Below are 70,586 nucleotides of genomic sequence, written 5' to 3' on the forward strand. Positions count from 1 at the left end.
TACCTGAAAGGATGTTGTGGAGAGGCTGCTGCTGGTCTCTTCTCACAGGTAACTAATGATAGAACATTAGAATCATAGAATCAACCAGGTTGGAAGAGACCTCCAAGCTCATCCAGTCCAACCTAGCACCCAGCCCTAGCCAATCAACCAGACCATGGCACTAAGTGCCTCAGCCAGGCTTTGCTTCAACACCTCCAGGGATGGTGACTCCACCACCTCCCTGGGCAGCCCATTCCAATGCCAATCACTCTCTCTGACAGCAACTTCCTCCTAACATCCAGCCTAGACCTGCCCTGGCACAACTTGAGACTGTGTCCCCTTGCTCTGTTGCTGGTTGCCTGGCAGCAGAGCCCAACCCCACCTGGCTACAGCCTCCCTGCAGGTAGTTGCAGACAGCAATGAGCTCTGCCCTGAGCCTCCTCTGCTGCAGGCTGCACACCCCCAGCTCCCTCAGCCTCTCCTCATAGAGTTTGTGCTCCAGACCCCTCCCCAGCCTTGCTGCCCTTCTCTGGGCACCTTCCAGCACCTCAACATCTCTCTTGAATTGAGGAGCCCAGAACTGGACACAGCACTCAAGCTGTGGCCTGAGCAGTGCTGAGCACAGGGGCAGAATCACCTCCCTTGTCCTGCTGGCCACACTGCTCCTGAGCCAGCCCAGGATGCCATTGGCTCTCTTGGCCACCTGGGCACACTGCTGCCTCATCTTCAGCTACTCTCTACCAGTACCTCCAGGTCCCTTTCTTGCTGGCTGCTCTCAGCCACTCTGTCCCCAGCCTGTAGTGCTGCTTGGGGTTGTTGTGGCCAAAGTGCAGAACCCTGCACTTGGCCTTGTTCAATCTCATCCCATTGGCCTCTGCCCACCCATCCAGCCTGGCCAGGTCCCTCTGCAGGGCTCTCCTACCCTCCAACAGCTCCACAGCTGCTCCTAGCTTGGTGTCATCTGCAAACTTACTGATGCTGGACTCAATGCCCTCGTCCAGGTCATCAATAAAGATATTGAACAGGACTGGGCCCAGCACTGATCCTTGGGTCACACCACTGGTGCCAGCTGCCAACTGGATGTGGCACCATTCAGCACCACTCTCTGAGCTCTGCCATCCAGCCAGTTCTTGATCCAGCACAGAGTGAATCTGTCCAAACCATGAGCTGCCAGCTTGGCTAGGAGCTTCTTGTGGCAGACAGTGTCAAAGGCTTTGCTGAAGTCCAAGTAGACTCCATCCACAGCCTGCCCCACATTCACCAGGCAGGAACCTGATCATAAAAGGAGATAGAATCACAGAATCATAGAATCAACCAGGTTGGAAGAGACCTCCAAGATCATCGAGTCCAACCTAGCACCCAGCCCTGTCCAATCAACCAGACCATGGCACTAAGTGCCTCATCCAGTCTTTTCTTGAAGACCCCCAAGGATGGTGCCTCCACCACCTCCCTGGGCAGCCCATTCCAATGCCAATCACTCTCTCTGTGAAGAACTTCTTCCTAATATCCAGCCTATACCTACCCTGGCACAACTTGAGACTGTGTCCCCTTGTTCTATTGCTGGTTGCCTGGCAGAAGAGGCCAACCCCCACCTGGCTACAATGCCCCTTCAGGTAGTTGTAGACAGTAATAAGATCACCCCTGAGCCTCCTCTTCTCCAGGCTAAACAGGCCCAGCTCCCTCAACCTCTCCTCATAGGATTTGTGCTCCAGGCCCCTCACCAGCTTTGTTGCCCTTCTCTGGACATGTTCCAGCACCTCAACATCTTTTTTGAATTGAGGGGCCCAGAACTGGACACAGCACTCAAGGTGTGGCCTGACCAGTGCTGAGTACAGGGGAAGAATAACCTCCCTTGTCCTACTGGCCACACTGCTCCTGAGCCAGCCCAGGATGCCATTGGCTCTCTTGGCCACTTGGGCACACTGCTGGCTCATCTTCAGCTTACTATCTATCAGTACCCCCAGGTCCCTTTCCTCCTGGCTGCTCTCCAGCCACTCAGTCCCCAGCCTGTAGTGCTGCTTGGGGTTATTGTGGCCGAAGTGCAGAACCCTGCACTTGGCCTTGTTCAATCTCATCCCATTGGCCTCTGCCCACCCATCCTGCCTGGCCAGGTCCCTCTGCAGGGCTCTCCTACCTTCCAACAGATCAACAGCTGCTCCTAGCTTGGTGTCGTCTGCAAACTTACTGATGCTGGACTCAATCCCCTGGTCCAGGTCATCAATAAAGATATTGAACAGGACTGTGCCCAGCACTGATCCTTGGGGAACACCACTGGTGCCAGCTGCCAACTGGATGTGGCTCCATTCACCACCACTCTCTGAGCTCTGCCATCCAGCCAGTTCTTGATCCAGCACAGAGTGAATCTGTCCAAGCCATGAGCTGCCAGCTTGGCCAGGAGCTTCTTGTGGCAGACAGTGTCAAAGGCTTTGCTGAAGTCCAAGTAGACTCCATCCACAGCCTTCCCCACATTCACCAGGCAGGAACCTGATCATAAAAGGAGATCAGGTTGGTGAGGCAGGACCTGCCCTTCCTAAACCCATGCTGGCTGGGCCTGATCCCTTGGCTATCCTGTAGGTGCTTTGTGATGGCACTCAAGGTGACCTGTTCCATGACCTTGCCTGGCACTGAGGTCAGGCTCACAGGTCTGTAGTTTTCTGGCTCCTCCTTACGACCCTTCTTGTGTATGGGAATCACATTGGCACCTTCCAGTCTTCAGGGACCTCTCCAGTGAGCCAGGACTGCTGATAAATGATGGAGAGTGGCTTGGCCAGCTCAGCTGCCAGCTCTCTCAGCACCCTAGGGTGGATCCCATCCGGTCCCATGGACTTGTGAGGACCCAAATGACACAGCAGGTCCCTTACTGCTTCCTCATGGATTAGAGGGGGACTGTACTGGTCCCTGACTCCATCTGCCACTTCAGGAGTCCAGCTGTGCTGGAGACAACCTGTCCCACTAGTGAAGATTGAGGCAAAGAAGGTGTTAAGCACCTCTGCCTTTTCCTCATCCTTTGTCACTATGTTCCCCTCTCTATCTAACAAGGACTGGAGGTTGTCCTTGGCCCTTCTCTGCCATTCATATATTTAAAGAAACACTTTTTATTTTCCTTGACAGCCGTGGCCAGCCTGAGCTCCAAGTGGGCTTTTGCCTCTCTAATTTTTCCTCTACAAGACCTAGCAACCTCCTTGAACTTCTCCTGGGACACCTCCCCTCTTTTCCAAAGGTGATACACTCTCTTTTTAATCTTTAATTCCTTCAGCAGCTCCCTGCCCATCCAGCCTGGCTGCCTCCCTCCTCGGCTCATCTTCCGGCTCAGTGGCACTGCCTGCTCCTGTGCCTTCAGGAGTTCTTTCTTGAAGCAGGTCCTGCCTGCCTGGACCCCTTTGTTTCTAAGGGCTGTTTCCCAAGGAACTTTCTGAGCGAGTTCCTTAAATAGGCTGAAGTCTGCCCTTGGGCAGTCCAGTGTGGAGGTTCTGTTGATGCCTCTCCTGGTTTCTCCATGTACTGAACACTCTATAATTTCATGGTCACTGGACCCCAGGCAGCCTCCAACCACCACATCCCCTACCAGCCCCTCTCTATTTGTGAGCAGCAGGTCAAGCAGGGCTGCCCCCCTGGTAGGTTCACGTAACAGCTGGGATAGGAAGTTGTCTTCCACACATTGCAGAAACCTTCTAGACTGCCTCTTCTCTGCAGTGTTTAAGTCCCAGCAGATGTCTGGTAGGTTAAAGTCGCCCACCAGAACAAGGGCAGGTGATCTTGAGGCAGCCTCCAGTTGCTTAAAGAGTAATAAATCAACCTCTTCTTCCTGGTTGGGTGGTCTGTAACAGACTCCAACCAGGATATCAGCCTTGTTGGCCTTCGCCTTCATTCTCACCCATAAAGGCTCAACTTGATCATCTTAGATTTCTACCTCCACGACATCCAGAGCATCCCTAATGTACAGAGCCACTCCCCCGCCCTTTCTCCCTTGCCTGTCTCTCCTGAAGAGTCTGTAGCCATTGATTACAGCACTCCAATCATGTGAGCTATCCCACCACGTTTCAGTGATGGCGACATCATCATAGCTTTCCTCCAGCACCAGAGCTTCCAGCTCCTCTTGTTTGTGACCCATACTGTGTGCATTAGTGTACATGCACTTCAGCTGGGCTGCTGCTTTTACCCCTGTCTCTAGCCTACCATCCTCAAGTTCCTTTGCTTTATCTCTGGTGCTGTCATGTTTAACCCCCTCCCCCTTCCACTCTAGTTTAAAGCCCTCTCAACAAGCCCAGCCAGCTTATGTGCCAGGGTCCTTCTCCCCTTCTGTGTCAGTTGTATCCCATCTGTTGCTTGCAGACCTGTGGCAAGGTTTAGTTCCCCAAGATCAAAGAATCCAAAGTTATGTTGGAGGCAGCAGCCTCTGAGCCACTTGTTCATCAAATACACATTTCTATTCCTCTCTGCATTCCAACCTGTGACTAAGGGTACAGATGAGAAGAATACCTGTGCCCCTGCTCCCTCAACTGCTTCCCCCAGTGTGTTAAAGTCCTTTTGGGTAGCTTTTAGCCCTCTGTTATTAATCTCATCATTCCCTGCCTGTATAACTAATAAGGGATAGTAATCAGAGGGCTGCACTACAGTAGGCAGCCTCCTGGTAACATCCCTGACCCGGGCCTCAGGGAGGCAGCAGAGCTCCCTGTGGAAGGGGTCTGGCCGGCATATGGGGCCCTCTGTTCCCTGCAGAAGGGAGTCACCAATAACAATTACCCTCCTCTTTTTCTTCTGGGTACTTGTTCTGATGTGAGGGGGCAACTGATTTGTCTCAGTTGCCCTCCCAGCCGGTGATGCTTCTGCCTGCTCCAAGACCACCTCATCCTCAACCTCTAGTGCCCTATATCTGTTGTGTAAGGGCAGCTGGGGATGTGAGGATGGCTGGAAGGGTTTGCCCTTGCCCCTTCTGGCAGGCACCTGCATCCATTCTCCTTGGTTGCTCTGTTTGTCTCCCTGTGGCAAGGGGGACTGCAGAGCATGGTGCTCTCTTCTATATTCCCTTTCAGCCTTCAGGCGTTCCACCTCTCCCTTGAGTTCAGCCACCAGGTTAAGCAGACAATCAATCTGCTCACACCGAATGCAGCCAATGCCTGTGTCTCCCTCGACTTCGAGTGCCAGGCTCCAGCACTCCTCACATCCAGACGTCTGCACACCTGCATTCCTACAGGTGGGCTGTTTGGGTGCCCACAGTTTTACAAGTATTGTACAGCTTGGACCTAGTTGGAACCATGTCTGCTATCCTGGAAGGCCGGGGGCAGTTGTTTGGTTGTTTCCCCTTCCCCCCGGGCGCGCTGCGCTGCGCTCAGCAGATGCTGCTCCTCGGTTAAATCTGCCTCCCCTGCCTCACCTTCCGACCACTTAGCGCCTGCCGCCCCCTGCCCCCTTCTGGGCTCCTCGGGTCGAGAGAGCTGCAAAATGGAGGAGAAAAGGCTTCGAGAAAGCGCGTTTCAGCTGAGCTAGCCTCGGTCCTGCTCTCTTGCCGAACCAGGCTGTGGCTTCGCTGCTGCTGCTCCTCGTTTAAATCTGCCGCTCGCCAGGCACTGAGGCCTTCAGCATCTGAAGGGGGCTACAAAAAAGCTGGGGAGGGACTTTTCAGGCTCTCAGGGAGTGCCAGGACTAGGGGGAATGGAGCAAAGCTGGAGATGGGTAGGTTCAGGCTGGAGGCGAGGAGGAAGTTGTTGAGCATGAGAGTGGTGAGAGGCTGGAATGGGTTGCCCAGGGAGGTGGTTGAGGCCCCATGGCTGGAGGTGTTTGAGGCCAGGCTGGCTGAGGCTGTGTGCAGCCTGCTCTAGGGTAGGGTGTCCCTGGGCATGGCAGGGAGGTTGGAACTGGCTGCTCCTTGTGGTCCCTTCCAACCCTGACTATGATTCTAAATGGTGACAGAACAAGAGGGAATGGCCTCAAGCCGTGACAGGGTAGGCTTAGGCTGGACATTAAAAAAAAAGAATTCACAGAAAGAGTGGTCAAGCACTGGAATGAGCTGCCCAGGGAGGGGAGTCACCAACCCTGGATGTGGTGAAGGGTCATTTGGATGTGGTGCCTGGGGATATGGCTTCGGGTGACTCTTGTACAGTAGGGTTAGCAGTCGAACTTAGTGATCCTGAGGGTCTTTTCCAACCTGGACAATTCTGTGAAGTGTGAAGCATCAGAAAGTCTAGAGTAGCGTTGAACACCACTGCAACTCCAAGCCTAAACTACCTTAAGCTTCTGGAGGTACAGATCAGATTCTTCACCCCTCCAGCACCCCATGCCACACATAGCCAGCACATCAAATAACATACAACTAAGAACTCTGGCATCAGCACCGAGCCAGGCTTTGCACTCAAGTCTCAGAGTCCCGTGAAATAAAACTTCTCACTTCAAGATGTCACTATTAGATTGTTCTTTAGTACACATGAGGTCACAGACTTAGTGTTTTCCTTACAAATATATGGCACTAAGTGTAAAACTGGAGGGCTTCTTTCCAAAGGGTGTATCATACTTCACAGCAAAGCTTTACAACAGAAATCCTTCCACTCCTACGTCTAAATATAGAGCTGGTGAGAGGCCAGGGTGTCCATGAACGGGCGCACGAGGTTGTCTGTCGAGAAGTAGAAGACCAAGCCAAAGGTGATGGAGATGGGAAGAGCAGGCAGTGCTTTCTTAAAAACAGCCAGTAATAGAAGAGTTAGGCATAAACCCTGCCAAAGAGAACAAACACAAGGAGATAGAGTGAGCAGCCTAGAAACGTCTCCATCAAAGACCTAAGAAAGAATAAGCTCTTTGGGCTCCGCAGGGACTGAAGCCTTCCTGAGCTACCAGTGGCATGAGGTGACGTTTGCCCACAGCTCTATCTTTCACTCAAGTTGGCTAAGGTTATTTTTCCTTCAGCTAGCCTGACCACAGCTCTCCAGTGAGGAAGTGGCAAACCCACCTACTGCTGACATACAGCTGGGCCCAGATTGTTCCACCTGTGCCTTCTTCCTGCAGAGGGAAGAAATGGGCTGCGATGACAGAAGGGGCCAGACGTTCTTCAGTGGTGTCTTGTGGTAGGACAAGGAGCAACGGATGCAAACTGGAACATGGGAGGTTCCACCTCAACACGAGGAAAACATTCTTCACTGTAGGGGTGCAGGAGCACTGGCACAGGCTGCCCAGAGGGGCTGTGGAGTCTCCTTCTCTGGAGGCTTTCACGCCCCCTCTGGATGCGTTCCTGCATGATGTGCCCTAGGTGATCCTGCTTTGGCAGGATGACCTCTGGAGGCCCCTTCCAAGCATTCCAGGATTCTACAGTTTGATACCTTTGTTTTAACAGTGTTGTCTATGAAGTACTGAGGTGAAAGCACTCAGTGCCTGGTGAACTGCACGGAGAAGGAATCTCAGTGCAGGACTCCAGTACGCAGCAGCATGTACTTCTAACAGCTCCATAGGTTCATAGAATGGTTTGCACTGGAAGGATCTTAAAGATCATCTAGTTCCAACCCCTGCTGTTTAGGTAGGGGGGCAGCAGGGGCTGTGGGAGGGGTTTTTGTTTTTTTCCCCCAAGACACCTTGAAAACTGGGAAGGTCTCCAAGGAGACCTTATAGCAGCCTTCCAGCACTTGACTGGGGCCCACAGGAAAGGTGGGGAGGGACCTTTTACAAGGGCTTATAGTGATAGGATGACAGGGAATGGATTAAAGCTGGAGGAGGGGAGATTTAGACTGAAGATTAGGAAGAAATTATTTCCAGTGAGGGTGGTGAGACACTGGAACAGGTTGCCCACAAAGGCTGTGGATGCCCTCTCCCTGGAGATGTTCAAGGCCAGGCTGGACAGATGTAAGGGAAGCTCTCTCTGCCCATGGCAGGACAGTTGGCACTAGATGATCTTCCAACCCAAACTACTCTATGATTCTATGTCACCTGCAGTGATCCAGCAGTGCTCTGCTGCTGGTCCTTCTGGCAATGCTGCTGTGCCAAAGAGGGTGTAGCTGAGTTGCTCACTTACTATGAGGATGGCTACAAAGCATGCCAGTGTAGTGTTCCAGTCCCCACTGGCTGTGGCAGCTGCTTTCCCAACAAGCACGCTGTAAAATATGAAGTCACCGAGACCCAGCTTCACACCCCCTGAAAAGAAGTGGAAAAACAAAACAAGTGTTAACTCTGCTCCTCCTGTTTTGCTTCCTCTTGAGCAAGTTCTTGGACCCTGGGAGCAGGTGAAGGTTCCTAGACCTGGCTATCGACCTGAACCCTTAAGCATCTCACACATTACTTCGTTCAGCCTCATTCCTTGAAGTGCTTCCCTGGGTTGCTCTACAGATGTACCAGCTAAGGAAGTATGGGGAACAATGGGAGGCAAGAGGAAGACAGAACTATCTGAATAGTCCACACAGACAAGAGACATCACTGGAACCCCAACCCCAGAAGAGCTTCTGCAGCAGCAACAATTGTTAGACAGCCAGACTCAAGGTCGCTTGCTGCTCGCCAAGTCACTGCTCTTCCAATTGACAGCAGTTAGACCAAACTGGCTCTGTGCAGGATAAGCAAAACCACCACCATGCTCTGACTTTTACACTGAAGACAAGGCACACGGCCATAAAGCCTCCCTTACTTTCCTCCTCCTCAAGCTCCTCTAAAGAAGTGATGGGGCGGGTCGGAGCAGGACTCGTCTCTGACATCTGGGAGGCTGCATGTGAAGGGCTCCTGTGGCTCTCTCTCCCATCCTCAGCTTGGTTCCAGAAAAAGACCAAGAAGAGCAGGTGGAAAAAAACACCACAAAAGAACAAAAGGCACAACGACAGAATAAACACAAGAGTTAGCTACATTGATAACTTGGTTTAATGCATGAAGTCTATGCTTCTCTGAAGCTTCTCTGGAACGGGTAAGCCTTGTGCTCCTTGGAGGCACGATCACCAGTACCAGTTCAAGCAGAGACATTCAGTGGCTTTGAGGAAAACACATCTGTTATGACCTGAAAGAGCTGGGAGGGTAACATTCACAACTTCTCTGGCAGCTACCCAGGACTTCAGTGGCTTTAACAAGTGAGAACACGTGCAGGACTAAGCATTGCTCTGCACAGCCTAGAATGACAAAGTGAACCCAAGAAGAATCACGGAGCCATAGAATGGTCTGGGTTGAAAAGAGGCTCTGAAGGTCATCTAGTCCAATCCTCTCTGCAGTCAGCAGGGACGTCCTCAACTGGACCAGGTTGCCAGAGTCCTGTTGAGCCTCACCTTGAATACCTCCATCTCACCCACCACGCCTCAAACACCCACCTGGGCAACCTGTTCCAGTGTTCCATCACCCTCATGGTAAAGAACCTGTTCCTACCATCCAATCTACTGCTCTTCTCTAGTCTGAAACCACTGTACCTTGCCCTGACCTGACAGGCCTTGGTAAACAATAAAATTAAAAGGTGCTACATCTTTGGGGTGGAGGTGCTGAGGTATTCCCTTACTGCTCACCTGACAGAAATGGACAGCTAAGTGGACATGCTACTTATGAGCAAAGGTCTGCCTTCGATCACACTGTCCTGTCACTGAGCACCACTGAAAAGGGACTACTATTTCTAAGCATTGATGAGATCCTCCCTCTGAGTCTTCTCTTTTCCAGACTAAAAAGACCCAACTCACTCTGTATGTCCTCCTAAGAGAGATGTTCCAGTCCCCTCAGCATCTTTGCAGCCCTTTTCTGTCCTTCTTGAACTGGGGAGTCCAGAACCGGATGCAGCATTCCACATGTGGCCGCCCCAGGGCAGAGTAGAGGGGGAGGAGAATCTTCCTGCACCTGCTTGCTGTTGTCCTTAGCCACAAGGGCACACTGCTGGCTCATCATCCTCCCGTTTTCTACCAGGACTCCCAGGCCCTTTTCTCCAGAGCTGCGCGCCAACAGATCAGTCCCCAGCCTGTACTGACCCATGGGGTCATCTGTGCTGCAGTCCTAACAGCAGGCTTTGGAATATCACAAAGTTCTGCCACTACTGACACAACACTGAAAGCAATGCAGCCCTCAGGATTCCAGGGGCTTAATTTTCCTTGCAGTCTCAAACATGCACATGATTGCCATGGGACAGTGCTCTGCGTAGAAGAATGACAAACAAACCTACCTGCATCCCATGTCTGCTGACTTGGTCCTCTTGATGCTGTGTCTGGCTTTGCCATTCCAACTGTCCACATCATAGCAGCTAGAAGAATCACAGAATTAACCAGGTTGGAGAAGACCTTTGACATCATCGAGTCCAATCTATCACCAAACACCTTCTAATTAACTAAACCAGGGCACCAAGGGCCTCATCAGTCTCCTAAACACCTCCAGGGACGGTGACTCCACCATCTCCCTGGGCAGCCCATTCCAATGCCAATCACTCTCTCTGGGAAGAACTTCCTCCTAACGTCCAGTCTAAATCTACCCTGGCACAGTTTGAGATTGTGTCTTCTTGTTCTGTCACTGGGTGCCTGGCAGAAGAGCCCAACCCCACCTGGCTACAATCTCCCTTCGGGTAGTCGTAGACAGCAATGAGCTCTGCCCTGAGCCTCCTCTTCTGCAGACTGCACACCCCCAGCTCCCTCAGCCTCTCCTCACAAGGCTGTGCTCCAGGCCCCTCACCAGCCTCACTGCCCTTCTCTGGACATGTTCAAGAGCAAGAGGAAGTAATCAGCTGCATGAAATACTGATCACTGTAGCTCAGAGGAGCTCAGCATTTAGCTGTCCCTAAAACTACAAACTCTTTGCCCAGACAGTGCTTTTAAAACACTCGCCCTCAAGTGATTTCCCCAGGCACTTGGAAAGCAAAGTGGAAGAAAATTACTGCAATGCATCCACGCAGAAGTAAAAACCCAGAAGTAGGCTTCTCATCACCTTTGTTTTCCTCCTGGATCCTGTCTCTTCAAAGAAAAACCATTGCCCAGACAACAATAGTGGTGCAAAAGGTAACCAGAGGTTAATTTGCACCCTCTACCAAAGGCACAGCACACAAGTGAGGGGTATGCTGGAGCTGCCAGAGTGCCAGTTAGCTTTCTGCCTATTTGCTTTGGCTCCTTCCTGTCACAATATTGGCTGTTTCTCCTTTGGTTCCAGGAACAACTGAAGAACATTTGGGGGCTATGCTGGAGAGGGACCCCTACATTAAAATGGAATACAAATGTGCTGGTTTGAAGCTAGCTAGAATGTTTTGGGGTGAGAAGAACTAGACCACAGGCTGTGAAAGGGAAACAGTGGTGATGTCTGCTGCACTCATAGGCATGCTGAGGTGGATAAGAACAAGAGTTGTACTCTTGTACATAGATAGGGCATCTGGGCACTGCCTGGGCTGTGGGCTGCATTTCTCTCTAACCTCACCTACTGTCTCTCTGATTAATCCACCTGCTTCCTAACGCCCCTGGCCAACCCTCCAAGCTACATTGAGCATAAGCTAAAGTCTGGGGTAAGGTAGAGAGGAGGGAGAAGGTGGCAGAGCGACTGAGAGCCCCTCCTGGGGACTCAGGTTTCTGGGAGGGCTGCTGTCTTTCTGCATTACCTTTTACCCTGCATATTTCTGTCTGTAGCTGTATAGATTGTAAATCTCTGCTTGTCTACTGTGCCAAGCTGTAAATACAAAGCTTCATTCAATTTCCAGAGTCACTGAGTCTAGTCTGGGTGATTTCCAAAGTGTGAGGTGGGGCAGGGAACACCCAAACCATGACAACAAACCATTCTGGAATCAGTTGCAGGGGACACAAACCAGCTGTTTCTTTGGGTGTTGGGAATAGTACTATTAAATGTAGTGATCCTATAGAATTGTTTGACTTTGGTACACTGAAGCATAAACCATGGGCTCGGAAGCAGGACACTGAGCTGGGTGAAAGTGTAGGGTCAAAGTGATCTTAAAGGAATGTGGTGTGTGTAAAACAAGAGGCCTCAAGCCTTATTGTTTCATGGCTTCACAGCTCGGTACAGCCTGGTGCCTGTCTCTTTTACCTAGACACTACATCTGTCTCCTTAGGATTCATAGAACCAGCCAGGTGGGAAGAGACCTCCAAGCTCATCCAGTCCAACCTAGCACCCAGCCCTAGCCAGGCAACCAGACCATGGCACTAAGTGCCTCAGCCAGGCTTGGCTTGAACACCTCCAGGGATGGTGACTCCACCACCTCCCTGGGCAGCCCATTCCAATGCCAATCACTCTCTCTGACAGCAACTTCCTCCTAACATCCAGCCTAGACCTGCCCTGGCACAACTTGAGACTGTGTCCCCTTGCTCTGTTGCTGGTTGCCTGGCAGAAGAGGCCACCCCCACCTGGCTACAGCCTCCCTGCAGGTAGCTGCAGACAGCAATGAGCTCTGCCCTGAGCCTCCTCTTCTGCAGGCTGCACACCCCCAGTTCCCTCAGCCTCTCCTCTCCTCACAGGGGCTGTGCTCCAGGCCCCTCCCCAGCCTTGCTGCCCTTCTCTGGGCACCTTCCAGCACCTCAACATCTCTCTTGAATTGAGGAGCCCAGAACTGGACACAGCACTCAAGGTGTGGCCTGAGCAGTGCTGAGCACAGGGGCAGAATCACCTCCCTTGTCCTGCTGGCCACACTGCTCCTGAGCCAGCCCAGGATGCCATTGGCTCTCTTGCCCACCTGGGCACACTGCTGCCTCATCTTCAGCTACTCTCTACCAAATTAATATGATATACTCTGCTGAAGGGCTAGATAATATATGCTTTGTTAAGAAAAGTTATTATGTGTCTTGTTAGGAGACAACCTGAAAGGAGGTTGTAGCCAGGTGGGATTAGTTTCTTCTGCCAGGCAAGCAGCAACAGAACAAGGGGACACAGTCTCAAGTTGTGCCAGGGCAGGTCTAGGCTGGATGTTAGGAGGAAGTTGTTGGCAGAGAGAGTGATTGGCATTGGAATGGGCTGCCCAGGTGAGGTGGTGGAGTCACCATCCCTGGAGGCGTTGAAGCAAAGCCTGGCTGAGGCACTTAGTGCCATGGTCTGGTTGACTGGCTAGGGCTGGGTGCTAGGTTGGACTGGATGATCTTGGAGGTCTCTTCCAACCTGGCTGATTCAATGATCCTAGCAACTAGTGTGTAATTCTAATGTAATCCTTAACCCAAATATATGTAACCAATTAGAGTCTAATATGATTTGTAACCTTCTTATGTAGCCTTCTGATGAAAAGCATATAAACCCATGCTTGGGGTGCAATAAATGGTACTTGCTTGCATCAAGCATCTCCCTGTCTCTTCTGATGCCTGATGCATTTGGGTGCTTCACTCTTCCTGTTTTTAGAGGGGTTAAACTAAACAGAGTAAGCCAAGGCAAACACACAGTGCCTGCTCTTCCACGGCAAGCTCAGCCAAGGTGATGTTTGTGCCTCTAGGGGGTGCCACACAGCGTAGTCTTGCGAAGGAGTCACTGACATTCGGCAGAAGAACTTACTCTGCAGTTATTACTTGCTGAATTGCATTCTGCTTCAGAGAAGTGACTGTTTATCTACAACACTGAAAAGACTTCATCTAGGTTGCCTCAGGACAGTGTAACAGAATGCCCAGTAAAAGGGAAGTTGGCTGAAGCCAACAGAAGTGCTGCTGAGAACATACAAAAGCATTCCTGGAACATTAAGTGCTTGGGGAAAAAACAATCAATCAGAATCACGAAGGCTGGAAAGGATCTCCAAGATCTTCAAGCCCAATCAACAACCTAACTCCACCATGGCCATTAAACCATGACCCAAAGTGCCACATCCACACGTTTCTGAAACAGCTCCAGGGATGGTGACTCCACCACCTCCCAGGCAGCCTGTTCCAATGCCTGACCACTCTCACAGGAAAGAGATTTTTCCTAATATCCAAATTAACCTTCCCCTGGAGCAGCTTAAGGCCATTTCCTCTTGTCCTGCCATTAGTTACTTGGGTGAAAAGACCAACACTGGCCTCACTCCAACCTACTTTCAGGTAGCAATAAGGTCTCCTCAGCCTCTTCTTCAGGCTACCAAGCTGTACTCATCCTTAGCTTAGCACCCAACAAGGAACTGCTAAAAAGAGTCCAGCACAGAGCTACAAAGATGCTGAAGGCAGTGGAACATCTCCCTGATGAGAAAAGGGAGCTTGGAGAAGAGGAGACTGAAGAATGACCTCATTCATGTTTATAAAGATGTAAAAGGCAGTGTCAGGAGGACAGAGCCAGCTCTGCCCAGTGGTGTCCAGTGACAGGGCAAGGGGCAATGGCACAAATTGGAGCAGAGGAGGTTCCACATGAACAGAAGGAAAAACTTTTTCACTGCGAGAGTGACAAAACACTGGAGCAGGCTGCCCAGAGAGGTAGTGGAGCCTCTTTAGAAACATTCAAAATCAGCCTGGATGCATTCCTGTGTGACCTACTCTAGGTGACCCTGCTCTGGCAGGGCTGTTGGACTGGATGACCTTTGGAGATCCCTTCCAAGTCTAATGCACTGTGGCTTGGAAAAAACCATTTACTTTACAAGCAACCTAATGGAAAATTCACTGAGGTCCATGAAACACTTGAGTCCAGGTCCCATGAGTGCTAAATCTCTTGCTTTCCAACCACTTTAATCTTAAGAACATATAAACCTTTGTCCTAAGGCCATCACAGTTAAACAGCCCAAGAACTCGAGGGAAGAGTGGACTGTTTTTGCTTGCAGTGGCGTTACAAAGTCAGCAGCAGCATGAAGATTCTGAGCAGTGCCAGCCACACAGTCTCAGAGCAAGGGGGGGGCTACAGGAGGAATGGCACCTCACCATGAATTCAAAGTGTGGCCACAAAGCATTTGCACAAGCATTAAGTATCTTGAGTGAGCACAGAATCTACCAGGTTGGAAGAGACCTCCAAACTCATCCACTCCAACCTAGCACCCAGCCCTGTCCAGTCAACCAGACCATGGCACTAAGTGCCTCAGCCAGGCTTTGCTTCAACACCTCCAGGGATGGCGACTCCACCACCTCCCTGGGCAGCCCATTCCAATGCCAATCACTCTCTCTGCCAACAGCTTCCTCCTAACATCCAGCCTGTACTTTCCCTGGCACAGCTTGAGGCTGTGTCCCCTTGTTCTGTTGCTGGTTGCCTGGCAGAAGAGGCCACCCCCCACCTGGCTACAGCCTCCCTTCAGGTAGTAGCAATGAGGTCACCCCTGAACCTCCTCTTCTCTAGGCTGCACACCCCCAGCTCCCTCAGCCTCTCCTCATAGGGTTTGTGTTCCAGGCCTTTCACCAGCTAGCTTGGTGTCATCTGCAAACTCACTGATGCTGGATTCAATCCCCTCGTCCAGATCATCAATAAAGATACTGAACAGGACTGGGCCCAGCACTGATCCTTGGGGAACACCACTAGTGACAGCTGCCACCTGGATGTGGCACCATTCACCACCACTCTCTGGGCTCTGCAACACCTCCTCACAGACCTTTGCAAACACAGCTTTTTGTAGGCAGAACGAAGGGGCAAGTTGTGCACCGTATGCAGGAATGGGTAAATCTCCTTTTAACCATTTCACCTTCAGAAGACCCAAAGATGTTGGCTATCTGTGACTAACTAAGAACAGGCACCACTGTAACAAAGCCTTCTACAAATGGTCTGCTGCAGAATAGAATCACAGAATCAGTCAGGGTTGGAAGGGACCACAAGGATCATCTAGTTCCAACCGCCCTGCCACGGGCAGGGACACCCTACCCTAGAGCAGGAATACAAATACACACCAATCTTAGGGCAATGAAGTAACTGAAGCAGTGTTCTTCTGTCTGACACAGAAACAGGCTGCAAGTTGAATCTGACTAAAAACATCAACATTCTCATCCTACTCACAGGAATATATCAATGCAGGAAAAATGGGCTCATTTCTCTCCTGTGCAGTTTCTACCAGCATTCTCAGTGGGCCCTTGGGGCAGAGAACAGCCATCAGATCTGCAAAGAGAAAAGGGGCAGACAATTTCATCTCAGACTACTGTGCACATTTTACCTTCTTCATCTTAAAAAAGCTGTTCTCCTCTCAAAATGACATCTATCAGTATTAACTGGTTGATTTCCTGAGGGGCAGCTTTTTGCCACTTTGCACAACTCTGGCTGCTTCTAGTCCCTGAAGATGTGATTCACTTAAAATACAACCCCCAAGCCTAAATGTGATAGAAGAACGTTTTTACTGTGCTACTCTTGAGAATACCACATTAGTTCTTTGGTGACAGCATTATACTGAGATGTTAAACTTAATTAGAGGACTGGGGGTACTTTGTTCACATTCCAAACTGTGTGTTACATGAAGGCCTTTGGTCCACTTCCTCTAGGCTTACCCCCTATTTTCCAACAGAGTTCCTCCCCAGTCTGAATGTTACCTTCCAGCTACCTCTTGTTCTTCAGGTTCCTTCTTGAATCTTGTAGCTCATACCAAAATCTGTGATCTTTTGACAACTGTAAATGAAATCTGCAAGACTATCAGGTTGCTACTGATAAAAATCCAAACTTCTCTATCATACAGTTAGATGCAGCTCAGTACTCCCCTGACTTGGCAAGAGACAAGCTAGGGAGTCCACTTAATTGCTCATCTGCATCTTTCTAAAGCTGTCAGCACCATAAAATTGGGGTTTTTTTGAATGGCATATGCAGCCCTGAGACTGCCTCAGAGCAACCTCTCCATGAGCCACACCTTTAGAGTCACGACCCAGACTTACCGTAAATGGAGATTGCACCTAGAATCACCCATGCTGACCACTCAGGTAGATACTTAATGAAAACCAGTGCCATGAGAGCACTGATCATAATGAGATATGCTTGCTGGAGCTGCAAGGGACCTTTCCAGTGGATGCAAATCATTCCAACAGCTCCAAAATTCCAGATGACTAAGAACAGAGTTGGGTAATCCATGGCCACGTTGTAAGTCTTCAATACTTCACTGGAATACAAGAGAAAAAAACATCTAAGCAATAAAAGCAGATGTCACAGAGAGCATCCTACTACCTGTAGTTAAACAAGTCTCCTACTATACCAAGAGGAAGCAGGACAGAAGCAGCTTTCATCATGAAAGAGGAACCTGCCCTGCAGCCAACTGCTGCTCTGAGTAAACTGTTCCTCTTGCTGTGCACGCAGGCAGCCTCCACACTGCCTTAGTCTTGAGATCAGCTGTGACTCCTAGGGTCTGGGCAGGCAGGACTTAAAATCTTAACTGAACACAGGCCTGCAGCTGCATCACCATCTGCAGCAAAGAAGTCACATTTAAGACTCTTCCCACTAGATGCATGATGCTCAGGGTTAAAAGTCCAAAACTAGTGGAACCTGCAAGTTGAACACTTGGTTCTAGGTGAGCTAAGAGAATGAGCTTGAAACAATGTAGTGTGAGGAAACAGCAAAACAAATTGGAGCACTAACTCAGCATATGAAGCTCCTTTCTACCTGCTTCTCAAGGCCTTTGTATCTCAAGGTTCAGCCTGTTCATTCTGTGCTCACAGTATTCCTTCCCAGTGACTTTTATAGAGCTGGCTCTAAAAATCAGGCATTGTCCATTAAACCCCTTTCATTTGTGAAGAAAGCAAGCAATCTAGTTTTAACAAGTCTTAAACCTCCACTTGAAGAAGAGAAACATTCTTTTCCTTATTCAAGTTGGGGATTTTCTGCCAAGAGGTGAAGGAGCCATAAACTGCCAGGTTACCTGCACCATACCCACTTACCCAAGATAGATGTAGGTAAAGAGGAAGAGCAGCATCAGAGAGGACAGGATCAGCCAGCCATGGATGAACTATCAAGGGCAAGAAGAGACAGTGACTGAAGGGGCAGGTTGCAGTGCTGCATGCACCACTGACAGAGCTTCCTACTGTCCAACAGTGTCCTTTTGCACTCTTCCACCAGTTTCTAAAGACCTTGCCTTCCCCACTGCCAGTGAGGGAGGAGGGACAGCCAGTTGTTCCTAGCTCTCCCAAATTATTTCATGTTATATTCTACTCCTTTAAGGAATTTGATTTCATTGTCACGGACATTTTTAGACTCTTTGCTGTCCTTTCCATGGGTATCCACAGCTTAGGTGAGCCCCTTCTCTCTGCCTGATGGAGAGCAGAGGTTTGCCCATAGCAAATCCATCTCAGGGCCAAGTTTAAAAAGCAGCAATGGCAATACCACAAGTCCTGGGGGACCACAAAGCCACCTGAATGTGCCTTTCTGTCCCCAAGCCTTGTTCCCCTCCACCAGAGCTTCCACAGGCAGGAAGAATACCAGTTCCCACAAAGGTAGTCTGGCACTTAAGAGAAGGCATTTGCAGTAAATGGTACAACTTAGTCCATAGGTACAAACAGCAAATCCTTCTGGTCATAGATCCAGAGATTCACAGAATGGTTTGGGTTGGAAGGAACCTTAGAATCATCTAATTCCAACTCCCCTGCCATTGGCAGGGACACCTTCCACTAGCCCAGGTTGCTCAAGCCTCATCCAACCTGTCCTCAAACACCTCCAGGGAGGGGGCATCCACAGCCTCCCTGGGCAACCTGTTCCAGTGTCTCACCACCCTCACCAGAAAGAATTTCTTCCTAATCTCCTGTCTAAATCTCTCCACTTCCGTCTTTAATTTCTTCTTCATCTTATTGCTACAAGCCCTTGTCAAAAGTCCCTCCACATGTTTCTGGTAGGCCCTGGTCAAGTACTGGAAGGCTGCTATGAGGTCTCCTGGAGACTGTCCCAGTTTTCAAAGTGTCTTGAAACATAAGGTCCCCCTGAAGCCTTCTCTTCTCCAGGCTAAACAGTTGGAGAAGACTCAGGTGTAACACAAAGTAGCAGGTCTCCTTCTGAAGAGGCTACCATCAGTGATAAAATAACAGCAAAGTCCATTCCGAGGCACAGCTCCACCAGCACCTGCAAAAGCTTCCGCAGAATCTGACTCTTGCTGTGACTGAAGTGTGGAGTAGCCCTTGCAGTGCTTCTATCCCACACTGAAGCACAAGCCCCACTTGAGCTGAAGCTCACAGCAGGCAGGAGGAAAAGGCTGTGGCAGAAGCAATTCACCTTGTAGCAGCGGTATTTATAGAGCAGGACTAGGAACACAGTCATGACGACGATGACGCTGATCATGATGATGGTGTTCAACACAGAGTTCAGGAGACGCTGGCCCACGGATGGAGTATCCTCACTGAAAGGGGTGTAGATCCTGCAGAACCAAGGAACAGCCACATAATGTAGTGACACTCCCTTCTAACTGGCTGCCCCAAGATAAAACCAGATCTCTGTGTGGGGAAAGAAAGGGAGGTATGACTGGCAAGGACAGCAAACAGCAGATGTAGCCTCTGACAGGGCTCAGCTCCAGATTCAGAGATTCACAGAATGGTTTGGGCTGGAAGGGACATTAAAGATCATCTAGTTCCAACTCCCCCCAACACAGGCAGGGACACCTTCCCCTGGACCAGGTTGCTCAGAAGACATCCATGACCTCCCTGGGCAACCTGTTCCAGTGTCTCATCACCCTCACTGGAAAGGTTTTTTTCCTAGTCTCTGGCCTAAAACTGCCCTCTTCCAGCTCAAAGCCATTAACCCTCACTCTATCACTACAAGTCTTTGTAAAAAGTCCTTCCACAGCTTTCTTGCAGGCCCCTTTCAGCTACTCAAAGGCCACTACATGGTGTCTTGGGAGACCTTAATTATCAGTCAAAGATTAGTGGTCTTTATCAAAAGCATACTTCCAGAGAGAAGCTGTGGCTGGCAGAGCTCTGAAGAGGAGGCAGACACCTAGAATACAGATGACTTCATTTAAGCTTAGTAAGATTCTCTGCAGGCCATGACTTTTTACTGCGTGCTGTGGCTTCTCTCCATAATAATTACAAGGATACATCCCAGGTGCTGTCCTGTAGTGAGACTCTCTCTTTCCACACAGTCTTTTACACATTACATCTTAGTGCATCATCCTGCACAACCCTTTTCCCCAAACCCAATTTAGCCATTTTGGTTCAGTTCAAGGGACAACAGTTCCCACTTCTCCACCTGACATGCAAAGTGCAGTTAGAACCCCAGGAGCAAGAGCTGGATGGAATTACATATCCATACCATGAGTCTTTAGCAACCAGAAACACCATCAGGAAATGAGACACTCATCCAAATGAACATGCTATTCCCTCCTTGATGCCAGTGTAGGACTAGGAGTACAGCTTGGGCCTTTTATGCTGCAGAGTGAAGCCATTTCCTCATTAGGCTGCTCACAGACGTGGCCCTAATGACTTTGCTAATGAGTCAGTGTAATGTAGGTATGGAAAAAACTTAGGGAGGTTGTAGCAGCTTAAGAGCTAATGCTGTTTTGGTTCTGAACTATAAAGAAGGGAGAGGAACTTTGTGGACATTCTCCTGAATACAGAGTGAATGAGCAGGGCATTGGTTGTGAGAAGAAAATACTGACAGTGTCTCTGTCATTCATTGGTTTGCTAAGAGGGATAAACTGGCAGTGTATGGACAATTTGGTTCTCTTGGGCTCTGATGCCTTTCCTTTGCCTCTCTGACTCCTCCACAGGGCATAGTAACCTTTTCCTGACAACATGTGAGATCTTGCTGGTTTTCTAACTAGGGGGAGAGAAGAAGGTGGTGTTGGCCCCTTCTGGGCTTTCTTTGTCCAGGTGCAGGGGAGGGTTGGATTGCTGTATTGTATCTAAGCTGTCTAGAACTGTAAATACTATTCTGTATACGCCTGTAAGTGAGCTTGCTGTAAAAGATGGCTTTATCTTACATCCAAACCTCCCAGGCTAGTCTGGCAATTTCAATCTGATCTGGGGGGGGTAATTTCTCAGACCCACCACACGGGTGAATGGAGCATACTAAAGGATGCTCACAGAGCTAGCTTTAGCAGTGCAAGGCTCTGCCAGCCCTGTGTGTGTGTGTAAAGCTGGGGAATCCCATAAACTCAGAGGCTGTTTGGATAGACCCCACTTACAGCTGCCCGTTTTTCTCCGTATAGAAGCGCACTGACTTTATGGTGGCGACGACAACAATCATACAGAGGGTGACAGGCACAAAGAGCATGATTACATGCTTTGCTCCATATTTCAGAGTCAGTTCCTCCTCTTCATTTTCCGAGGTGCTGTCTCTCACTGGAACACCTGTGCCAGGCCTTTCCCCATCAGCGAGGTTGTTAGGGTTACAGCTGCCACCTGTGCGCCTCTTCTGAAACGAGATATTGGCAAAGACATGTAAGGTGCTGCTTCCTGCTCACAGCTTTATGCCACTGCTGGGCAAGGAAGCTGGAGAAGGGCCTGGAGAGTAAGTCTTATGAGGAGCGACTGAGGGAGCTGGGGCTGTTCAGTTTGAAAAAGAGGAGGCTGATGGGAGGCCTCATGGCCCTCTACAGCTACCTGAAAGGATGTCATGGAGAGGTCGGTGCTGGTCTCTTCTCACAGGGCCACCTCTGCTGTGAGCACAGACTGAAAGACCTGGGGCAGTGCAGTCTAGAGAAGAGGAGGCTCCCAGGTGACCTTGTGGCCTCCCAGTATTTGAAGGGGGCTACAAAAAAGCTGGGGAAGGACTTTTCAGGCTCTCGGGGAGTGCCAGGACTGGGGGGAATGGAGCAGAGCTGGAGATGGGTAGGTTCAGGCTGGAGGTGAGGAGGAAGTTGTTGAGCATGAGAGTGGTGAGAGGCTGGAATGGGTTGCCCAGGGAGGTGGTTGAGGCCCCAATCCCTGGAGGTGTTTAAGGACAGTCTGCTCTAGGGTAGGGTGTCCCTGCCCATGGCAGGGGGGTTGGAACTGGCTGCTCCTTGTGGTCCCTTCTAACCTTGACTGATTCTATGATTCTAAATAGTGACAGCACAAGAAGGAATGGCCTCAAGCTGTGACTGGGTAGGTTTAGGCTGGACATTAGGAAAAAAATAATCACAGAAAGAGTGGTCAAGCACTGGAATGAGCTGCCCAGGGAGGTGTTTGAGTCACCAACCCTGGATGTGTTTAAAGGCCGTTTGGATGTGGTGCTTGGGGATACAGCTTAGGGTGAGCCTTGTAGAGTAGGGTTCTGGGCTGGACTCAGTGATCTTGAGGGGCTTTGTGATTATGTAGGCCACCACAGCACAGCAACTTGCACCTGACAGAAAGGTATCTACTGAACAACACAATTAGAAAGTAGAGAATTTTTACAAGACCTTGTAGTGATAGGATGAGGGGCAATGGCTTTAAGCTTGAGGAAGGGAGATTTAGACTGGAGATTAGGAATTTTTTGTACAGTGAAATGTTGGAACAGGTTGCCCAGGGAGGCCATGGATACTCCCTCCCTGGAGGTGTTCAAGGCCAGGTTGGATGGGGCTTTGAGCAACCTGGCTGAGTGGAAGGTGTCCCTGCCCATGGCAGGGGGGTTGGAACTAGATGATCTTTAAGGTCCTTTCCAACCCAAACCATTCTATGAAATTCCATTGCAAACAGCCTGTAATGGAGTTTTAAAACCAAACCTATAAATATCTCTAAGGGTCTTCCCAAGTGCACATATACAGATTGGATGCATGCACTGCAGAAATAAGACTCAAGTGGTATAGGCTTGAACAGTTTCTCTTCCCACAGCAATGCTGTGCTTGCTTTTCCCTGCTGCTTCACTGGCAGCAGGACAAAATTCTGCTCTAACATTTGCTGCATTTGACCAGAGCAGACAAAGGGTTTCTGGCAAAACAAGAAGGCTGAAAAGGATATCCTGCAAGAGTCACATATGCATCAAGGTCCTGATTAAAGGTCTGTATCTCTACCAAAAGGAAGGAAAAGGGAGGAGTATATATGGAGATAAAAAGGAGGGGGGAGGGGAGGGAAATTCACAGTGGAGGAAATGGAAACAGGCACTGCTGCTGCTGGCTGAGTGACACCAGAGAAACAACACTGGCCAAAGCCAATTCTAGAAGCCAGTCTACAGGGAGGGATTGAAGGGTATCAGGGAATGGTAGTGCTTGGAAGGGACCTCTGGAGATGATTGAGTCCATCCTGCTTTGGTAAGGCAGTTGATCTTGGGCAGGTCACACAGGAACATGTCCAGATAGGTCTTGAAAGTCTCTAGAAAAGAGACTCCACAACCTCTCTGAGCAGCCTGTTCCAGTGCTCTGTCACCTTTACAGTGAAGAAGTTCTTCTGGATCTTGAGGTGGAACTTCCCATGTTCCACTTTGTATCCACTGCCCCTTGTCCTGTCACAGGACCCCACTGAAAAGAGACTGGCCCCTTCTTCTTGACAGAACTGCACCTAACATCACTCCTCATTTCTTCACTCCTCAGGAAGAACACACACCTACCCTATGTGCCTGGGCTTCCCCTGCTTCTGAGGCTTGCAGGCCATCCTGGTAGGAGGGTACTGGAGGACTCTCTGCAGACATCAGGGATGTTCTTTCATTGCAGGGCTCCTCCTCACTGTCCGAGTTGTTCATGAATGTGATCATCGTCACTCTCCTCGGGAACACTCAGGAGAGGCACAGCCAAGCACTACTCAAGCCTGAGGGGACAAAGCAGAGCAGAAGAGAAACAGTGAGCACCATAGTGCAAACCACTGAAAGTCTGAAGGGGAGGCAAAATTTCAGCAGGGAGGGCTCAGCCCACTGCTTAACTCCATCTCCTTCCAGCAGCTGTTTAGCTTGCTGTCATCCAGGCATGCCAATCCCTTCAGGTGAAACCACTCTGACTTCTACAGTCAGGGAGAGCAGCAAAATGCAACACTGAAGCAATTTAATCGTTTTGCTGTCTTGCCTCTTTCCCCTCTCCCATTAGTACCTCTTGACTTTCATGAAGGAGTTTTCTCACTGCTTAGGGTTTGCTTTGCATGGGCCAAAGCTGCATCTCAGGTGTTGGCTGCCTGCTAGAGAGTGTAGGAGAGCTCAGCTCTGACACAATGCTTCTCTGAGGTGACACAAATTTCTTAGTAACCCCAAGTCTCAGCTTTACATAAGCCCAGGAGCTGCCTCCTGTCTTCTCTTTTATGAGTGTTTAATTAACCAGATGAATTTTGTAAGCAGTTCTTCTGTTTCTTCATGGACACACAAAGGTTTGTGTAGAAAGGCAAAGACTTGTCTCCTCAGGTGTGCCACTTTCTAATGCTGTCCTGGGATTAAAGGCAAGCCTACTTAGATGGGCAGAAACCTGGGGAGTATAAAAGGGTGGACTAGAAACATTTGGCCTCTTTCTCCCTGCAGAAAAGCAAACAAAGCAGCAGCACAGTGCAGAAAGGAAAGGAACAGCTCTTCTTTCTACACACCAGAGAAAGGAGGTTCACAGCCCTAGACACAGCCTTAGAGACAGGAGGTGCTGCAGCAGATCCAGAGGAGGGTGAGAAAGCTGGGAAAGGGCCTGGAGAATAAATCTGATGAGGAGCGACTGAGAGAGCTGGGGATGGTTAGTGTGAGGAAGAGGAGGCTGAGGGGAGACTTCATTGCTGTCTACAGCTACCTGAAGGGACACTGTGGAGAGACTGCTGCTGGGCTCTGCTCACAGGGAACTGGAGACAGAACAAGGGGGAATGGCCTCAAGCTGAGGCTGAGGAGGTTCAGATTGGACATTAGGAAGAATTTTTTCCTGGAGAGAGTGGTCAGGGACTGGAATGAGCTGCCCAGGGAGGTGGTGAAGTCACCCACCCTGGCTGTATGTAAGGGTGGTTTGGCTGTGGTGCTTGGGGCTATGGTTTAAGGTGAATGTTGTAGAGCAGGGTTCTAGGTTGGACTTGGTGCTCCTGAGGGGCTTTGCCAGCCTGCATGGTGCTGTGAGTCTGTGAATTTTCCTAAGTCAGCTTAACAGAGCTGCTGGAGCAAATGAGGATAATTCAGTCACCTTCTGATTCTCAGCCACCTGCCCAGAAGCAAAACCAGACCTCTAAGAAATACCTCTCATCTGCAGGTTCTGCCCCAAGCCCACATGGCCAGGAAACATAGCCAACTCAGAAGGGAAGCTGAAGGAGCCATGTGACTTGGATGCAGTCTCTTCAATCTGAATCATGCCCTGGCAGCCCAACCAGTGCACTGTACTGCCCTACCAGGCAGCTTCAGAGGTCTCTGACATATTCTCTCTTCTCACTAAGGAAACTGAAAATCACTATGGAGGAAGTAAAAAGGGAGAGATTCTCCTTTCTTTCACAACCTCTTCAGCACACATCTGGCACCTGCAAGAAATGTAAGAAGGTCAACTCAGTCTGCCCAAGTGAAACATTTTTCAAACATCTGCTCCTCCCCTCCCTTCTCTTCCTATCTTTTTGTTCCTCATTTAGCAGTAGAAGTGGTGCAGTTATGAGAAACAACTGCGGGGGCAGCCCTCAAGCCAGGCCTGTCAGCTTCATAGCGATACCAGGTTCTTGCTGCCTAACAGCTGGTGTCTTACAGAGCCCAAAAGCTCCACTCCAGGAGCCTACCACACTCTTCTGACTGAGCATGTGAGGACTCCCAATTTACAGCTGAGAACCTAGATGCTGGATCAGTTATAGGATCTGGGCTTTTAAAGAAGCCAGGTGCATAAAATCACTCCATCACGGCACACTTCTGCATTTACGAACAGGCTAAGTGGTTCATGCCATGGGATCTGTGAGATGTGGAACTGAAAGAACACTCCAGGCCTTCTTCCCATGTCAGGCAGCAGGGAATTTACTCTCTAACAGTGTGGAGGCCATACTTGGGTTTTAACAAAGCAATGAAAACACCAAAGAACTGTCTCTCCCAGTAGTGCAGAAACTTCTGCACAGCTTTTGCTGTGCGAACGGAGCAGCTCTGCAGAGAATTTAGAAGGGGCAGCTAATTGGCCTACTTTCAACACACTGGATGAGCTAGACCAATAGCATCCACAGTGCCAGCTACTAACTTGCACAGAAACACAGAACTGTTTCAATTAGAAAAGACCTCTGAGATGGTTGAGTCCAGCTGGCAACCTAAGACCGCCATGGCCATTAAACCATGGCCTGAAGTGCCACGTCCATGCCTCCTGAACACCTCCAGGGACGGTGACAACACAGATGGGTTTAAGATGGATGTTTTCTATTCTTCTCCCTTAACAAGGATATAGAATGGCAAGAATCATGAAATGGTTTAGGTTGGAAGGGACCTCAAAGCTCAGCCAGTTCCAACCCCCCACTGTAGGCAGGGACACCTCCCACTAGAACAGGTAGCTCAAGATCTCATCCAACCTGGTCCTGAACACCTCAAGGGAAGGAGCATCCACAACATCCCTGGGCAATCTGTGCCAGTGTTTCACCACCCTCACTGGAACAACTTCTTCCTGACACCCAGTTTAAATCTCCCCTCCTCCAGTTTAAATCCATTACTCCTCATCCTGTCATTACAAGGCCTTGTAAATAGCCTCTCCCCAGCCTTCCTGCAGGCCCCTTGCAGATACTGGAAGGCCACTATAAGGCCTCCTTGAAGCCTTCTGTTCTCCAGGCTGAAAAGCTTCAACTCCTGTAGCCTGTCCTCATAGCAGAGCTGCTGCAGCCCTCTGATCAAATGGACAAATGCAAAGATGCAAGAACATTCGTGGTCAGCAAGCAGGCTCAGAGCTGAACACAGCTTCACTGTGCCTTGCTCACAATGCTCTGGTTTTAGTGAGAGCTGCCACAAACAGACCTTAGTGTATCTGGCACTTTACAGGAGCTCCTGCCACAACCAGCCCTCTGCAAATCCTCAGATGCTGTACTCATAGCTGCTTTAAACTGTCCTAAGTAGGCTGTGAGAGTTGGGGCTGTCCAGCCTGGAGAAGGCTCCAGGGAAACATCATAGCAGCCTTCTGGTACCTAAAGGGCTCCTACAAGAAAGCTGGGGAAGGACTTCTTACAAGGGCTTGTAGTGGTAGGATGAGGGGGAATGGCTTGAAGAGGAGAGATGCAGACTGAGTATTAGGAAGAAATTCTTTCCGGTAAGGATGGTGAGACACTGGAACAGGTTGTCCAGGGATGCTGTGGATGCCCCCTCCTTGGATGTGTTCATGGCCAGTCTGGATAAGGCCTTGAGCAACCTGGTCTAGTGGAAGGTGTCCCTGCCCAAGGCAGGAGGTGGAGGGAGTTGCAAGGACTAAATGATCTTTAAGGTCCTTTCCAACCCAAGCCATTCTACAAGTCCATGCGAATATGTGCTCCTGCCAAAAGGGCAGTCACTCTGGCACAACTCCAGGTGCTCATCAGCACGTTAGCTCTTTTGAAAAGAGAGTAGGCCCTCGGGGTTTGTACCTTTTTCTTGTACCTTTGCTTTCACAGGGACAGGTTCCAGCAGGATGAGCTCCCAGGCTGGCTACCCAAGAAGCCCAAGCAACCCCAGTTGCCAGTGCCCACATTTTGGGAGTGCTGGGCCATCCCCCTTCCAGTAGGGCCAGACCTTACAGTGGCAAGCCCTCTCCTCACTCCCAGACAAGCTACCCACCCTCACCTCAGTTCAGCAACAGCTATGGCAGCATGGCTCTTAGCCAAGCAGGAGGCTCTGACATACAGTTCACAGAGACAGTAACAGTGGTCCTCTTCCTCTGCCCCACTGTAGACTCAGCAGGGAGTTTGTCTAATGCTATTTAGTCATCAGAGCTGCACTTCAAGCTGGCAGCATGGCCGTGCTGGCTGCAGGAGAGAGCGTTGGTTTAAGCAGTCTGTTCTTGAGAGGAGGAAGAACCAGCCTGGGCACTCCCACACTCATGTACCCAGCATGACAGCACTCTCTGGGTTGAACAGAGTGAAAGAAGAGAAATCCTCTACCATGGAGGCTTGCTCGCCAAACAGAAGGGGAGCCACAGAGCACTAAGTGACAAGAAAGGGATGTTACAAAGCCACATCAGTTTATGATTTCATTTCACCAGTTAAACTAAGGGAAGAGTCCTTGCAGAGGTGATTTCTACCTCCCAAGGACACCAGAATCCCCACAATGGAAAGCAGAAATACTTCCACTCCTACTTGTGCACGACACCAAATCCATTGGTGCATATCGACTGTGTTATCCTAGGCTAGGCTGAAAAGGAGGAAGAACAGTTCAAGAAAGGAAAGCATGGAAAGGTGAAACAAATGCTTCCTAAAACCAGAAGGAGCTTTTGGGATGGAGCAGGGGGGAAATGCAAGGTGTTTCTATACCCACAGAAAGCTACAGAGCATACAGCAACCAAAGGTGATGAACATCGCCTGCCAGAGCATTCTCAAGCTGACCCAGTAAGCTGCAGAGTATCAGGCACAAGTTCTCCTCTGGGGATGGATTTGAACCACGAGGTCACCACTTGAGAATCACATGCTTATGATATTTAAGAGCAAAAAGACCAAACTCTCAAAACCATAGAGCAAAGATGAAAGGAGACAAAAAGTAGGCCAGCAATGCTTCTTGGAAGAGGGCAGCTGAGGTGGGGATATAACTACACCTGCTTTACGGCAGCTTCACAAAGCTTCCAGGAGAGCTGGGAGTCACCATCCCTCTACTTCCAGGTGCCCCTTGTGCAAGAGACCTCTTTCTACATCAGCTTTATGGATTTTGATGAAACTGAGCCAATTCACACTAACTTTAGTATCTAGCCACAGTCTGCCTTTTGATTTCATGCTGCAAGTCACTGTGCTGCAAACAAACCTAAATCTTTTCCTTTGCATCTCATCCATCACAAACAACAGCAGTACATTACAGCCCAGAACAGTTGCTACAGGCTGGCAGCATGCTTAATAATCCACTTGAGAATTAAAATCCTGCTTACACCTTTTTGTTCTCTTTGATGGCAATTACAGGAGGGGAATTAGTTTTCCTTTGTAATATCTAGATCAAGAGAAAGCTTTGGGCTGACACTGCCAGCCTGATGTTCTCCTAAGTTTTGGCTGTTGGTAAATGCAAAGAGGAGGAAAGAACTTTTAAGTACTCCTAAGTGGTGGGCCCAGAATTAGGAGAAAGGATTCCCAGGTTCTTGCCAATAAAGCCAGAACATGCATCCTGCTAAAATGCCAAGGAACCTGGAACACACCATTTCAGTGGGCAAAAGAGAATTCATAAATGCTGTTCACTTTCAGCCCCTGAACACTGAGACAGTGTTGAACAAAAAAGCATAGCACATAACTCCAGAAGGTTATTTTACTTGAAAAGCTGAATTCAGAGGCTCCCCAAGAGGGCCACCCTGATGCCCAAATGACACTAGCAGTCGAACACTCATCACAGCACAAGGCACCACATCCCTGCAGGCCTACTCACGTCAGTCTTCAAAGCCTGGGTCAGTCCTAGAAGAGATGTGGACCTGTTAGCGCTGGCCTCAAAAGAGGCCACACAAAAGATCTGAGGGCTGGAATCTATCTGCTCTGAGGACAGGCTGAGCGTGGTGAGACACTGGCCCAGGCTGCCCAGAGAGATGGTAGATGGCTCATCCATGAAAATGATTCCAAGCAGGGCTCGATGGGGCTCTGAGTAACCTTCTCTCTCTGAAGACATCCCTGTACCCTGCAGAGAGGTTGGGATAGGGGACCTTTAAAGGCCCCTTCCAACACAAAGTAGTCTATGATTCACACACCTGAACATCTACTCCCATTCGCCCTTTGGCCCTAATACTGCTGGGGGACCACCAGTAGGTAGTCCCCCAGGTGATCCACCAGGAGCACCCAAGGACCACCCTCGTTTCGAGGCCGTGCTCTGGAGTCCTGTCTGAGCAGCAGGGGCAGCCAGCCACAGGGATGTGGAGCTGCAGAGGCGCTGGGGCTGGGTCATTCCTGTCCGTCTCAGTGCGTGGCCAGCTCGGCCGCTCGCACAGCGGCTGGTGGAGAGAACGAGAGAGACAGCAGCGACCCAAAACCAAAGGGAAAAGCCCTCCCAGGCAGAGAAACTGCAGGGGGCCAGGTGGAAACCCCACACCCGGACAGTCATTTTCCCCAGTTGCTTCCAAGTCTGGATGCCACGGGAGGTCCGCTGGCAGCACTTGCAAGTGACGCCCTGGCTGGCAGGCAGCAATGCTGCTACCCAGGAGAAACACTCACAGGTGTTCTACAGACATGTACACACACAGAGCCCTTATATATACGTACATATACAAAATACACACATACGTCTGTATGCCTCTGCACGCATATACATGCCCATATATATTTAACTTCCACCAGAAGGAGCCGCCCAAGCTGCTGCACCTTCCCCGCCCTCGGCCTCTGTGCCGGGCCCCGGCACGAAGCGCAACGGAGGGGGCCTCATGCGGCTCCAGCAGTACGGCCACCCCCCCGAGCCCGTCCCCGATAACGACCCCGTCCCGTCTGCTGGGGAGGGCAGACAGAGCCTGTGGTGGCTGAACAAGGCCACAGTCCACGTCGGAACCCCCGGGGCAGCCCGAGCCAGAGTCGCCACCGCTGTTTACCTGCTCCCGAGCACGGCACCGGCTCGGCTCCGCTCCCATTGGCCCCGGCGTACTGAGGCCCCAAAGCTTAGCCCCGGGGATGAGCGCGCCCAGCGATTCGCTTCAGCCACTGTCTTTCAAAGAATGCTCCGCCTACTAGCCACCCTGCTCCAATGGGAGAGAGGGGCGGGAAGAAGGGCGGCCAATAAGCAGGCTGCTCTCCCCACCCTCTCTCCCCCAGCGGTGAGGAGGACTGGGAGTCGCGGGGCAGCGGCTGAAGCGCCATGGCGGGGAGGCTGGAGTGGCTGGGCAGGCTGTGGGAGGGTGGGCGAACCAGCGAGCGAGCCGGCGGCAGGGACCGCAGCTGCCCGGGAGATAGGCGGGCGGCTGCGCCTCGTGGTAGCCGTGACTACCGCGACGGGCCGCCGGTATCAGGGTTTCCAGGCGCTGCGGGAAATGGCTGTGTGGGAACACGAAGTGTGCAAGTGACAGGGCTGAGGTGGATCTCCGTCAGCTTCCTCAAGCGTAACGGCCGCACCCAGCTGGCCTTTCAGCTGGACTCGTCAAATGTGTAATGCTGGCGAAAGGCAGCTTGAAACCAAATGCTTGAAGCTGCCTGGCTTTGCACACGTAAATGGGGGTTTCATGGAGCCTGTGGCTGACTGAGCCACCGGGCTTTGTAAGGGAGCATCTCGGTGCTTACCTACGGCCTTCAGTGAATGGAGGATGCTGATCTTGCTTGAAGTACGAAAGTAAGGGGGGAGCATGAGAAAGGGAATACTGAAGCAGAGGAGATTGCTGGAGTACGGCTCTGGGGTTGTGTCTGGTCTCGGCTTGGCTTGTAGAAGAGAGAGTTGAATAAAGGAAAAGTTACAAACCTTTTCACTCCGTTTACAACGGGTATGGGAAGTTTGTGTTTGCAGAGAGTGGAATTGGTATCGTTTCTCTGGGAAAAGACTTTTAAGATCATCAAGTCTAACTATTACCTGTCTCTACCAAGGCTGGCCCTAAATCACATCCCTCAGCACTTCATCTCTGCCTCTTTTAAACACCTGCAGGCATGGAGATTCAACCACTTATCAGGGGAACTTATTCCAGTGTTTCAAAATCCTTTCAGTGAGGAAAACTTTTCTAATACCCAACCTAAATCTCCATTAATGCAACCTGAGGCCATTGCCTTTCCTATGACTTAGGGAGAAGAGACTGATCCCCGCCTGGCTCCAAGCTCCTTTCAGGGACTTGTGCAGTGAGATCTCAGGCTGGACGGGGCTGTGGCCAGCCTGATCTAGGGTAGGGTGTCCCTGCCCATGTCAGGGGGGTTGGAACTGGATGATCCTTGTGGTCCCTTCTAACCCTGACTGATTCTATGATCTCCCCTGAGCCTCTTCAGGCTAGCCAGCCTCAGTTCCCTCAGCTGCTCCTCACCAGACCTGTTCTCCAGACTCTTCAGCAGCTTTGTTGCCCTTCTCTGTGTTAAAATTGAGCCACCAAAAACTTAGAGATAAGTTGAAGGAGTTTTATTTTGGCAAGCAGGGAGCAGCGCTGGGCGCAGGGGAGTTTATCTCCACAGCTGCACGCTGTACACACGCGGCTGCAGGGCTTTTATGTCCCGCTCAGATACATATTCACAGAGCAGTGTAATCCAGATTTTATCATTTCCCAAAAGGGTTGCAGTTTTTCCTGGTACTTTCACACATGCCTGCTAATCCTCCTGGGGGTCTCTCTGGTGGTCGTGAGGCTGAAGTAATGAGTCTTCATCATGTGTCCTTATGACTCAACTCTTTGTGTCTTCATGTTCGCGCGCTTTTTAGTTTCTTATCTACCATGCTCATAGTGCTTTTCTGTTATCATTCGTCCCTGGCTTTGCTTCAGTTAGCCCTGGCACACCCCTGCTTTGTTCACTTCCCCCATTGACAGGTTGCTATCTCTTCACAGCGCTTTCTGTTATCACTCGTAGGTTCCAACATCTCCAGCTCCGTTAGTTCTGACACACCCCTGTTCCCCTGTTTTACTCACGTCCCATATTGACAGGGGCTATCTTTTCCACAGTGCTTTGTGTTATCGCTCGTTGCTTTCAACGTCTCCACCTTAGTTAGCTCCGACACACCCTGCTTTGCCATTCTCATATTTTTATAGTCTATTCTGCCCTCTCTCATATTGACACGGGTACTATTTTTCACATCTGGACCTGCTCCAGGACCTCAATGTCTTCTTTGTACTGAGACATCTTTGTGTAGTGAGCAAGTGTACGCCTTTTTGTCAAAAATTCAAACCCAATAATAATTAGCTTGATAGTAACACAAGATGAAACTGTTCTTTCAGTCATCACACTGATATAAGGAAAGTCAAGGGATGCTGGTAGAAAGGTCTCAGAGAGCAGATGCTCATTTGGAGGGTGTCTGTGACAAGCCATAAAATACCAAACTCTGTAGAGATGATTGTTTAGAGCAATCAGTTGGTAATCTGCAAGCCTAAAGAAGGGCTACTCTAGGAGTGTCTGCAGCTACTCGTTGGAGATCTCTGCTAAGCAATCTTGTAAAGACCCAGGCCTGCAGTGACTAAGGAAAGCAGGAAGGAGATGAAGGAGAAGCAGGGATATCCTGACATCAGCAACAAAGAAGGCTCTGCTCGACCAGAGGTGCGAAGGACCCTGGAAGGGAGACCGTGTGGGATGTTCATGGCAGATAACCATTCCACACCACCAGCGCTGGAATTGGGGTGGAGAATGGGAAAGTGCTTATGTTAATGAACGCCGATAAATGATTGCAGTAACCCTACCTCCTGTTATGAATATGCCTGCCCTTGTGACATAAACTGTGGCTTGTGCCAGCATGGGCTGTGCAGGACTGATGGAGCCATCCTGCTGCACCCAGCGCTGTAATAAGTAGGGACTTGCCGTTCCACCGCTCCAGCCCACCGTGTCAGCCCCAGGGCCGGCTCCTTGCTATACACAGCGCTCAGTCAGACTGCCCCAGCCCGCAAACCTGGACCCTGCTTTGCCCAGGTGGCTGCTGACCACCCGATAACTTCCTGAGAGCCACAGAAGACCTCTCTCATGTCTGTGGACCTTCTCAGGTGGCGTGTCCCAAATTGGACTGAACTGGCAGCAAGCCACATGGCAGCAGCCACACAGGTGAAGCCTCAGCCGCACAGGCGGAGCCTCAGCAGCACAGGCGGAGCCTCAGCCGCACAGTCGGAGCCTCAGCCGCACAGGCGGAGCCTCAGCCGCACAGGCGGAGCCTCAGCTGCACAGGTGAAGCCTCAGCCGCACATGCCGAGCCTCAGCCGCACAGGCGAAGCCTCAGCCGCACAGGCGGAGCCTCAGCCGCACAGGCGGAGCCTCAGCCGCACATGCCGAGCCTCAGCCGCACAGGCGAAGCCTCAGCCGCACAGGCGGAGCCTCAGCCACACAGGCGGAGCCTCAGCTGCACAGGCGGAGCCTCAGCCGCACAGGCGGAGCCTCAGCCGCATAGGCGGAGCCTCAGCCGCACAGGCGAAGCCTCAGCCACACAGGCGGAGCCTCAGCCGCACAGGCGAAGCCTCAGCCACACAGGTGAAGCCTCAGCCGCACAGTCGGAGCCTCAGCCGCACAGGCGAAGCCTCAGCCGCACAGGTGGAGCCTCAGCCGCACAGGTGGAGCCTCAGCCGCACAGACGGAGCCTCAGCCGCACAGGCAAAGCCTCAGCCGCACAGGCAAAGCCTCAGCCGCACAGGCGAAGCCTCAGCCGCACAGGTGGAGCCTCAGCCGCACAGGCCGAGCCTCAGCCGCACAGGCAAAGCCTCAGCCGCACAGGTGGAGCCTCAGCCGCACAGGCGGAGCCTCAGCCGCACAGGCAAAGCCTCAGCCGCACAGGTGGAGCCTCAGCCGCACAGGTGGAGCCTCAGCCGCACAGGCGGAGCCTCAGCCGCACAGGCGAAGCCTCAGCCGCACAGGCGGAGCCTCAGCCGCACAGGCCGAGCCTCAGCCGCACAGGTGGAGCCTCAGCCGCACAGGCCGAGCCTCAGCCGCACAGGCCGAGCCTCAGCCGCACAGGCGGCCGAGCCTCAGCCGCACAGGCGGAGCCTCAGCCGCACAGGCGAAGCCTCAGCCACACAGGCCGAGCCTCAGCCACACAGACGGAGCCTCAGCCGCACAGGCGGAGCCTCAGCCGCACAGGTGGAGCCTCAGCCGCACAGGCAAAGCCTCAGCCGCACAGGCGGCCGAGCCTCAGCCGCACAGGCGAAGCCTCAGCCACACAGGCGGAGCCTCAGCCACACAGACGGAGCCTCAGCCGCACAGGCGAAGCCTCAGCCACACAGGTGAAGCCTCAGCCGCACGGGCGGAGCCTCAGCCGCACAGGTGAAGCCTCAGCCGCACAGGCAGAGCCTCAGCCGCACAGGTGAAGCCTCAGCCAGACGACTTTCACCATGTATAGATATATACATTGCTGCCTGTGCTCTGGGAAGGCAGACGTTAAGGCTTCCGACCAGTGAGTATCTGAACTCTTTATTCAAGTTGCTAAAACACTCTGGTTAACCTTACCAGCGGCAGTTTATGCTGTAAGATTCTCTAATCAGAAACATTTCCAACCCCCTCTTCCAAATCGCATGATTTGATTGCACACAGACACTCCGCAAAAGTAGTTCTACCAACCGCACCATAGAATTCATCTGGGTTAGTTGTAAATAAGTTTGGGGTAGTTTTCTCTCTATATATTAATAAATTATTTAATAACTTTTTGTTGTGGAGAGTCTGTAGGCCCAAAAGCAGGCTTATTTATGCCTACTCTGCCTGGACATGTTTCTCTGCCTGCACCAGGGGTAAACAAGCACAAAGGGGCACAGCAGACTGGGGCCATAAAGTCAGTTGCACAGGATACCTAATTGTGTAAGCCCCCACACGCCCAGCTTGAGTCTCCTTGCTGTAAGCCCATGTGATCCCCGTATTTGGGATAGTCCAGGCAAGTACCTTTTGCCTAGGATGGTAAGGTTTGGCTGACTGCCAACATGATTGCTTATTCTAGTGGCCAAAGAGATCATTAACTCTTGGCCCACATTTAACAAATAGGGGTGGACAGGCTCACGTGCAGCCTTCCCCACATTACTTGCAGCTCCGCCACATGTTTGCTTGCCTGCCTGCATACTTCCTTGCAGCTTTATGCCTGCCTTTAGCCAGCGTTAGACCCATGCTCAGAGTCCTGCCTCTGCACCTGGAGATCCTGCCTGCGTACTCCTGGAGAGAGCAGCCAGCAGAAATCAGCAGCAAGGTCAGAGACTGACATTTCCCCTGAAACCGGAGGATTCCAGCCTCAGAGTCCACAGGCAGAGACCCTGAAGAATTGGACACTTGCAATAGGCTGTGACGTAGTTCTGGAGGGTGATTTCGTATTAATCCAAATTGTGAGTAAACACTTGAATGCCTTTGTAATTTCTGTTACCTCTGCCATAGAGCAGAGAGCAGATTCTAGTATAAGATGCCAAGCGGCATTAAGCCACGGGGAAAACTCTCTCTCTGCTAATAGTTTGAATGTTTGCTAGTTATTAATAAGTTTCTGTAGATACATATTCCCATAATGTCTTCATAGCCTTGTAAAAACGAATATTAATGTTACAGTTCAGTGGTTGGGGGTGGCAGGAGTTGAAATATTGGAAGTTAATAAATATATATATTATTATAAATATTCTCTCGCATTAATTAATTTCTCCCCTCCGCCCAATCGGCATAGGACACAGAATACCCCATCCACGACACTTTTACATCAGCCTCATTGCATTTCACCCCAAACCTAGATTCAAACCTAATCCCCTCCTTAGCAACTTTATATGGTTGAACCAAAAGGGAGTCTTCTGCAGGTTTGGAGGCTCACATTCTTTCCCCTGAATTTCTTGCACAGCAGCGGTCACAAGTGGTATGCTTGCCTTCTACCTGCTGTCATGTGGAGCTACTGTGCACACAGGTGAAATTCTTCAGAAGCCCAGAGAGCTGCCTCTCAGAGCATGGCCATTTGTCTCTTGCCAAGGTAAAACCAGTCTAGGAAAATTGATAAACTCTGTGCTTGGGTGTGTTCCTCACTAGTTGAGCTGTTCATAGTGAGCTTGTCTCAGAGGCTGTGTCTCTTTGGTCACTGTACTGAGCTGTTGAGTTTCTTTTCACTGGACACTTAATCTGGCTGTTTGTTTGGTTTTGATGGGAATTTCTCTGATGAATTGACTCCTTTGCATGTTGTTTGCTCTGGCCGGCTCCAATCAGAGGTGTATCTGTAGTTAACTTTATCCTGGTAGGTGACAAGATGATGATACCACCAAATTTGGTTGCATTGTTGGGGCTGTGTGCCTTAGAATTCTGGTGTAGGGTCCCCGTTTCCTCCAAATCCTGGTGTTCTAAATAGCAAAACTAAGTGGTTTTCATTTGCCTTCTGCTTGTTTGATCTCTTAGGAAGTTTTAACTGCTGCTTGCTTTTTTCCCCCTCAAACATCACAGAATTACTTCCCCCACTCCTTCCTTTTTCAAATGGAAGTGGAGATTTCTATGCAGCCCAAAGTCCCCTGAAATCCAGCTACAGGAATGTTCTCCTGGGTTGGGCACCCTTTTAGGAAGTAAGCTCTTTTTGATCCAAAAGTAGGTAACATTCAGCGTGACCATGTGAATTTCAGAGGCTGTAGATACCTAAAGGTTGACTAAAGGCCATGTTCATAATGAAGCTCCTAGCCAAGCTGGCAGCTCATGGTTTGGACAGATTCACTCTGTGCTGGATCAAGAACTGGCTGGATGGCAGAGCTCAGAGAGTGGTGGTGAATGGTGCCACATCCAGTTGGCAGCTGTCACCAGTGGTGTTCCCCAAGGATCAGTGCTGGGCCCAGTCCTGTTCAATATCTTTATTGATGATCTGGATGAGGGCATTGAGTCCAGCATCAGTAAGTTTGCAGATGACACCAAGCTAGGAGCAGGTGTTGATCTATTGGAAGGTAGGAGAGCCCTGCAGAGGGACCTGGCCAGGCTGGATGGGTGGGCAGAGGCCAATGGGACGAGATTGAACAAGGCCAAGTGCAGGGTTCTGCACTTTGGCCACAACAACCCCAAGCAGCGCTATAGGCTGGGGCCAGAGTGGCTGAGAGCAGGCAGGAGGAAAGGGACCTGGGGGTACTGATAGACAGTAAGCTGAAGATGAGGCAGCAGTATGCCCAGGTGGCCAAGAGAGCCAATGGCATCCTGGCCTGCATCAGGAACAGTGTGGCCAGCAGGACAAGGGAGGTTATTCTGCCCCTGTGCTCAGCACTGCTCAGGCCACACCTTGAGTACTGTGTCCAGTTCTGGGCCCCTCAATTCAAGAAAGATGTTGAGGTGCTGGAACATGTCCAGAGAAGGGCAACAAAGCTGGTGAGGGGCCTGGAGCACAAATCCTATGAGGAGAGGTTGAGGGAGCTGGGCCTGTTTAGCCTGGAGAAGAGGAGGCTCAGGGGTGATCTTGTTACTGTCTACAACTACCTGAAGGGGCATTGTAGCCAGGTGGGGGGTGGCCTCTTCTCCCAGGCAACCAGCAATAGAATAAGGGGACACAGTCTCAAGTTGTGCCAGGGTAGGTATAGGCTGGATGTTAGGAAGAAGTTCTTCACAGAGAGAGTGATTGGCATTGGAATGGGCTGCCCAGGGAGGTGTTGGAGGCACTGTCCCTGGGGGTCTTCAAGAAAAGACTGGATGAGGCACTTAATGCCATGGTCTGGTTGATTGGCTAGGGCTGGGTGCTAGGTTGGACTGGATGATCTTGGAGGTCTCTTCCAACCTGCTTGATTCTATGATTCTGTGATTCTAAGCTGCAAGACAACAGAGCTGCTCTCCTGGTCAGGCCTTGTTTCAACTTTCTGACAGCCTTCCTTCTTTACTGCTGGATGGGCTTTGTCTCCTTTCGGAGGCTGAAAGGATAGGAATTGGTTTTGCAAACGCCAGCTGGCCTTTCTCAGAAGCTTTAGAAGCCAAACTTGCAGTTTTTTCCCCTCTCTCTCTCTCTTAAAAATGCTGCTCTAGAGTTATGAAGGGCTCTGGCAGATTACCTTCATACACATGACACAGAGTCTATTCAGGACTCTGACATGAAGTTTAGAGATAAATTCCTTGCTCCTCTCCACATTTTCATTGGATGCTCTGTTTTGCTCTCGCCCTGTTGGACAAACACAACAAGATGTAGGTCTTGTGCAAACCAGTGAAGAGGTTTTTGAGAAATGACATGGACTGCAACCTTCATGAAAGCACAAGAACTGCTGGCAGTGGGGCCATGGGCATCCTCTCTGCCTCATTTGTACTTATCAGAGTCAAAAACCCAGCTTAACTCAGTGTTCCTCTTCTCATCCAAGGGCTGGAGCACCTCTGCTATGAAGATAGGCTGAGGGAGCTGGGGTTGTTCAGCCTGGAAAAGAGAAGACTCCTGGGAGACCTTGGAGCTACCTTCCAATACATGAAGGGATCCTACAGCAAAGCTGTAGAGGGCCTTTTCATAAGGATGCCTAGCAATAGGACAAGAGGGAATGGTTTTAAGCTGGGGAAGAGTAGGCTTAGACTGGATCTTAGGAGGAAGTTTTTCAGTACAAAGGTGGTGGGACTCTGGACCAGGCTGCCCAGGAAGGCTGTGGCTGCCTCCTCCCTGGGGGTGTTCAAGGCCAGGGTGGATGAGGCCTTGGGCAGCTCAGTCTAGTTGAGAGGTGTCCCTGCCCTCAGCAGGGAGATTGGAGTAGATGATCTTGAAGGCCCCTTCCAAACTAAGCCATTCTATGATTTTGTGCACCCTAAGGAGGGTAATAGGAAGACAAAGATTTGTTTCAGTCTCTCCTTCCCTGAGAGCTACTGCAACATAGCTTTCATGCAGAATGTCTCCTCACATGATTTTTTCCTAGCTGCATCACATGAGAAGCATCTGACCTGAGAGTAAGTTAAAAGGCTCTCTGAGCAAAGCCCTGCACTGCATTCATATGGCCATCAAAAGGATTTCTACTGCTTCTCTCCTCTGCAAACACCTCTGTGCAGTCACTTTCTTGGAGGATCTCTCATGAACAATGCAAAGTATGTCTGCTCCTGGGAAAATTGTGACAAGCTGCAGCACAGCTTTTTTATGGTGTTTCACAGGTTGCATTTGGTTGGAAGGGGCCCTCAAAGATCAGCTTGTCCAACCTTCCTGCACTCAGCAGGGACACTTCCAGCTAGATCAGGCTGCCCAGAGGTACATCAGGCCTGATCTTAAATGTCTCCTGGGACAGGGCCTCAACCATATCCCTGGGGAACCTGTTTTGGGATTTTACCACCCTCACTGTAAATTTCTCCTTGCCATAGAATCAAGCAGGTTGGAAGAGACCTCCGAGATCATCCAGTCCAACCTAGCACCCAGCCCTAGCCAGTCAACTAGACCATGGCACTAAGTGCCTCATCCAATCTTTTCCTGAATACCTCCAGGGACAGTGCCTCCACCACCTCCCTGGGTAGCCCATTCCAATGCCAATCACTCTCTCTGTGAAGAACTTTCTCCTAACATCCAGCCTATACCTGCCCTGGCACAGCTTGAGACTGTGTCCCCTTGTTCTGTTGCTGGTTGCCTGGCAGAAGAGCCCAACCCCACCTGGCTACAGCCTCCCTGCAGGTAGTTGTAGACAGCAATGAGCTCTGCCCTGAGCCTCCTCTTCTGCAGGCTGCACACTCCCAGCTCCCTCAGCCTCTCCTCACAGGGCTGTGCTCCAGGCCCCTCCCCAGCCTTGCTGCCCTGCTCTGGACACCTTCCAGCACCTCAACATCTCTCTTGAATTGAGGAGGCCAGAACTGGACACAGCACTCAAGGTGTGGCCTGAGCAGTGCTGAGCACAGGGGCAGAATAACCTCCCTTGTCCTGCTGGCCACACTGCTCCTGATGCAGGCCTGGATGCCATTGGCTCTCTTGGCCACCTGGGCACACTGCTGGCTCACCTTCAGCTCCTCTCTACCAGCACCCCCAGGCCCCTTTCTGCCTGGCTGCTATCAGCCACTCTGTCCCCAGCCTGTAGTGCTGCTTGGGGTTGTTGTGGCCAAAGTGTAGAACCCTGCACTTGGCCTTGTTAAATCTCATCCCATTTGCCTCTGCCCACCCATCCAGCCTGTCAGACCTGGAAGGTCTGGTCAGACTTGGGAAGATGAGGCTGTCTGGGCATACCCACGACATGTCTTCCCACAGTGGCCCTGAGAAGGCCTAAAGAAGGGTCCCTGTCAGGCTGTGGAGCACAGAATCCATATTGCCACAGACAGGGAGCAGGGCTGGGACTTCTGACCTGTGAAATGAACCCCAAAGCTCCTGCAGAGTTCTGCAGTAGGTATGGTTTATTACAGCGCTGGGTGCAGCAGGATGGCTCCATCAGTCCTGCACAGCCCATGCTGGCACAAGCCACAGTTTATGTCACAAGGGCAGGCATATTCATAACAGGAGGTAGGGTTACTACAATCATTTATCGGCGTTCATTAACATAAGCATTTTCCCATTCTCCACCCCAATTCCAGCGCTGGTGGTGTGGAATGGTTATCTGCCATGAACATCCCACACGGTCTCCCTTCCAGGGTCCTTCGCACCTCTGGTCGAGCAGAGCCTTCTTTGTTGCTGATGTCAGGATATCCCTGCTTCTCCTTCATCTCCTTCCTGCTTTCCTTAGTCACTGCAGGCCTGGGTCTTTACAAGATTGCTTAGCAGAGATCTCCAACGAGTAGCTGCAGACACTCCTAGAGTAGCCCTTCTTTAGGCTTGCAGATTACCAACTGATTGCTCTAAACAATCATCTCTACAGAGTTTGGTATTTTATGGCTTGTCACAGACACCCTCCAAATGAGCATCTGCTCTCTGAGACCTTTCTACCAGCATCCCTTGACTTTCCTTATATCACTTCCACCATGACAGGCTCTGGGTTTTAGCCAGAAGGCTGAACCCTATGCAGGACTGGGAGTAAGGGAGTGCAGGAAGGTCCCTCTGCAGGGCTCTCCTACACTCCAGCAGGCCGACACCTGCTCCTAGCTTGGTGTCATCTGCAAACTTACTGATGCTGGACTCAATCCCCTGGTCCAGATCATCAATAAAGCTGTTGAAGCTAAAGCTACCCTGCTCCCCTCCCAAGCAGTTGTGGCCAGGCTGGTGGTAGTTTTGAGGTGCATAGGAACAGTCTGTGGGATTGCCCCAATGTAGTTCATTTTAGTACTTAAGACATTTACAGTAGGAAATCTCAAGGAGTTTTTGGGCATAAATTGTTGAGACTCCTCCAAGAATATCCAAGGAATTGCAACTGCTTTATTTCAGGAGTTCTAATAATACCTGGAAGCAGAGCTCCTGACACCAATACAAACACTGAGCTGCTCCCTTGGCTTTCGAGTGGAAACAGGCACACCACCATCTGCCAGAGCAGTATCAAACCCTCTTACGCTTACACAGGAGATATGAATAGGAGCAGGCCAAACGTATCTAAAGGTTTGTGCCAGAATAGACAGTACTTTCCAAGAGCCTTTCTCAGTTTATTCCACTCAGTGAGTCTGCAGTCCCTCAAGGAAACGTCATCACCGAGTACTAAAGTGAACGTTTTTCTTATAACTGCACATCTGCTCATTGGTAACACCACTTAGCATGGCATCATCTGCCACGCTGGAGTGTGCCACCTGTGCACAGGTATCATTAGTGTCACATATTTGTCTTCGTTTTCAGAGTGAGCCCTCATGGGGTCTGCCCATGAAGCCTCAGATCCAACCAGAAAGCTCAAACTTATGTCTTCAGTACTGAAATGTGTATGGCATCTCAGCATCCAGCCGAGTATGAGCCAGCAGTGTGCTCAAGTGGCCAAGAAGGTGTGGTGGAAGGTCCAAATTATGCCTAGAACACATGTCCATCCCATGCCTGAATACCCACCTTGGCCCCACCCTTCCTGCAGGAAAGCAGACAAAAGCTTTGGCGCCTCTCAGTCTATCAGAGACCCCATGTTTGGCCTTGTTTTGCAGCCTGCTTTGGTTTGGGATAAACACAGGTCACGATCCTAGGCTGTGCATCTGCCTTGTTGGGGAAGTAACTCAGGATTGGCTCTAGGGCTGGTGTTACCTGTTGCTATTGGTCAAAGATGCTCATCAAAATGCTTCAAATGCTGCAAACTGCTTGTTTGCTGCTGCTGCTTTTGTTTTGTTTGCTACCTGTTTGCCTTACTGCCTCTGTGTACCACCACACCTTGCATCGTGCTTAACTGGGGACTTGCCTACCACTGGCAGCCTCACCCTGCCCGATCGAGCCTGAACACAGGTAATGACCCAGCAACGACCTAGCAGTGAGTTTTGACACTGGGACTTGCCAGCCCTCTGCGACAGCCCAAGGGCCACCTCCTTGCCATACACAGCACTTGCTCAGGCTGCTCCAGCCTGCAAACCTGGCCTTTGCTTTGCTCAGGTGGCTGCTGACCAACCGATGACTTCCCAAGAGCCACGGAAGACTTCTCTCATGTCCATGTGGGGAAATGCAAAGTGCAGAAGAGCTGTGGGAATGGAATGAAGAAGAGTAATAACAGATGGATGCTGACCTTGGTTCTCACAAGCAGCTGGCTGACTTATCTCAGAAGGGACAGATAACGGACACCTCGTTAATGAGAAAAACAAGGCGTGGTCTGTGCTGATGGAGTGGGTTGTCCTTGACTAATTATGCTAACGTGTAGGCACGTGCTCTACTTGGCTGAGTGTATATATATTTGGGCTGTAATGAAATAAAAGGCTTTGGCATAATTCACATTGAAGCATCTGGAGTCCTGCGTGGCAAGGCTTTGATCACACTGATCCGTGAGGCCTTGGCCATGGTTCCTGCGGCAAGCAAGCAAACAAGCAGTGAATTCTGCAACATCCGTGGGCCTTCTCAGGCAGTGTGCCCAACCTGGACTGAACAAGCAGCAAAGCCCCATGGCATCATTACCACCTGAAGTCCACCACCTGGCTTTCACTATCTGTATTTTCCCATTGATGCTTTCTGTGAGAAATAAATTTTTGATCCAATCAATTTGTGGCAAGAAGCTACAGACAGGGGGGAGGAAGGGTTTTGAATGGAGCTGCACACCTTGCACCACCACCACAAAAGTATGCACTTAGCTTAAGATAATAGAGCAATAAATAATTAGAAACTGGATAGGGATGGGTGCTAGGTTGGACTGGATGATCTTGGAAGTCTCTTCCAACCTGGTTGATTCTATTCTATTCTATTCTATTCTATTCTATTCTATTCTATTCTATTCTATTCTATTCTATTCTATTCTATCAAGCAGGACCAGGTCTGTTCCAATGAGAGTGCAAAGCTCCTGCTGCCGTGGTGTCCCCTGGGTTGCCATATGAGTTTCTCCTGCCTCCTTTTGTGCAGGTTTGCTAAAGAGTCAGATATCTCTTTAGGAGAGAAATGCACCAGCTTGGAAAGTAGAATTATAGAATGGTAGTGGTTGGAAGGGACCTCCAAGGATCATTGAGTCCAACCCCCCCTGCCATGCAGCATCACCTAGGGCAGGTCACGCAGAAACACATTCAGATAGGTCTTGAAAGTGTCTGGAGAAGGAAACTCTACAGTGTCTCTGGGCAGCCTTTTCTGGTGCACAGTAAAGAAGTTTTCCCTTATGTTGAGGTGGAACTTTCTGTGTTCCCATTTGTAACTGTGGCCCCTTGTCCTATCACAGCACACCACTGAAAAGAGCCTGCCCCCCTTCTTCTTGGCACCCACCATTCAGATATTTATAGACATTGATAAGATCTCTTCTCACTCTTCTCCAGACCAAACAGCCCCAGCTCTCTCAGCCTTCATCACCAGACTCTCAATAATCTCTGTAGCTTCCATTGCGCACTTTCTAGCATACCTTTGTCAGTCTTGGACTATGGAGCCCAGAACTGGACACAGCACCCCAGAGATGGTCTCACTACTGAGAACCTTTAAGGTGTTGCTGTCTCTCTGGCTTTCTAGATCTTGAGTCAAAGCCTTTGGACGATCCCAGACTCGGCGGAGCCAGCAGAACTGCTCATGCAGCTTGGAAACCTGTGAGTTAACACTGCTCTGCTCTGCTGTGCTCTGCTCTGCCCTGCCTGAAGTCAATGAGAAATTAATAATGACTTTAAGTGAACTGAAGTCAGCCCTGGCACAAGGGATAACATGTGCCTGCGACTGGCAAAGCAGAACGTGCCTCGCAAGTGTGCAGATGAACCTGCACGAATTTACTGGGGGCCCTCTGCTGGCAGCGGTGGTGGCGAGGTGAGTGAGGAATGTCAATCTCAATACTCAAATCCTTCCCTGGTTTGTGCTAGTTTGAGCCTAACTGGAATGTTTTGGTGAGAAGAGCTAGATTACAGGCTGTGAAAGGGAAAACAGAATGATGTCTACTTCACTCATAGGTTTGCTGAGAGATACAAAAGCAAGAATGCAAACATAGATAACTCACTTCTGCTGGGAGCTGGCTGAGCTCCTTTCTCTAGCCTCTCTGCCGTCTCTCTGACTGATCCACTTTGCTTCCTAACCCCCGGGCTGAACCTCCATTCTTCCCTGGGACTGGGGTAAGGTTGAGAGGGGCAGGGGGAAGGTGAAGGGGCAGTTGGGAGCCCCTCCTGGGGACTCAGGTTTCTGGGAGGGCTGCTGTGTTTCTGTGTTACCTTTTCCCTTGTCTATGTCTGTCTATCACTGTATATCCTGTAACTATCTGCTTGTCTGTTGTGCCAAGCTGTAAATACAAAGCTTCATTCAATTCCCAGACCCTCTGAGTCTAGCCTGGGTGATTTCCAAAGCGGGGGGTGGGGGGGAGCAGGGAATACCCAAACCATCACACTGGTTGTATTTCCATGCGGTTCTCTGCTGCCTGCTCTCTAAGCAGAGCTTTGCTAGCTACACTAGGGGGCAGGGGCCCTCTGCGCAGAGACATCTCCTGACACACAAGCATTTACAGCCCCAGCTGTGCTGTGTGGTGTGATGAGTCTTTGAGAGGATTTTCTCAATACAGGAAGGACATAGACCTGATGGAGCAGGTCCAGAGGAGGACCACGAAAATGATCTGAGGGTTAAACACCTCTGCTATAGAAGACAGGCTGAGGAAGCTGGGGTTCAGCCTGGAGAAGAAAAGGCTCTGTGGAGACCCAATTGCAGCTTTCCAATACCTGAAGAGGACCTACAAGGATGGAGAGAGACTGTTTACAAATGCCTGCAGTGATGGGATGCAGAAGCAATGGCTTCAAACTAGAGAAGAGTAGAACCAGATTGGATATTAGGAGCAAATTCTTTACCATGAGGGTAGTGAAACACTGGAACAGGTTGCCTAAGGAGGTGGTTGAGGCCACATCCCTGGAGATATTCAAGGTGAGGCTGGACAGGGCTCTGGCAACCTGATCTAGTTGAGGATGTCCCTGCTGACTGCAGGGGGGTTGGATTAGATGACCTTTGGGGATCTGTTCCAGCCCAGACCACTCTATGATTTTATGATTTTATTTAATTAGATTCCTGCAGAATGCATTAGCTGCTCCTGTGGCCTGCTGTGAAGAACATGTCTGTGAAATGCCTCGTGCTGCAAACCTCCTGATGTCACTGGAGCAATTGTGTTGAAGCCATGCTGTTTGCTGGAAGCCACCAGCTTGTCTCTGCTGCCACAGTGTTGTTGTGACCAGCAGCACCACTGCTGCAGCTACATGTCCAGGATCAGTGGCTGAGAGAATGTAGCCAGTCCTTTCTTTTTCAGTCCCCTAAGGGGTAAGGGAGAAAATGTTCTGTTTTGATTACTGTTGAAAAATAAAAGCAAGATTTTCACAGCATCACAGCAAACATCCACTTTGAAGAGATCTTGAAGCTCATCCAGTCCAAGCCTTGATGTAGCACTGAAGGGTCAGCACTAAACCATATTCTTAAGTGCCAGGTCCACAGGCTGCTTAAACACCTCCAGGGATGGTGACTCCAGCATTGCCCTGGGCAGACCATTCCAGTGTTTGAGAACCCTCTCTGTGAAGAAACATTTCCTAACATCCACTTTGAACCTCTCCTGGTGCAGCTTGAAACCATTTCTTCTGGTCCTGTCACTTGACACCAAAGAGATGAGGCTGCCCCCTCCTTGCTCCAACCTCCCTTCAGGTAGTTGCAGACAGCAATGAGCTCTGCCCTGAGCTTCCTCTTCTGCAGGCTGCACCCCCCCAGCTCCCTCAGCCTCTCCTCACAGGGTTTGTGTTCCAGGCCCCTCCGCAGCCTTGGTGCCCTTCTCTGGACACCTTCCAGCACCTCAACATCTCTCTTGAATTGAGTAGCCCAGAACTGGACTCAGCACTCAAGGTGTGGCCTGAGCAGTGCTGAGCACAGGGACAGAATCACCTCCCTTGTCCTGCTGCCCACACTGCTCCTCAGCCAGCCCAGGATGCCATTGGCTCTCTTGGCCACCTGGGCACTGCTGCCTCAGCTTCAGCTACTCTCTACCAGCACCCCCAGGTCCCTTTCTTCCTGGCTGCTCTCAGCCACTTTGTCCCCAGCCTGTAGTGCTGCTTGGGGTTGTTGTGGCCAAAGTGCAGAACCTGGCACTTGACCTTGTCAAAACTCATGGCACTGGACTGTGCCCATCTATCCAGCCTGTCCAGAGCCCTCTGCAGAGCCCTACTGCCCTCTAACAGATCCACACATGCTCTCAACTTGGTGCTGTCTGCAAACCTACTGGTGGAGGACTCAATCCCCTCATCCAGATCCTCAGTGAAGATATTAAACAGGACTGGGCCCAGCACTCATCCCTGGGGCACACCACTGGTGACAGCTGCCAGCTGGATGTGGCTCCATTCAGCACCACTCTCTGTGCTCAGCTCTCCAGCCAGTTCTGAACCCAGCACAGAGTGTCCCTGTCCAAGCCAAGGGCTGCCAGCTTGGCCAGGAGTTTGCTGTGGCAGACAGTGTCAAAGGCCTTGCTGGAGACCAGGTGGACTACATCCACAGCCTGGCCCATGCCCACCAGGTGGGTCACCTGGTCATGAAAAGAGATCAAGTTGGTCAAGCAGGACCTGCCCCTCCTAAATCCATGCTGGCTGGGTCTGATCCCCAGGCCATCCTGCAGGTGCTGTGTGATGGCACTCAGGATGATCTGCTCCATTGTCTTGCCTGGCACTGGGGTCAGGCTGTGTGCTAGTCTGAAGCTAGCTAGAATGTTTTGGTGAGAAGAACTAGATTACAGGCTGTGAAAAGGGAACAGTGGTGATGTCTGCTGCACTCATAGGCTCGCTGAGATGGATAAGAACAAGAACACAAACATAGATAAGGCAGTTGCTGTCTGGGCTTTGGGCTGAACTTCTCTCTCTAACCTAACCTGCCATCTGTGTGACTAATCCACCTGCTTCCTAACCCCCCTGGCTGACCCTCCAAATTACCTTAAACATAAGGCAAATTCTGGGGCAAGGATGAGGAGTGGGAGAGGGTGGAAGGGTGGTTGGGAGCCCCTCCTGGGGACTCAGGTTTCTGGGAGGGCTGCTGTGTGTCTGTATTGCCTTTTCCCTTGTCTGTGTCTGTCTATCACTGTATATCCTGTAACTATCTGCTTGTCTGTTGTGCTAAGCTGTAAATACAAAGCTTCATTCCATTTCCAGAGCCTCTGAGTCTAGTCTGGGTGATTTACAAAGTGTGGGGGTGCAGGGAACACTCAAACCATCACAGGCTCACAGGTCTGTAGTTTCCTGGGTCCTCCTTCCGACCCTTCTTGTGGATGGGCACCACATTGGCCAGCTCCCAGTCTTCAGGAGCCTCTCCAGTGAGCCAGGACGGCTGATAAATGATGGAGAGCAGCTTGGCCAGCTCATCTGCCAGCCCTCTCAGCACCCTAGCATGGATCCCAATCATCTGCCAGCCCTCTCAGCACCCTAGCATGGATCCCAATCATCTGCCAGCCCTCTCAGCACCCTAGCATGGATCCCAATCATCACCTACCTCCCTGCTTCCTGCTGCTGAATTTCCCTCCTGTACTCCTGCTAAGCAGCAGTCCATGGTCATTATTTCTGCAAGCTTTTCTGCACAGAAACACTCAGAATAGTTTATCTTACTAACTTGTAAAGTAAATGAAACAAGTTTGTTTTAAACCCCTTCCCCTTCAGCAGGAGTGGCCATGCCTAAAATAACCTTTCTTGGTTTGTTTAACTTTGCATTAACATCATTTAATCAAGCCTTAAATTAGGTTATGAAGCGGTTTAGTTAAACTGGTTCCAAGCAAGTTTGATCTTGAGTCGCAGAGAAACAGAAGAGTTTAGTACATTTTAAACCAATTGAAAGAGCAGAATTCATCCAGGGATTTTCTGCTGAGCAAACAAAGCAGTTTCAGGGCAAATCCACAGTTAAACCACTGTGGCTTTTCACAACCTGGAGAGTTTGCTTTTCATAGATTGATGGAACGGTCCAGGCTGGAAGGGACCTTGAAGATCTCAGATTTGGGCAATAACAGTAACTAGTACCTCTGCATCTCTTTTGTAATCTCTCTGCTCTGTTCCCCATCTGACAAGCACAGACTCATAGAACCATAGGATTGTTTTGGCTGGAAAAGGCCTCTAAGATCATTAAGCCCAGCCATTGACCTAACATTCCCCTGGCCATTAGTTCACCATGCCCTAAAGTGCCAGGTACGCACACTTCTTCCACACTCCCAGGGATGGAGTCTCCACCACCTTCCTGGACATCCTATTCCAATGCCTGACCGCTCTGGCAGGAAAGAATTTTTTCCTCATCTCCAACCTAAACCTCCCCTGGCACAATTTCAGGCCATTTCCTCTCATTCTGTCACTTTTTACTAGGGAACAGAGACTCCCACTCCACTTCCACCTCCCTTCAGGAAGTTGTAAAGAGCAGTGTGGTCTCCCCTCAGCCTCCTTTTCTCCAGGCTAAATGAAACAGAAACAAGGCTATGGTGTAGTGGTGGCCTGGTAGAGCTGGATAATTGTTGGACTTGATGATCTTGGGCGTCTTTTCCAGTCACTGTGATTCTGTGATTCTGTGGTTGAATCCCCATCCCTGGAGCTGTTTCACAGAGGCAGAGATGTGGTGCTGAGGGACATGGTTTAGCACCAGACCTGGCAGAGTTAGAGAATGGTTGGGCTCAATGATCTTACAGATCTTTTCCAACTCAAATGATTCTATGAAATAGCAGGGTCCTATTGTAAGATGTAGGATCACAGCTCACAGGATGTTAGGAGTTGAAAGGGGCCCAAGGAGACCATCGAGTCCAACCCCCCTGCCAGAGCAGGACAATCCTATCTAACACAGATCACACAGGAACACATCCAGACAGGCCTGGAAAGGCTCCAGAGCAGGAGACTCCACAGCCTCTCTGGGCAGCCTGTGCCAGGGCTCTGGGACCCTTACAGTAAAGAAGTTCCCCCTTGTGTTGAGGCAGAACCTCCTGTGCTGCAGCTTACACCCATTGCTGCTTGTCCTGTCCCAGGGAGCAGTGAGCAGAGCCTGTCCCCCACTCCTGGCAGCCTTCAGGTACTTAGGAACATTGATCCAATCCCCTCTCAGTCTTCTCTTCTCCAGACTGAGCAGCCCCAGGGCCCTCCGCCTCTCCTCATCAGCCATGCCCTCCTGTCCCCTCATCATCCTCCTAGCCCTCTGCTGGACCCTCTCCAGCAGATCCCTGTCCCTCTGAAACGGGGGAGCCCAAAACTGAACACAGGATTCAAGATGAGGTCTCAGCAGGGCAGAGCAGAGGGGGAGCAGAACCTCCCTTGCTCTGCTGGACACACTCCTGCTAATACACCCCAGGATGCCATTGGCCTTCTTGGCCACAGGGGCACATTGCTGTGCCATGGGGAACTGTTAGCCACCAGCACCCCCAGGTCTCTCTCCACAGGGCTGCTCTCCAGCAGTCACCTCCCAGCCTGGACTGCTGCAGTTTGTTATTCCTCCCCAGGTGCAGGACTCTGCTCTTGTCCCAGCTGAACTTCATCTGGTTCCTCTGTGCCCAGCTCTGTCTGCCCAGGGCTCTCTGGGTGGCAGCACAACCTGCAGCTGTCTCAGCCAAGCCTCCCAGCTTGGTGTCAGCAGCAAACCTGCTGAGCAGACTCTGTCTGTCTGTGCCCTCATCAATGGCATTGATGAAGATGTTGAACAGGAGTGGCCCCAGCACTGATCCCTGGGGGACACCACTGGTCACAGCTCTCCAGCTGGACCTGGAGATCAGAAGAAAAGGCAATGCACTGTGATAGAGCTGATGTGAGCTCCTGAGCAAAGTGAGATGCTGCGAGCTGAATTCCATGATGCCAACCATCTGCAAAGCAGCCCTGTGAACGTATAGACCTGGGGCAGGTGCTCTGCTGGGCTCCTGTTTGGTTCAGACAGAAGCTTTTCTGTGCTTGAAATCTTTGGTAAAAGAAAGTGGGTTGGTAAAATAAAGTCCCAGGTAAGTGCTGTAGTCACCACCCCTGGAGGTGTTAAACAAAGTGAGTAGATGTGGCACTCTGGGACATGGTCTAGTGACAGTGTAGGTGTTGGGTAGAAGATTGGAGCTGAAGATCTTAGAGATCTTTTCCAACATTATTGCTCCTGTGACTCTGTCAGAACATCATCACTCTGTGGACACATTGCCCAACAGCCATCAGTTCAGTTCCAGCATCTGTGCTGCCACTGAAGGCAGCATAAAACTTGGCAGTACGAATTGGTGGGCGTGGTGCTAGCAGAAGGGCTGCAATGGCCATATCCACTCTTCAGGATGAGTAGGGAAGATGTGGTTTCCTCATCTTTCCTGTCAAATCAGCTGGGTTTACTTATGCAAATGTCAGGAGAAAGCAGATGTATTCACAGATACCTCCCTGTTATTTGTGGCTGCCTTGCAGTTTGTATCCAAATGCAATTGCAAAAGCAGTGTCAAAGGTAGACTATTCAAAAGGAAGGGAGATGCCCTCACTGTAATTTAGAAAAGGAGACACTGGTGGCTTTCTGTATGAGCAAGAGCAGCCTGTAAGAGGCAAATACTTTCCATGCAGTTGTTTCAAATGCTGAATCTGAGACTCTTTGGGCCTCATTTTATACATGCTGAGTAGATAATATTCTGTGCTGCATGATCGTCATCAGGGAAGCCATGGCTCATTCCAGGCTGGTTGCCTTTTAAACATGCAGCAAGGCAGCACAACTCACTGGCCAGCTTTGAAAACGTTGGTCTTTGCCCTTCCCTGCCTGAATTTTCCCATCTGGGTGGGAAAGGTGAGAACTACACTGAGTGAGCAGGGTCTTGAGGTACCTGCTGCAAGGAGGAGCTAGCAAAGTGCTATGTTAATGAAGATCAGTGATGCCTGCTCTGCAGCATACAATGCCACCCACCTCTGCGTGGACAGATTTCTTGCTAACAGAACATGAACTGATAAATAATGAGCAACCTGTGCTGCAGAGTGTCCTTGAATCCATCCTGGAGGCAGGGACTGAGATGGTGAATCACAGCCCCCCACATGCAGGGTCTGCCAGCTGCAGGAGGCTGACCCTACAGGTTGTTTAACCTATCTGTACCTCACACATAACCTTAAGCCAATCACTACTTTCCACATGTACCAATCTTAAACTAAGTTAGCTGTGCACAGCTCTGCCACGTAAGCATAGGACTCACTGTGACACAGAAATAGACAGAGAACAACCATCTAACCATACTGGTGTTCAGGACTGTGGCTCTGGGGTGCAATGCCAGCACCTCTGCTTTCCTTAAACTGCATTTCTGTCTCCTGTGTCTCTCTTAGAGCTCTTCACACTCCTGTTCATTATGTTTTACACAGGAGGTTTAATTTCATTCTTCTGCCCAGTGCAGCCATCGTTTAAAACATTCCACCTCTTAAAGCGATTTCTTGTCTCAGAAGGTCAGTGTGACACTTTTTATAAGCTCAAAGCCTACTTTGCTTGTGCAGGGAAGATTCCATGTGAATGCTGAATCAAGTCTAGCCTTCAATCTGCAGTTTAAACAGTCAGTGCCACAGCAGGTGATGGCAGATGAGTTTTCCTAGACCTCGAAAAGATGAATTTGTTTCTGCTGTGGAGGTGATATCCAAATGCAGAAGCTCTGATTCTGATCTCTGTGCTGAGCTCATGTGTCTAATGGTCTCTGTGCACACTAAGGGGATAAGGAAGCTACCTCTTCTGATATTGAGGAGAGCCTTTAGCTACTAGAACCAAAGCAGTTTTGCTGTGCAAAGGAAGTGGTAGATTTGAGCAGTGAATTGATAAGAATGTATGGCTTGGGCACTGATTCAGGATGCTGCTAGTCCAGTCTGGCTTCACAGTTCCTGTACAAACTTCCTAGGTGTTCGTATGACACAGAGGTAGGAACTTTTCTGAGACCTGACTTGCTCCTTAGAGAGTCTAGGCTGGATGTTAGGAGGAAGTTGTTGGCAGAGAGAGTGATTGGCATTGGAATGGGCTGCCCAGGGAGGTGGTGGAGTCACCATCCCTGGAGATGTTCAAGAGAAGATTGGCTGAGGCACTTAGTGCCATGGTCTGGTTGACTGGCCAGGGCTGGGTGCTAGGTTGGACTGCCTGAGCTTGGAGGTCTCTTCCAACCTGGTTGATTCTCTTTTCTCTCCTCTCCTCTCCTCTCCTCTCCTCTCCTCTCCTCTCCTCTCCTCTCCTCTCCTCTCCTCTCCTCTCCTCTCTCCTCTCTCCTCTCTCCTCTCTCCTCTCTCCTCTCTCCTCTCTCCTCTCTCCTCTCTCCTCTCTCCTCTCTCCTCTCTCCTCTCTCCTCTCTCCTCTCTCCTCTCTCCTCTCTCCTCTCTCCTCTCTCCTCTCTCCTCTCTCCTCTCTCCTCTCTCCTCTCTCCTCTCTCCTCTCTCCTCTCTCCTCTCTCCTCTCTCCTCTCCTCTCCTCTCCTCTCCTCTCCTCTCCTCTCCTCTCCTCTCCTCTCCTCTCCTCTCCTCTCCTCTCCTCTCCTCTCCTCTCCTCTCCTCTCCTCTCCTCTCCTCTCCTCTCCTCTCCTCTCCTCTCCTCTCCTCTCAGAGAGACACTCCTGTTTATCACAGACATGTGTTTTTCACTATGTCAGTGAGATTCTGATTCTTAAGATCATTTGAAGAATTGTTCAGTTTGGTGGCTGAGCCAAATACATCAGAGATGGGCTGAAATCAGCTGAAAGGGCATGTGTAAAGTCTTGCACCTGAGGGAGGATAATCCCATGTATCAGCAGAGGTTGGATGCTGGCCTGTTTGAAAGCAGCTCTGAGGAAAAGGACCTGGGAGTCCTGGTGAACGACAGGATGGCCACGAGCTGGCAATGTGCCCTCGTGGTGAAAAAGGCCAGTAACAGCCTGGGGTGCATTAAGAGCAGCGCAGCCAGCAGCTGCAGGAGATTCTTCCCCCCCCTCTACTCTGCCCTTAGGAGGCCTCACCTGGAGTACTGCGTCCAGTGCTGGGCATCCCAGCTCAAGAAGGAGGAAGAACTACTGGAGAGAGTCCAGTGCAGGGCCACTGAGATGCTGAGGGGATTGAGACATCTCTCCTCTAAGGAAAGGCTGAGAGAGCTGGGGCTGTTTAGCCTGGAGAAGAGGAGGCTGAGTGGGGTCTTGTTAATGCTTTCAAGTATCTAAGGGGTGGGCATCAGGAAAATGGAACCAGACTCTTCTCAGTGCCCCCCCAGTGACAGGACAAGAGGTAAGAAGCATAAGCTTAAACACAAGAAGTTCTGTCTAAACATGAGGAGCACTGGAAACAGGCTGCCCAGAGAGGTGGTGGAGTCTTCATCTCTGGAGACTTCTGAGATCTGCCTGGCCATGTTCCTGTGTGATCTACTTTAGGTGATCCTGCTCTGTCAGGGAGGTTGGACTTGATGATCTTTGGAGGTTCCTTCCAACCCCTACCATTCTATGACTCAGTGAACTAACCCAGAGTAGACATAGAATCATCGTAGAATCATAGGATCAAGCAGATTGGAAGAGACCTCCAAGATCATCCAGGCCAACCTAGCACCCAGCCCTGTCCAGTCAACCAGACCATGGCACTAAGTGCCTCAGCCAGGCTTTGCTTCAACACCTCCAGGGATGGTGACTCCACCACCTCCCTGGGCAGCCCATTCCAATGCCAATCACTCTCTCTGACAACAACTTCCTAACAACATCCAGCCTAGACCTGCCCTGGCACAGCTTGAGACTGTGTCCCCTTGTTCTGTTGCTGGTTGCCTGGCAGCAGAGCCCAACCCCACCTGGCTACAGCCTCCCTTCAGGTAGTTGCAGACAGCAATGAGCTCTGCCCTGAGCCTCCTCTTCTGCAGGCTGCACACCCCCAGCTCCCTCAGCCTCTCCTCACAGGGTTTGTGTTCCAGGCCCCTCACCAGCTTTGCTGCCCTTCTCTGGACACCTTCCAGCACCTCAACATCTCTCTTGAATTGAGGAGCCCAGAACTGGACACAGCACTCAAGGTGTGGCCTGAGCAGTGCTGAGCACAGGGGCAGAATAACCTCCCTTGTCCTGCTGGCCACACTGCTCCTGAGCCAGCCCAGGATGCCATTGGCTCTCTTGCCCACCTGGGCACACTGCTGCCTCATCTTTAGCTACTTTCTACCAGCACCCCCAGGTTCCTTTTCTTATTTGCCTTCACAAAGATAACCTGTAAAAGGTTTCTCTGAGTTGTGGAACGTACTGTATCAAACCAAAATGAAATCTTTCCTTCTTAGAATACTTAGAGTAAAAGAAAACCCAACCCAGTGAAATAGCAGGCTACCATTATGGAACTGGTGACAGCAGTGGCCACCTCTTCTGCCAACGCAGCCTCTCACGTAGGCAGTGTAAAACCCACACCCTCATATCCTGCAGCTGAGAGAACCTGCTGACACACAGCTCACAGAGGTGTCTTCCCCAAGCTGCTCTCCATCCACTTGATGGAGTCAAAGGAAGGAACCTTGCCTAATGTGGTGGTCTGGTTTGCCTCGTGCTTTGATCTTCTCCTAAAGCCAGTGCATTTCTGACAGGCTGAATGAGTTCCTTTCAACGTTAACAACGTTAATGGCAGTTTTGGTTCAGCCAAACTGCACTGCAAAGCTGAGGGATGGTTAATCATGCTAAGCATATGCTGAAAGAAGCCAGCTGTCAGCATCTCTTGATGTGCTTTGTTAGCTTATTGAACTATCCACCAGACTCCTATAAATTACAGGCTCTGGTCTTCTACAGGAGAGTGGAAAAAAACAATCAAATGATAGCAGCCTCTCGGGGAGTTCTACAGAAGAATTTCTTCTCTAGAGGCTTTCAAGACCCATCCGGATGCATTCCTGTGTGACCTGCCCTAGGCAGTCCTGCTTTGGCTGGGAGGTTGGACTCGATCTCCAGAGGTCCCTTCCAAGGAATCATAGAATTACAGAAGACTGAGGGTTGGAGATCATCCAGTCTAACACCCCTGCCAGGGCAGGATCACCTAGAGTGGGTCACACAGGAATGCATCCAGGCAGGTTTTGAGCATCTCCAGAGAAGGAGCCTCTACAACCTCTCTGGGCAGCCTGTTCACCTCCAGAGTGAAAAAGCTTGTCTTTGTGTCCACCTGGAAGCTCCTCTGCTCCAGCTCTCACTCACTGCCCCTTGTCCTATAATGGTGTCTCTGAGGAGAGCCTGACTCCATCATCCTGACACTTCACAGCTTGAGAAACATGAATGAGGTCACCTCTCGGTCTCCTCTTCTCCAAGCTAAAGAGCCTCAGCTCCCACAGCCTTTCCTCATGAGGGAGATGTTTCACTCCCTCCAATGGCTTCTGTGCCTCTGTTCCTCTCTGCAATGATGGGGGGAGGGGAAGGGGGAGGTGTCCATGGGGGTGCAGGGTGGGAGAGGGGAGAAGCTGAAGGATGCTCTGCAGCATCAATTCCATTGCCAAGGGTGGTGGGGTGGGAAGGTTACAAAGGTGGAGGCCAGAAGCAGTTCTGACTCTCAAGGATGTATTTGCAGGACATGAAAATTCCATACAGGGTGCAAACAGACAGCAAAACCCTCCCCCCCCCCCCCATAATTCCATTATTCTATGACTCTCCTTCACTGGGATATGAAGGAGTATGAAATATAACTTATGCTCAAGAGGCACTTACCAAATACTTGGACCTAGATTTAACTTCCATCCCTTGGAGCCTTTTGGCAAAACTATTTCTCATGAAATCTGAAACAAGCAGAAGTTGGATCATGGAAGAAAAAAATGAATGATAAAGAACAGCTACTTGAACATAGACAATGAACCCAAATGCTTCTGTTCATGTTTGCAGGTTGTAAAGCTGACTCTAAATGAGAACTGACCAATCCTCACCAAAAGAGAAAGAGCTTCAAAGAGAAAGAAAGAAAGAAAGAATGGCAAATAGCACAAAGAGTGGAGAATCCTAAGATCTCTAACTCCTTCTCCTTCAAATCTAACCCTGTGAGGAGAGGCTGAGGGAGCTGGGGGTGTGCAGCCTGCAGCAGAGGAGGCTCAGGGCAGAGCTCATTGCTGTCTACAACTACCTGCAGGGAGGCTGTAGCCAGGTGGGGTTGGGCTCTTATGCCAGGCAAGCAGCAACAGAACAAGGGGACACAGTCTCAAGTTGTGCCAGGGGAGGTCTAGGCTGGATGTTAGGAGGAAGTTGTTGTCAGAGAGAGTGATTGGCACTGGAATGGGCTGCCCAGGGAGGTGGTGGAGTTACCATCCCTGAAGGTGTTGAAGCAAAGCCTGGCTGAGGCACTTAGTGCCATGGTCTGGTTGATTGGATAGGGCTGGGTGCTAGGTTGGCCTGGATGATTTTGGAGCTCTCTTCCAACTTGGCTGATTTGATGATTCTCTGTATCTTGTCTGCATTCAGCAGATGCCACAAGAAAATGTAGATGTTTGGTATGACAAGGCATGGAGCAAGTAGGAAGAAAGCACAAGTTGATGAGCCTACCTTTGCATTTCCTGGCCTCAGAGTAACCAGAAAGAACCCAAACTTGGTTGTTTTTTTTTCAGCATTTCTGCTACTCAGAAAGATTGTGTCAAGAATTACTGAGAACAGCTGGAGGGACAAAATCACTGCCATCCTCATCTTCTACCTTGTAGTGGCTTTTGGATGTGAGTGTAAATCTATCCCACTAGAATATCCTGAGTTATTTCACATGCAAAGGGACTGATATGCCTCATGAAAAGCAGAGCCTGCTGCTGCTAGTGCTTGAAGTGCCTCAAGTGAGGCTAGGACCAGAGAACTCAATTCCACTTTGCTCAGTCCCTGAGGATTAAGCTGCTAAATGGACTCAGTTAAACATTTGCAGAGGTCCTCTGCTTCCCAGAGCCTCCCTTTCAGTAGAACATTACCAGAATCACCTACTCTAGGTGATCCTACTCTGGCAGGGGGATTGGACTAGATGATATTTTGAGGTGACTTCCAACCCCTAACATTCTGTAATTAAGGCTGGAAAAGACCTCTAAGATCATCAAGTCCAACCTTCTATCCAACACCCCTGTGACCATGAGACCATGTCCCAAAGTGCCACATCCACTCCTTCTTTAAACATCTCCAGGGATAGTGACTCCACTTCTCAGGACAGCCTGTTCCAGTGTCTGGCCACTCTTGCAGGAAAGAATTTCTACCTAATATCCAGCTTAAACCTCTCCTAGCACTGCTTGAGGCCATTTCCTCTTGCCCTATCATTAGTTACCTGGGAGAAGAGGCCAAGACCAGCCTCCCTAGAACATTCTGCTGTAGAGAGCAACGAGGTCCCTTCTCAGCCTCCTCTTCTTCAGGCTGAACAACCCCAGTTCCCTCATCTTCTCCTCATAAGAGCTGTTTTCCAAACCACCAGCTTTGTTGTCCTTCTCTGGACATGCTCCAGCACCTCAATGTCTTTCTTACACTGCAGTGTCCAAAACTGGATGGAGTATTTGAGATGTGGCTTCACCAGTGCTGAGTCCAGGGGGATGATCCCTTCCTTACTCCTGCTGGCTGTGCCATTCCTGATCCAGGCTGGGATGCTCTTGGCTTTCCTTTTTTCATGTGTAAAATCTTTCAGCAACCACTACACAGGTCCCAGTACTGCAGCACCAAAGTGCCTGGAACCAACTGCTTCCAACAGCCTCCCAGATTTGCTTTAGAAAGAAGGGGATGGAAATCTCTGCTCAGCTGTGGTGGTTTGGGTGTTTCTCGCACCCACACACTTTGGAAATCACCCAGACTAGACTCAGAGGCTCTGGAAATGGAATGAAGCTTTGTATTTACAGCTTAGCACAACAGACAAGCAGATAGTTACAGGATATACAGTGAGAGACAGACATAGACAAGGGAAAAGGTAACACAGAAACACAGCAGCCCTCCCAGAAACCTGAGTCCCCAGGAGGGGCTCCCAACCACCCTTCCCTCTTCCCCCATTCCTGTGCCTTACCCCAGACGTTGCCTTGTGTCCCAGGGAAGAATGGAGGGTTGGCCAGGGGGGTTAGGAAGCAGGTGGATTAGTCAGAGAGACAGAGGGTGAGGTTAGAGAGAAAAATGCAGCCCACAGCCTGAACAAAGAGTGACTCCCTTATCTGTGTTTGTGTTCTTGTTCTTATCCATCTCAGCAAGCCTATGAGTGCAGCAGACGTCACCAGTGTTTCTCTTTCACACCCTGTGATCTGGTCCTTCTCTCCAAAACATTCTAGTTAGCTTCAAACTAGCACACCAGCCTCTTCTCCAAAAATGTAGCACCAACACTCTTGGTCTAGTGATACAGACAGAGCAATCAGTGCACCCTCAGCAGGTCTGCAGCTGGCACCAAGCTGTGTGGCACAGGCGACTTGCCAGAGGGCAGGGATCCATCCAGAGGGACCTGGACAGGCTGCAGAGCTGTGCCCAGGCCAACCTCATGACATTTGGCAAGGCTAAGTGTAAGGTCCTGTACCTGGGTGGGTGCAATCCCAAGCACAGCTGCAGGCTGGGTGGGGAATGGCTGAGAGCAGTCCTGAGGAACAGGCCCTGGAGGTCTGGGGTGAGGAAAAGCTCCACAGGAGCCTGCAGTGTGAGTGCAGCCCAGACACAAGCCTGTGCTGGGCTGCAGCCAGAGCAGTGTGGGCACAGGGCAAGGGAGGGGATTCTGCCCCTTGGCTCTGCTCTCCTCACACCCCACCTGCAGTCCTGGGGGCAGTTCTGGAGCCCCCAGCACAAGAAGGACATGGAACTGTTTGAGCCAGTCCAGAGGAGGCTACCAAGATGCTCAGAGGGCTGCAGCAGCTCTGCTGTGAGGACAGGCTGAGAGAGTTGGGGCTGTGCAGGCTGGAGAAGAGAAGGATTTGAGAAGACCTTGGAGTGGCCTTGCAGGGTCTGAAGGGGGCTACAGGAAGGCTGGGGAGGGACTATTGACAAGGTCTGGGAATGAGAGGAGGAGGAGGAATGGGTTTGAACTGGCAGAGGGGAGATTTAGACTGGATGTTAGGAGAAGTTCTTTATAGTGAGGGTGGTGAGACACTGGCACAGGTTGCCCAGGGAGGTTGTGGCTGCTGCCTCCCTGGAGGTGTTTAAGGCCAGGTTGGGTGAGGCCTTAAGCAACCTGCTCTAGTGGGAGGTGTCCCTGCCTATGGCAGGGGGTTGGAGCTGGATGATCCTTGAGGTCCCTTCCAACCCAGACCATTCTATGACTCTATGATTCTTCAGACAAAGCTTGATGAGCTTTTTCTTCTAGTAGAGATGCAAAAGGAGGATCACCAGTGTCACTTCTATCACTTACTGGAGGGACAGGAGAAGCTGAGATGCTGACTCCAGTCTTGCCTGGAACAGAAAGCCAAGAGGTTTCTGAAGAAGAAGCCTCCATTGTACTTTTTCCCCTCTCTTTGACTGAAATGTACAAGCTGCAGCCCTTTCCCTGACCAGCCAAGCTTTGTCCAGCTTGACAAGGTGCAAAACGAAGGACAGTGGTGCCAGCTGCCTGGGAGGCCAAACTGAAAGCTCTCAGATGTCATCACAGCAGCGATGATGCATCATGGTCACACCACAGCATGGCCTGTGTCTCCTGGAAGAGTGAAGCAGGGGCAGAAGATGCTAAACCATTTATAGAGCTCATCATTTACAGAGCTGCAGATGTTTTGAGCCAAGGAAGCAAATAAAACTGTTTTGCATTTCAAATGTCCAGTGCTGCTACCAGTTGCCTTTGGGAGTTGGTTCCCTGGGAAGAAGAGGGAATGCTGCAGCATTAGGGGTAGAAATGCCTCAAACCTGAAGTTTTCTGGTTTAGTACCTTTCCCCCATGCAGATATGTTTGTGTTCTTCTGATGAAGCTCCTGCTTCACCATCTGGGCAAAGAAATTTGATCAGCAGGGCTTGAGCTATGACCACTGCCTGCCTGCTATGCTTCTAGAGCTGCTCCTCCCCCAGACGTGGCTTCTCGTCTCCATGCAGCCTCTTGGCTAGTTCCCTTCTGCCCTGCTTTGTTCACCTGTGTGTTCTCCAGCTGAGCAGTGCTGCTAAAAGAAAACAGAGATCTGTTCCCAGTGCTTCTCTGTTTCCTCTGCTCTGAGGTTTCAAGCAGCACTGCTTCTGTAATGGGATGTTCACCTGCCGAGGTGATGATCTCAGCGCTCAGCAGTGGCTCAGTGCTTGCTCCATGGCATAAAGCTGTTAGTAAACAGCTGCCTAAGGAGCACAGAATCACAGAATGCCAGGTTGGAAGGGACCCCAAGGACCATCTGGTCCAATGATTCTAGGTGATAGTGTAGTTGAAATGAGGTGGCCCAGCACCCTGTCAAGCTGAGTCTTACAGCTGTCAGTTGTAGAGGAATCCACTGCTTCCCTTGGGAGGTGATTCCCAATGTCTAACTCTTCTCATGGGCAAACATTTTCCTCTGGAGCCCAACTGGAATCTCCCCAGCAGTAACTTGTGCCCATTGTCCCTTGTCTTTTCCACGGGACTCCTTGTAGAGAGGGAGTCTCCATCCTCCTGGCAGCCACCCTCTATGTACCGGTACATGGTAATAAGGTCTGCCCTCTGCCTTCTCCTCTCAGAGCTGAACCAACCCAGTTCTCTCAGCCTTCCCTCACACAGCAGGGCTTCCAGTGCTCTGATCATTCTCAGAGCCCTTCTCTGGATGCTTTCCAGCCTCTTCTACACTTTTTTGTGTGGCAGGGACCAAAACTGCATGCAGGGCTCCAGGTGTGGTCTGAGGAGTGCTGAGTAGAGGGGGACAATGACTTCTTTATCTCTGCTGGTGCTGCCCTTGTTGAGGCAACCCAGCATCCTCTTGGCTTTTTTATGCTGCTCTAGCACACTGTTCACTCCTGTTGAGCTTCTTGTCCACCAGGAGCCCCAGGGCCCTTTCCACAGGGTTGTTCTCCAGTCAGGTGGATCCCAATCTGAGCTGGGTTATGTATGATCCAGTGCAAGATCCTACATTTGTCCCCAGTGAGCTTTGTAAGGCCAATCTAACCCATTCCTGCAGCCTGTCCAGGTCTTCCTGCAGGGTGGCTACAAATCCTGACCCTTTCTTCCCATGCTTTTATAATTACTCTTCAGAAAGCAAATCTGCTAAACCAGTGATGCTTTATCATGCTTATAAACTCAACCTTCTCTGCATGTTTTTCAGCAAAGGAAAGGTTTGAGCATCTATAGGAGTCAAGGGTTCTCTTCCTTTCAGCATTTAGAGTTGGCTCTGGCAGCTTTATGAAATGCTGGAAGAAGTGTGAGGACAATAAACATGAATCATAGAATCATAGAATCAAGCAGGCTGGAAGAGACCTCCAAGATCATCCAGGCCAACCTAGCACCCAGCCCTGGCCAGTCAACCAGACCATGGCACTAAATGCCCCAGCCAGGCTTTGCTTCAACACCTCCAGGGATGGTGACTCCACCACCTCCCTGGGCAGCCCATTCCAATGCCAATCACTCTCTCTGCCAACAACTTCCTCCTAACATCCAGCCTAGACCTCTCCCAGAACAACTGGAGACTGTCCCCCCTTGTTCTATGTGGCTGCATGAGAGCAGCTGTGAGGGATTAGCTGTTTATCACAGACTTGTTTTGGGTGGAAAAGAGTCCAGCTACCATCCTGGGACCACCTTGACTGCTAAACCATGTCCCACAGTGCCATAGCCACATGTCTTTTAAACACCTGCAGGGATGGTGACTCCACTACCTCCCTGGGCAGGAAAAACATTTCTCCAAGTACACAACTTAAATCTTCCCTGGCACAATTTCAGGCCATTTCCTCTTGTTCTGTCACCTGATGCTAGGGAGAAGAGACCAATCCCCACCTCACTTCAACCTCCTTTCATGTAGCTGTAGAGAGCAATGAGGCCTCCCCTCAGCCTCCTCTTCTCCAGACTAAACCAGCCCAGTTCCCTCAAGCTACTCCTCCTAGGAAGTTGATTTGAATGTGTAGGTGATTTAGTCCCTTGTATGTAAATCTCTGCTTTCAGTTTTTGAATAGTAGAAGTGAAAATAGGAATGTGGAAAAAAGTCCTTCCATGGAGAGAGTGCTTGAAGGGATTTTGAACTGAATGCTGGAAGGGGGAGCTTGACTGGTCCCTGTCCCAGAGGCAGCTGAGCTTCTGAGCCAGGTGCGCAGTGCAAGACCCGGTCCATAGCCCATGCCAGTCAGGAGGTATCTTTCTTTGGATATAACAGGGTAACATTTGCAGATGTGATCTGTTCCATGCTACAGTTGTTAGCCTCTGGGGGGGTTTTCATGAAGGACAGAGAAAGAGCCCAAAGTACTTTCAAGTGTGCTACACGAGGAAGGGCTGAGAGAGCTCCAGAAGAGAAGGCTTAGGGCAGACCTTGTTACCAGGTACCAGTACATAAAGGGTGGCTACTAAGAAGATCACAGCTCACAGGATGTTAGGGGTTGGAAGGGACCCAAGGAGATGATTGAGTCCTAGGATCAGAAAGATGGAGCATCACTGCCAGTAGACATTAGTGCCCACCACTTCCCCTGCTTTCAGGGAAGTTGATGCAGCCCAGGGGCTTTCACAGGCTCACAGGACATCAGGGGTTGGAAGGGACCCAAGGGGATAATCCAGTCCAACCCCCCTGCCAGAGCAGGACAATCCTATCTAGCACAGATCACACAGGAACACATCCAGACAGGCCTGGAAAGGCTCCACAGAAGGAGACTCCACAGCCTCTCTGGGCAGCCTGTGCCAGGGCTCTGGGACCCTTACAGTAAAGAAGTTCCCCCTTGTGTTGAGGCAGAACCTCCTGTGCTGCAGCTTACACCCATTGCTGCTTGTCCTGTCCCAGGGAGCAGTGAGCAGAGCCTGTCCCCCCCTCCTGGCAGCCATCAGATACTGATAAACATTGATCCAATCCCCTGATTTGGTCAAGATGGGAGCTCCCTTTTCACAATGAGAAAATACAAGGGGTAATGGGTACGAGTTACTGCTGGGGACATTCCAGTTGGACTCTAGAAGAAAATGCTTCCCCATGAGAAGAGTTGGACACTGGAATCATCTCCCAAGGGAAGCAGTGGATTCCCCTACACTGCACAGCTGTATGACTCAGCTTGACAGGGTTCTTGCCCATCTCATTTCAACTAGCTGGGGGTGTGCAGCCTGCAGAAGAGGAGGCTCAGGGCAGATCTCATTGCTGTCTACAACTACCTGAAGTGAGGCTGTAGCCAGGTGGGGTTGGGCTCTGCTGCCAGGCAAACAGCAACAGAGCAAGGGGACACAGTCTCAAGTTGTGCTGGGGGAGGTCTAGGCTGGATGTTAGGAGGAAGTTGTTGGCAGAGAGAGTGATTGGCATTGGAATGGGCTGCCCAGGGAGGTGGTGGAGTCGCTGTGCCTGGAGGTGTTGAAGCAAAGCCTGGCTGAGGCACTTAGTGCCATGGTCTGGTTGACTGGATGGGGCTGGGTGCTAGGTTGGCCTGGATGACCTTGGAGGTCTCTTCCAACCTGGTTGATTCTATGATTCTATGAACTCCACTATCACCTAGAAAGATTGGACCAGATGGTCCTTGGGGTCCCTCTAGTCTGGCACTCTGTGATTCTGTAATCCACTTTTTGGGAGTCTTCCCACAAACTGATCTATTTTATTATTCTCAAACTATTATGATTATTCCAAATGTAATCACAATTAATTCAAAGCCTTCCAACTCTGCTGGTACTCAGAATTGCTGCAGTAGTTTTGCATTTACTTATGAAAACGTTTCCAGGATTGTAAATGTTTAAGCACAGTGGCAGAAAATATTTGAGTGTAATCTCATCCTTCTGTAATGAGCTGGAAAACTGAGTGCTGTAGTAGCTGTTCTATGTCCACCTGCCTGCAATAGAGCTGATGTCTCCATCCACAGAATCACAGAAAACAGCTAGCTGAAAGAGATGTCAAAGATCATCCAGTCCAATCCTTCACCCAGCACTGAATGGCCAACATGAAACCACGTCCCTGAGCACCAAGGTCCACAGGCTGCTTAAACACCTCCAGGGATGGTGACTCCATCACTGCCCTGGGCAGACCATTCCAATGGTTGAGAATCGTTCCTAGCACCCAGCTTGAAACCTGGTGCAGCTTGAAACCATTTCCTCTGGTCCTGTCACTTGGCACCAAAGAGATGAGGCTGCCTCCTCCTTGCTCCAACCTCCCTTCAGGGAGTTGTAGAGAGCAATGAGGTCTGCCCTCAGCCTCCTCTTCTCCAGACTGAGTAACCCCAGCTCTTCCTCAGATGCTCCTCATAGACCTTGTACTCAGGCCCTTCATGAGCCTCATTGCCCTCCTCTGGACACCCTCCAGCTTCTCAATGTTGTTCTGGTTGTGAGAGGCCCAGAACTAAACACAACACTCAAGGTGTGACCTCACCAGTGCCGAGTACAAGTGGATGATCACCTCCCTGTTCCTGCTGGCCACTATGTTTCTAATCCAAGCCAGGATGCCATTGGCTTTCTTGGCCACCTGAGCACAACAGAAGCTACCTGAGCTTCAACAGAAGCAACCTCAACTCAATGTTTATGCTCATAAGTGTGTTGTTTACCCTTTAAAATGTGTGAAACTTCAAATGGCAAAGAAACTATTAGAGTTATTCCAAAGCCAACCCATTGAGGCAGCCTTCCCAGAGACAGCATTTGTCACTGAGAACAGGTGAGACCAGAAGTGATGTGTTGGTTGAGAAAGAATTTGACAAACTCCCAACATTTGCAGGGAATGCAAGGCCCTATCTGCCCCTTGCACAGCTTACTGTGCCAGGCAAATGCCTCCAGCTCACCTCAAACATGAGAGCAAAACCCTCTGAGAATCATTTAAGCACTAAGTATGGGAGAGCACAGTATTACCAGAGAAAAAAGAGACCTCATTAATCAGGTTTTTAATGGAAAATTAAGTGCAATACTGACTTAATTTATTACCCATTCCTAAGAAACATGGGAGGTGACTTCTATTAACGACTGCCAGGCAAATGTAATCAACCATAAAGTGTCCTGCACCCTTCCTGCAAGGGTCATCATCCGTCATTCTATGAAGTGGCCAAAAGCTGAGACACATTCTGCTTCCATGTACATGCAACAGTAATGCTTGTTCGTGTTGACAGCTTTACAGTAAGAGTGGTGACACACTGGAACAGGCTGCCCAGGGAGGTTATGGCTGCCCCCTCCTGGAGGTGCCCATCCATCCACCCATCCATCTGCCCATCCATCTGCCCATCCATCCATCCATCCATCCACTCATCCGCCCATCTATCTGCCCATCCATCCATCCACTCATCTGCCCATCCATCAGCCCATCCATCTGCCCATCCATCCATCCATCCATCCACCCGTCCATCTGTCTATATGTCCATCCATCATTCATCCACCCATACACCCATCTGTCCATGCATCCACCCATTCATCTGTCCATATGTCCATCCACCCATCCATCCCCATTCTTGGGTACACTGCACTTGTAGCTGCTACTCAGAGCCTTGCAGTGGAAGTTTATTGTTCCACCAGAGAGCAGATCAGGGCAGCTGGGAAACGGCAGAGGCAAGGAGTGTTGTACCTCTGCGAAGAGACTCGGCTGGCTGCCAGCCAGCAGAGCCACTGCTGCACTTCTTCAATTCATCAGTGTGGGATTTGATGGCAATCTGATGTCAGAGCCCATGACACATCTGCTTCCAGCTGCCATGTCAAAGGAGTTAATATGGACATGGATGAGCATGAGTAACTCCTGGGACAGAGAACTGCCTCCGGAGAGGAAGCAGGAGGGAAGAATTTATCAAGTGTTTGGTCAGCTTGAACAATTTGTTTTCAGACAGCCCCAACTTCCAGCCCACTCTGCCACTGTCAGAGTCATTACTAGAACCTTGTGCCTTGATTGTATTCCTGTGGGAGTCAGGCTTTTGGCTCCCACAGGACTGCTGCAGGTTTCCCCAGGAGCACCAGCTTGGTGGAGAGGAGGTGAGATAATGGCATGGAGGGAACACAGAGACACTGACAATTCAGGAGTTCCAGTGAGGCTGAGTAGTGAAGGAGTCTCTGGTAGGGGTTTCAAGAACTTTGTGGAGGCTTCCTAGAGCACTTACCACCTGCAGTAACAGGAGTGTCTGAGGGCTCTCATTCTCTTTAGCTCAGCTTTCAGAAGTATTCTGAATGGGTAGATTCAGGGAGAGCAGTGGATGTAGTCTACCTTGACCTTGGCAAAGCCTCTGACACCTTCTCCCATGACAATTTAGTGAGCAAGCTGAGAAGTGTGGGATGGAAGAGCAGGCAGTGAGGTGAGTAAGGAACTGGTTGCAAGAGAGAGTTCAGAGGGTGGGGATCAATGGTGCCAGGTCCAGCTGGAGAGCTGTGACCAGTGGAGTCCCCCAGGGATCAGTGCTGGGCCAGTCCTGTTCAACATCTTCATCAATGCCATTGAGGGGGCACAGGCAGAGTCTGCTCAGCAGGTTTGCTGCTGACACCAAGCTGGGAGGCTTGGCTGAGACAGCTGCAGGCTGTGCTGCCACCCAGAGAGCCCTGGGCAGACAGAGCTGGGCACAGGGGAACCAGATGAGGTTCAACAAGGACAAGAGCAGAGTCCTGCACCTGGGGAGGAATAACAAACTGCAGCAGTACAGGCTGGGAGGTGACTGCTGGAGAGCAGCCCTGTGGAAAGGGACCTGGGGGTGCTGGTGGCTGACAGTTCCCCATGGCACAGCAATGTGCCCCTGTGGCCAAGAAGGCCAATGGCATCCTGGGGTGTATTAGCAGGAGTGTGTCCAGCAGAGCAAGGGAGGTTCTGCTCCCCCTCTGCTCTGCCCTGCTGAGACCTCATATTGAATCCTGTGTTCAGTTTTGGGCTCCCCTGTTGAAGAGGGACAGGGATCTGCTGGAGAGGGTCCAGCAGAGGGCTAGGAGGATGATGAGGGGAGTGGAGGGCATGGCTGATGAAGAGAGGCTGAGGGCCCTGGGGCTGCTCAGTCTGGAGAAGAGAAGACTGAGAGGGGATTGGATCAATGTTCCTAAGTACCTGAAGGCTGCCAGGAGGGGGGGACAGGCTCTGCTCACTGCTCCCTGGGACAGGACAAGCAGCAATGGGTGTAAGCTGCAGCACAGGAGGTTCTGCCTCAACACAAGGGGGAACTTCTTTACTGTAAGGGTCCCAGAGCCCTGGCACAGGCTGCCCAGAGAGGTTGTGGAGTCTCCTTCTATGGAGCCTTTCCAGGCCTGTCTGGATGTGTTCCTGTGTGACCTGTGTTAGATAGGATTGTCCTGCTCTGGCAGAGGGTTGGACTGGATGATCTCCTTGGGCCCCTTTCAACCCCTAACATCCTGTGAGCTGTGAGCCTGTGATCTGTGCTCCTGTTCTCAAAATCTGTGTGTACTCCTTACTTGCCATCCAGGTCAACTTGCCCCTTTATTCTGCCCCAGGGAGGCCACATCTGGAATACTGTGTCCAGTTCTGGACTCCTCAGTTCAAGGACAGGGACTTGCTGGAGAGAGTACAGGAAAGGGCTACAAAGATGCTGAGGGCACTGGAACATCTCTCTTGTGAGGAAGGACTAAGAGAATTGGACTTTTTAGTCTGGACATGAGAAGACTGCTTAGGAATACTGACAGGGTGGCTGTCAGCAGGATGGGACCAGGCTTTTGTCAGTGCTGCCAGTGACACAGCGAGGGGCAGTGGGCACAGATCTCTATCTAAACATGAGGGAGAACTTCTTTATGGGTTACGGAGCACTCGAACAGGCTGCCCAGAGAGGAGGTGGAGTCTCCATGTCTGGAGACATTCAAAACCCACCTGGATGTGTTTCTGTGTGACCTTCCCTAGGAGAACCTGCCTTGGCAGAGACGTTGAACTTGATGATCTTCAGAGGCTCCTTCCAACCCCTACCCCTCTGTGATTCTGTGTGAAAGAGGATGGGAATGTCACGGTGCAGGTACTTCAGGGGTTAGGAGCTGTAAGATGTGACTTAAAACCCCCTGCAGGTGAGATCACTGTTTAGAGAGTAAATCCTAAGCACAGGGATTTTCTTAGTTGTGGGAATTCATCTCCTGGCCTCCAGTGGTCTCAAGAGCACAAAGAAAACCCTGCATTTGCTGCAGCAAGATGACTTTGGATAAGAGTAGAATTTCACCCATTACTGCAAGTCCCTTCCAGCACCATTCCAGCAACTAAACCAGGATGGCACCTAGAGAAGAGCTGGGCCCAGCTTGCTAAGTACCACAGCTCTGATGACCTCAGTTCTGTGGTTCTTCACTGATGCACAGCTTTCTTGATGGCTAAGGGAGCCTTGGTGGAGATTTCAAGTCTGAGTATGTTTATGTGCTCGTCTCTACAAAACCAGAGCTCTGCCTGACTCGATAGCCTCACATAGGGTCTGTTTTAGCCTGCAGAAGAGGAGGCTTAGGGCAGACCTCATTGCTGTCTACAACTACCTGGTCCCAGACTGGAAGCTGCCAATGTGATCCCATCCACAGGAAGGGTCGTAAGGAGGAGACAGAAAACTACAGCCCTGTCAGCCTGACCTCAGTGCCAGGCAAGGGCATGGAACTGGACATTTTGAGTGCCATCACACAGCACCTACAGGATGGCCAAGGGATCAGGCCCAGCCAGCATGGGTTTAGGAAGGGCAGGCCCTGTCCCACCAACCTGACCTCATTTTATGATCAGGTTCCTGCCTGGTGAGTGTGGGGCAGGCTGTGGATGGAGTCTACTTGGACTTCAGCAAAGCCTTTGACACTGTCTGCCACAACAGGCTCCTAGCAAAACTGGCAGCTCATGATTGAACATATGTGCTGGGTCAGGAACTGGCTGGAAGGCAGGGCCCAGAGGGTGGTGCTGAATGGTGCCACATCCAGCTGGCAGCTGTCACTGGTGGTGTGCCCCAAGGATCAGTGCTGGGCCCAGTCCTGTTCAATATCTTTATTGATGATCTGGATGAGGGGATTGAGTCCAGCATCAGTGAGTTTGCAGATGACACCAAGCTAGGAGCAGCTGTGGAGCTGTTGGAAGGTAGGAGAGCCCTGCAGAGGGACCTGACCAGGCTGGATGGGTGGGCAGAGGCCAATGGGATGAGATTGAACAAGGCCAAGTGCAGGGTTCTGCACTTTGGCCACAACAACCCCAAGCAGCACTACAGGCTGGGGACAGAGTGGCTGAGAGCAGCCAGGAGGAAAGGGAGCTGGGGGTACTGGTAGAGAGTAGCTGAAGATGAGGCAGCAGTGTGCCCAGGTGGCCAAGAGAGCCAATGGCATCCTGGGCTGGCTCAGGAGCAGTGTGGCCAGCAGGACAAGGGAGGTTCTTGTGCCCCTGTGCTCAGCACTGCTCAGGCCACATCTTGAGTGCTGTGTCCAGTTCTGGGCCCCTTAATTCAAGAGAGATGTTGAGGTGCTGGAAGGTGTCCAGAGCAGGGCAGCAAGGCTGGTGAGGGGCCTGGAGCACAAACCCTGTGAGGAGAGGCTGAGGGAGCTGGGGGTGTGCAGCCTGCAGCAGAGGAGGCTCAGGGCAGAGCTCATTGCTGTCTGCAGCTGCCTGCAGGGAGGCTGTAGCCAGGTGGGGTTGGGCTCTGCTGCCAGGCAACCAGCAACAGAACAAGGGGACACAGTCTCAAGCTGTGCCAGGGCAGGTCTAGGCTGGATGTTAGGAGGAAGTTGTTGGCAGAGAGAGTGATTGGCATTGGAATGGGCTGCCCAGGGAGGTGGTGGAGTCACTGTCCCTGGAGGTGTTGCAGCCAAGCCTGGATGAGGCTCACAGTGCCATGGTCTGGTTGATTGGCTAGGGCTGGGTGCTAGGTTGGCCTGGATGATTTTGGAGGTCTCTTCCAACCTGGCTGATTCTGTGATTCTATTCCTGCACAGAATCCAAATTTCCATTTGTCCAACTTTACAATCTGTTCCACCAACTGTCATAAATCTCAGCCTGCTCTGTTCCTCCTCCTCTCTTTTTTGAAGCAGTAAAAGTGGTAGATGATTCCCTGATGACCGCTGCGGTCGATGACGCAAATAGCATCTCCCTTCTGGATCCTGTAAGTCTTGCTCAGTCCCATCCATCACCTCCACAAGGAAGAAGAGATGTTAAGCAAACTGATAGGCAGGGCTGTAAAAAAGGCAAATGTTTCATTATTTCAACATTCTGTTCCTCTTAGGAAACATCAGGAGTGTAAAGCAGGAGCAAGCTAAGTGCCTGGGGCTCGGTGTTGCTCTTGTTGTTGTTGTTGTTGT

General features: G+C 50.7%; 1 protein-coding gene across 1 annotated transcript; it reads right to left on the reverse strand.

The window, feature by feature from the left end:
- Positions 1-6,373: 6,373 nt before the first annotated feature.
- Positions 6,374-30,249, reverse strand: PSEN2 (presenilin 2). Its single transcript, XM_064164693.1, has 11 exons — positions 30,149-30,249; positions 23,143-23,339; positions 20,822-21,051; positions 18,916-19,057; positions 17,595-17,662; positions 16,602-16,822; positions 15,742-15,840; positions 10,070-10,147; positions 8,576-8,692; positions 7,973-8,091; positions 6,374-6,686 (listed from the first exon to the last, which is right to left on the reverse strand). Exons 2-11 carry the CDS (start codon positions 23,284-23,286, stop codon positions 6,531-6,533), a joined length of 1,374 nt encoding a protein of 457 aa, XP_064020763.1. The 5' UTR covers positions 23,287-23,339; positions 30,149-30,249; the 3' UTR covers positions 6,374-6,530.
- Between the last annotated feature and the right edge of the window lie 40,337 nt (positions 30,250-70,586).

This window comes from Pogoniulus pusillus, chromosome 25 (assembly GCF_015220805.1).
Source record: "Pogoniulus pusillus isolate bPogPus1 chromosome 25, bPogPus1.pri, whole genome shotgun sequence".
Lineage (NCBI taxonomy): Eukaryota > Metazoa > Chordata > Aves > Piciformes > Lybiidae > Pogoniulus > Pogoniulus pusillus.

Excerpts from the sequence above, each read along its gene's own strand:
- PSEN2 (XM_064164693.1), bottom strand. The coding sequence starts at position 23,286 with ATGATCACATTCATGAACAACTCGGACAGTGAGGAGGAGCCCTGCAAT. Across the intron at positions 15,841-16,601 it reads AGGTGCAATCTCCATTTACG|ATCTGATGGCTGTTCTCTGC; the intron begins GTAAGTCTGGGT and ends TTCTCTTTGCAG. Across the intron at positions 8,693-10,069 it reads TCAGCAGACATGGGATGCAG|CTGAGGATGGGAGAGAGAGC; the intron begins GTAGGTTTGTTT and ends TCTGGAACCAAG.